The sequence below is a fragment of the Lissotriton helveticus genome, chromosome 8, assembly GCF_964261635.1.
Source record: "Lissotriton helveticus chromosome 8, aLisHel1.1, whole genome shotgun sequence".
NCBI lineage: Eukaryota > Metazoa > Chordata > Amphibia > Caudata > Salamandridae > Lissotriton > Lissotriton helveticus.
The window spans coordinates 1,277,847,184-1,277,919,272 of record NC_136069.1 but is presented as its reverse complement, the minus strand read 5'-3'; positions in this window follow the sequence as shown (position 1 = coordinate 1,277,919,272).

Genomic DNA, 72,089 nt, shown 5'->3' with positions numbered 1-72,089 from the left:
AAAAACGAATTGATTCGAATTTTCTACCTCAAGCTTGGAAGACTAGCAGTAAACCAGACGAAACTATCAACATTGCTATAGACTCAAACTCTTCAAGATGAGAGGACCTTCATGGCTAATCTGAAGTAAAGCTGTAGGCGAAGTGACCAGTTGCTCTGGTGAACTTAATAAATTAATGTAGTAAAAAGTCCCAATGATAGGGCTTGCCCGATTTAAATATGCTGGAATATAATCCAGCATCCATATATTATAAATTTGCGTCCTGCGTACATTGCTAGCCCCAATGTATGCAGCATTAAATTTATATAATTTTCCCTAATTATTGCAAGTAAGTGGAATGCCACTGTTCACCTTCCCATCATTCAGTTTTGCTTATTGTCTGTTGCTGTGGCCAGGAGAACTACTCTGGAAAACCTAACTTTTTAAAATTATTTATAACCATGTACTTAATTAGTGCTGGAGAGACACTAAGCGCCTAATTACGATGGCGGTTGTAAGGCCTCCGACCTTATGACTGACATTGTTAGTTTCAATTCCGAAGAGCTGATTATGATACAGCCGGTCGGAATGGAAACTGTCCGGTAATTTCGGTAGGCTTTCAACAGGCTCTAGAAGCCCATCTGCCAGTCGAAGACCAGCCATTAATCCAAATGGAAGCCGTTTCACCTCTCTGTATTACGATGCGCGGTTCCAGCTGGGTTTCCATTTCAGTCTTTCTGACATGGACACCCTGTCAGAATGCATGTTTTCGGGCCCGAGCGGGGCCCCCTTTCCTTTGCAGCCTCCGGTTGGGGGCCGAGGGAGCGCCTATGGAGTCCCCCTGTTTATCCCTGCAAATAATAATAATAAGGCCTTAAGTGTGGGATGGATAGAGATCGCATTACATGTTTAATTTAAAAATATTTTCCCTACTTCTTGATATACAGCTTATTAAATGGTGGCATCCAATTAGATGCAAAGAGATCACATGTTTTATCATGGAAATTGAATACAATCTATTCCAATCTAATGTCCCAATGGAAATTATTTTAAAACAGGGATTGTATGTGCAATAAAGGAATTTTGAAATATCTAAAGAATGTATTATGGGCCATATTATCAAGAACGGCGATAACATTTTCGCCGCTTTAGAGGCAGGAAACTGCAGCTAAAGCGGCGATAATGGGCTTGATAACATGCCCTTGTGAATTCCCATGATCTGGTGTGTTCTGGCCAGCTCTTCCGTTTTCTAAATCCACCCATGCATACTGTAATTTGTCAGAGAAGCATAATACGTTTGAGCTAAGAAATTGTTCTCCTGTCTCTAGGAGCTTGTCTTGTAAATCTAACAAGTGTGCTTCCCTTTAATTACATTACTGTGAAGAATTAATAGACTTGAAATTAAGCTTTGAAAGCATCATAAACATATAGAAGAGTTTCATTAAATAAGTGCAAAATTTAGTCATAAAACAGTAAAAAATTATCCTTTTTCTGAATGGGACATAGAACCTTCTATTATGTGTCCACCTTTATTAAGAAAATGTCATAAAATTATGTGAGAAGAAGAGTGAGGAGAGAGCAGAAATGTTTAATGCACCCTCGCAGTGAGCAAGTCATTAAGAAATAGTTCAGACGAGATGCAGATTTATAACATCTGAAAAAACAAGTGTGATATGTGGGCAGCACTGAAACCATCAACTCCTCAGTGTTTGCTTTCATAACTAATTCTGCATAAGGTTTATGTGAGGGTAATTCGATTGGTACTTGATGAATCTAAATTGACATCTTCTAAAAATCAATAATAGGACAGTAGCAGATTACTACATGCATATATTCACAAATAGCCAGTAGCCTTCCTGATCTTGTTGAACTCATTCAATCTTTCCTGAAAAAAACACATTGAAATAATATACCCACTCCTTGCTGAGAGGCAGGAGAATTTGTTTTGTAATTTTCATTCCCTCCTTAACAAAAAAGCACAAAGACTACAACAACAGCTATCACTGGACAAGCCTTTCACTTTTTCAAGCTAATCCACCTTATGCCATCCCATCTTTGTGTCTGCATCCGTTCGGACTCTCCCTATCTTATTGCCCCAAGTGCCTGACTGTTTCCAAAATCAGTCTAAGGGTTCACCCAAACCCACTTAAATTGGTACTTGGAAATGTACCCAGGAAGGGAAGACATGACCGCTCATTACAAAGATAAAGAAAAGTTCCTTACAAGAATAAACTGCATAAAGAATCAAGAAAAGATCCAAGAAAAATAGGCATATCTATGAAATTGACCAAGAATGCCGCAAGATCTAAATACAGCTGGCAGACGGCCATCAGATCTAAATCAGGCCCTAGGTCATGATCTGCTTAGCTGCTGAGCAGCAGTTGCACTCATGTTCGGGCTATACAAGTCTTGCTTCACCAGAAAGCTTATTTCTATTGAATCGAGGACCAGTGACCCACCCCATCATTCAATGCATGAGTTTCACTCATCCGTTGGTTTACAGCTAAACAATTCCAGAGCTGGATCCAATATAACATCAATTCTAAACCATATCCTTATACAAACCAAAGCCACACAGGAGATTCTACTGAGAACGTTTGATGGAGATTAAGAATCACGAAGTCCAGACTGTAGGTAAGAAATTGAAAGCTTTTTTGAACAGCATTAGCATACTAAGGCACAAACGTTTTTGATATGGAGAATGATAATATGCAAATTCTGATGGTGGGCTGGTTTCCTCCTCTCTCACTCACCTTTCCCATGGTCAGACTATACATCCCTTGCCGCAGTCACATCACACCTCACCTGAGAGACCTGCACTGGCTTCCCGTCAACAAAAGGATTACCTTCAAGTTCCTCACCCACGCACACAAGGCAGTCCACAACACCGGACCAGCATACCTCAACAGACGACTCACCTTCTACACCCCCTACCGCCAGCTCCACTCCGCTGACCTCGCCACCGCCCCCCGCATCCGAAGAGCGACCTCCGGTGGCAGATCGTTCTCCCACCTCGCCGCCAAGACCTGGAACACCCTCCCCATCCTCCTATGGCAGACCTAGGACCTGCTAACCTTCAGAAGACTACTCAAGACCTGGCTGTTCCAGCAGTAGCAGCATCCCCCCAGTGCCTTGAGGCCCTCACGGGTGAGTAGCGCGCTTTACAAATATTTTGATTGATTGATTGATTGTGCACTCTAGCACAAATTCTTAGTGCATCTGATAATGGGAGATGCCCATGCACATGGGTCAATTGAGACCTACACAAGGATGTTTGTTTTGGGAATTACCTATAGTATGAACATAGCCCTTCCAGTACAAAAGCTATGCTTTACATCAAGTACACTCCCTTGCACTGTGCTGCAAGGTATGTGCATTGGTGAACAGCACAGTAACAAAGGAAAACAGCACCATATGTTAGTAAATATGAGACTGTTGCGCTCACTCTCATTCACGAATGCCAGCAAAAGTATTCTGCAATGTGAAACTAAAAGAACACAGAGAGAGTGGAAAACATAAGACAGAGGACAGTAAAATCAACTTAGTGTACAGACTCATTTAATAAATCAAGCGTAAGTCTATTTCGACAGGTAAAATATTTTAATGCTAAATATTCATGTAAAATAATTTTATATATTTATTTAAAATGTAGAAGAGATTACAAAATGCTATAGCATGATGATCTACATTTTGCAGTAAATCTTTAATGTAAATATATCAAATTATAATAAAATTGTTTTTCTCAATTTTGAATAACAAAATTGCAACATTAAGTAAAGCAAATTTTACTATGCATTAGTACATTTTAAAAGTGATGTTTTGAAATATGTAAAAGTAATTACTTTATATTCGATAACATTTATTGTTACATTAATTTTGTAATGAAAAAAAGGAAATTATAAATACAATTCATCTCTACAAAACAATATTTACTAAGCTAATGTTAATTATTTGTTATTATAATGTTTAATATTAAATAGTTTTATTCAGATTCCTAACTATTTTATCTATTTAAAAATATTTAATATGAAATAACTTTATTTCCCATAGGGTTTACATTTAAGTTCCTGCTTCCACTATCTTATATGGAAGGTTTTTGCATAAGCAGTGATTGGCCTTGTGTGTGCTGGACCTGCTACATTTTTCTCAATAGTAAATTACACACGTAAATTTATCTCCACCGACTTTTTCAGAGTGTGGAGACATAAAAGTCTACACTGTTGAGTAATTTTACATTTGGATTCTGTGAATAGCCAAAAGTAGCAAAGTTACTCAAGAGTGCAAAGGTAAAGTTGCATGTATAAATTACTCACAGATGTAACATACCTGTGTGAATAGCCCCAAAAGCATACCTATGTTTCCCCAATACATCACATGAATTATCATGTGGTATTCATTGATGCAAGATGCTTGTTCCAAATGTGTTATGTATTTTTCTATTTATGAATCTGTTTCCTCATGGAATCAGCATACAAAAGCAGTGCAGTCCTTTATTTGAATTTTCGCTGAGAGACGAGCATGGGAATGAAAGATTAAACATGTGAGGCATCTTGTTCTTTGAAAAAAAGGCAGCGTTTCTCACAGACTTAGAGACCATTGCTCACTCCAAAGTCTACAGTTGACCCCAAAGTTGAATTTGTTTTCTTTCTTTCTCATCCCTCCCCACTCAGTCACCGGCCCAAAATGGCTGCATCCTTCTCTGTTATTTGTCTGTGCCTTGCACACTGGTCCATTTAAGTTTGTTTACATTAGAACACCAAATATAAAAAAAAATTTAAAAAAATGTTTATTCAAACTTAAAGCTTGTTTGATGAAACCAAATTGACTAACTTTCACTGAGCCCCTTTACTTGTTAACATAGCATGACCCAAGTTCTAAGGCTAACTTACTGTTAAACCTTTGCAGAAGGGGAAAGGGTTTGGTATAGAAAGAATTCTCAGGCGTTTTCATCATGAAAGCCTTTCTCCTCATGGTTTTGCACATACACAGCCATACTATACTATTCTTTGGTTTTACTGTATCACCGGCAAACAAAAGTTACATTGTGTTATTGGTTTCTGCATTAAAACCTTTTTTACAAAAAATATCCCATTTTTTATTTTTCTAGTCTATATACATTTCTACCTCTTTAACTTACCAATTGATGCTCAGGAATTGTATTACCAAATGTTGCTTTCAATTAAAAACTATGCAAAAATCCCAATCCTCATGCACCATTTGTTCAACTTCTTTCTGCCAACTTGTTGAATCACTTTAACCTATAACAATACTGCTCAAACCGATCGTCTTACAATTCAGTGGCTTGACTTGACTTTATATGATCTTTAAATGGAGTTCAAGAACAACCCCTTGCTTACAAACTGAGTTGTCTCCATGTTATATTCTTAAGTGGTTTCCTTTTAATTGCATGTCCTGTTTTAGTTATTGACATTCTCAACTTGATTCTTAAAATGAATTCAGTAGTTATCTTTGCTCTTTTCTTTTGTCTTTCAGATCCCGTAATAAGACTGCTCTAGGATGACCAGGTACTACAGCAGATTCTACTATGCTCTGTGGACTTCTTTCTTTGTGAATGAGTACCCCCTCTTCAGATTGCCTGGCAAAGGCACAACTAGAACTCGGAGTGGTGTTTATACCCTGTTTTCCTGTAGCATGATTTTCCAGAACTTTTGTCTGTTTCAATCAAAGGTTAAATGTCTGCAATGCCAGATTGACTTCTCTAGGCCTTACCCATATTGCCATATTTCTTTATATTTGTCTCGATAATTTAGAGCTTGAATGTGGCATGGCCCACGTGGAATCTCTTTCGTGTTAGCATTCAACCATTGCTTCCTCATTTATTGCGACCAGCTATGCGTGTGTGAATGTTTGTGACTTGAACATAATATTATGTGCACGGAGTAAATATGTTTTTAATAGGTACATTGTCTTTGGGCAGTTATGACAAAAAAAGAACTGAATTATTTAACAGCAGACATTTTTGTTGTGTCGTGGTACATTTGTATTGTACTACTTGAACAAGCTAAATTAGTAAAAATACTCTTTAAATAAAACTATAGAGGCCATATAACTTACTACAGATTCATGAAGGGATGAGTAGAAAATTAGTGTTAACAACCAAAACAGATATTTTTTTAGTATTTAGTTATGCTGGTTTGTTCTCTGAAATGGCCCAATTGCCTATCACACATTTTTTAAATGCCATATTTAGAAATAGCTTGTGTGTGCGTATGGTAGTATATCAGGATTATAGCCTGATTCACTCTACCACTTTAAAATAGCATCCATGTCACGTACAAGAAGTGCTCCCAAATTTGAGAAAATATTCACACTACACCAAAGCTGAGAAGCGTCTCTTTGAATTGAAGTTCCTACTATCGAGTCAGTGCAGAAAAATGTTGCTAAAGGTTTCTGTGGGGCTACCACCAGCCCCGAAGGGCGGCAAAATGAAGGCATTTGCCGCTGGATAGGAGTGGGTGGTAAGTGCCCAATCTGCTGTTTTATAACTGGTCAGCTCTACTTCAACATTTTGCTTTCCCGCTCTTTGGTGACAGAGCAGTACTTCCACCATCCTGTAGTCCCTCTATCTTCGAGATCGGCTTAGGAGAGGATGCCAAGGCGATACTATTGTTGGTTCTCGAACCCAGTCACTTCAAAAAAACTAAGTTCAAGGTCATCATGTCAATGTACTCAGTTTGGAGGAAGGTTAGTCGGAAATGGCTAATTCCTAATAATAATCACTACACACACCTTGCAGCAGCTAGATTGCTACCTTCCATTTTTCAAGACCAGATTACAATTAGGTGGAGGTTACATGGTATTACTGTTCTAGGGGACCTAGCTTATGAGGGGAATATGGCTTCCTTTCTATTTTTAAAAGATAAGTTTGCTTTGGACACGCATGAATTTTTTAAGTACTTACAGGTTCGAAGCTATTTAGATAAACTTTTGCATAAAATCCCCACCCTATTTGTTAAGAACACACTTATGGAATTGATCCTGAGGAAGTCACGAATTGGGTTGCTCTATCAAAATTTACTTTTGGGTCTCCCTGATGATCTATCTTCTTATAATACTAAATGGGAGAATAAGCTAGGCAAGGTTGTCGTGGACATTTCTCAGGCACTAGAATTATCCAGTACGGTGCTAATCTCTGGGAGCCTACGCTCCCAAGGTTATATGCCTTATTTGACCTTTACTATACCCCGGCTGAAATATCTAAATGGGGAGGTAGTGGGGGTTACAGCTGCCCAAGATGAGGTTTAGCAGCAGCTAACAATGTACATATGTTCTTCACTTGCCCAAAACTGAATTCATTTTTTCAAGATGTTCAATTATTTATTAACTTAAGTCTTAAAATTCCGGTTGTTCTATCCCCTGAACTAGTAATATTCGGTTGTGAGACTGATGGTTTGGTTGTTAGAACAAGTCATGTTTCTGCCCTGATATTCATTGCTGTGTCTTTAATACGGCTATGCATAACGTCAGAATGGATCAGTCCTGCTGCCCCCACTTTTGTAAACTGGAGAGCAAGGATTCTAGCTCTCCATAACTTGGAATCAGCTGTGTTCTTGAGGGGGGGTAAGAGGAGGCGGGAGAGGGGGTTGAAAATATGGGCTCCATTTACACAATGGCTGAATAGGTGAATTGTAGGAACTGGTTTTGTTATATGGTTTTTGCATTTGTTTTATTGGGGCATATGCGCACTGTCTGACCCATTTTTTTTTTCTCTTGCTCTTCTGCTTTTTTTTTCTTAATTTTTTGTAGTCTGTTTACAAAATGTGTTATTCATATTGATTGCCACGATGAAGTTGTACGGTACTGTGCTATTGGTGAGTTTCCAAGCTGAACAATACAAAAAGTTAAAAAAAAAATTAAGTTCCTACTATCGCTGGAGAGGGGTTTAGCATAATTTCTGAATAACTCAGGCCAGTTCTAAAATGGCCCTCTTGACAGAAAGTAAATGAAGTGCAGAGAAGCATGGGAGTTACTAATTTATATTGGCAATTTATACAGCATTTTTAAAATATAATCTGTCCAATTTTATAGTTGACAAAAAAGAGTGTGAAGTTTGAATGAGGGGAAGGACAGGAAGAAGCCTTTAAACTTATTAAATAAACTTTTACATCTGCTCCTTTGTTAAGACATCCCAATGATTCACTGACTCTTTAAGGTGGAAACTGGCGCATTGTCCTTTGCAATCAGGGCAGTGCTAATGTAGATCAATTAATTCTTCCCAGATTCACTGTACTCCAGAACATTGCCTAACACTGAGAAAAACAAAACTGAGAGTTTCTAGTTATCAGAGAGGCATTTTCTCATGGAAGACATCATCTGGCAGGAGCTTTGAAAAATGTAACAGTGTGGACGGATCACAACAACATACTATATTTATAGACAATGAAGTGTGCTAACTCCACACATGCCAGATATACTTTCACATAGGCAGATGAAAGCTATTTCCTCTTATTGATTTTGTTATAGCCTACTGACCTGGCAGCCAACATGGAAAAGTTTACATGCCTTCCTGACAAAGGTACTCTGAATAAGAAATGAAAGATGATGCACCATATATTTCAGCTCTTTCTGACACTCTTTTTACCACACAAGCTAAATATGTTATCATATTCTTCAGGCAATCAAAAAATCAGCATTGTATAGAACGGGAATGTAGCAAAGTGGTAATATTATGTGGTATGGCTGGGAGGCCTTACGATTTAATATTGACAGAATACCCAAAGGTGCACGGTGGATTCACACTAGTAATCTTTCTCTTAGTCCTGGTAGAGTGGCAAAGAGCAGACAGGCTTACTTATAGGAACATGTGTAAAGCAGTTTACTGTACCAACATTGACGATAAGGAATTGACATGACTCGAAAGAAATCCGCCACAAATGTATGAAAATAGAGCTTATTTTTATATACATTTAGACACAAAAACAAAATCTGTTACGTATCTCCTCTATAGATCCCTGTGTGCCCCTCACAGAGGTAATGCGGTGCTGGATGTTGAGCCCTATTTTTTTCTTCTGTGCCTCAGATGTTTTCCTAAACATGTGCATCATGATTGGAAACATACTCTTCAGTGAGTATTTCCAACCATTTCTCTGATAATTGTAATTTTATCTTCCTCCCACTAGTGGCATTTCCTCAAGATTCAGCCAAGACATGTTACTGCTTTCCAGGGGTGCATGGCTGAGATTGGTGCTTATCCCAATTGGATTGAATTGGCAATCACCTGTCTCAAAACTCTCCGGTGCTCTTATAGCCTACTTCTACTCTACTTCTTGTTTGTGACCTCATCACTCACTGCCAGGTAAAAATTCGAAATTTGTGACTCCATTCGCTATTTACTGATTCACTATTTGCAATTTATTGAATAGCGAATACGACTGGGTTCCTGTTGATCACATTCGTACCTACCAAATACTGATTCGTAAATCCTGCCTATAACTTTTTACCGGCTCATCCCCTTTTGTGCAACTAAATCTGACTTTGGACCCCGGACCTGTGTGTGCTTTCCGCTCCCCCTCCGCCGCTGCAGACCAACAGCAGCCGCCGAGTGAGAGAGAGCGAGAGGGCGCTAAACTACATCACCCAGCTGCCCTTGCACCGGGACCGGAAGGGAGTCTGACAACCAGCGCGCCAGGCGGCGCTTAAAAACAAGGCTCCACATCGGTGGAGCGAGGGACTCATCCTGCCTATAACTTTTTACCGGCTCATCCCCTTTTGTGCAACTAAATCTGACTTTGGACCCCGGACCTGTGTGTGCTTTCCGCTCCCCCTCCGCCGCTGCAGACCAACAGCAGCCGCCGAGTGAGGGAGAGCGAGAGGGCACTAAACGACATCACCCAGCTGCCCTTGCACCGGGACCAGAAGGGAGTCTGACAACCAGCGCGCCAGGCGGCGCTTAAAAACAAGGCTCCACACCCGCGTCGCGGGAGCGCCGGGCGAAGCCCGGGCAAAGGGCGGGCCCTCTACGGCCCTCCAAGGCCAGAAGAGGCTGGGCTGGGCCACCCCCCTAACCTCACTGCTATACCAAAAAAGGTACTCATATTTTCCTAAATCCATTTGATGCTCAAATTTTTCTTTACCGTTTGTGGGTGGACCTTCTCTAGTTCCACCTAAGTAAGAACAGCTAATTTTCAAGTGCTATCTACACCTTTTTGTCTTTGAGTAACATGAGGAAGACCACTAAAACTAGCAGGATGCCCACTCTAAGGTCAAACACTAAACAGAAGGTGGTTACCCCTCAACCAGTTCCCACACTTACAGCAATTGATATAATGCTGCAGCAGACCATAGGGGCAGTATTAACTGCAATAGCCAATACAGAAAGGAGGATGTCCTTACCACCAACGATACTTGTCCATGACTCACAAGATGCAGTAATCGACCCTCTGGCAGCCACTACAGATGCCACTGATGACTTAGATTTAAGTCTTGGTGTCACCTCTTCCTTTGCCGAGCTCCCGTGTGCTCAGGCACCCACTGAGTTAATATAGAAATTTCTCAGTCCAACTTAGGTATTTCACGGGATGGGGAGATGTCGAATCCAATCAATCCAGTGCCGAAAACAGCTAGTGAAGCCTGTGCATACAAGAAGAAAAAAAAGGGCCAGAATACTACGCCAAATCATAATTTAGTTGCCCCAACTCCCAATTCTACACCAGGAATACCTTGCTGGGTAGCAAATATGGTAGCTGATCTCAAGGCAGATCTCGAAGATACGATCATTGCCCACATTAAACCACTTATGTCAAAAATTGACAGATTGACGTCCCCAATAAACAACAAAGGAATGGGCCCTACTAGGCAAGCGGCAAATGATGGTATATTAATTAAAGGGGGGACAAAAGTGGGTATTGCCAATAACATACCAAATGATAAGACCACAGCAGTTAATCAATCCTCAGCCAGTAAATCTAAGGAAACAACACAAAATAACACCCTGGCTGGGAAGAAAGCCTCTGCATCCTTGAACCCTAGTGTACCTAGTACCATCTCACAAGCCCAACCGAAGCAAGGACAAGGAATTGGAAACGCTTTGCCCTCACATGATAAAATTGGACAAAATTCTAAAAAAAGTATAAGCACAGACAATGCCCAAATAAAAAACCAAGTAGAGAAGGCAAGATCGGCACACTTTAAGACAATCAATCTTCCGCCTGAGGCCCTTCCCTTTGTGGTTGTATTGACAGGTGTGCCACCCATGAAGGAGGGAGAAAAGGAAACACAAAATGAACTAAAGAATAAATGTGCACAATGGTTACAGCTAAATAGACCTCTGCCTCCCAACATATCTGGAGAAATATTAACAGTTAGACGAGGGGAATGGATAGGCAGAAGTATTAAAACAATAGCAGGGGACATTATAACCATTAATTTTAGAGATACGGCTGCAGTGGAATACATATGCAATGCACCCCCTAGTGGAACTAATACACAAATCCACCCTTTACATCTCTCATTTTTCTATCCGGCCATACCCCAAAGGCAAATGCAAAGAAACAGAATACCTATGAGCAGGACATACCAGCAAGCACCCCAGCAAAGATTCCTACAATGGCAATCCCCCTGGCAAGGCACCCTTGATTTTGATCCTTTTCTATCCCAGTACGCACACTGGAACAGGTTCTGCGCACTGGATGAGGTGGATTGACTCAATCCTGAGGAAATCAACACTCTGCCACTAGACTCTAGACTCGGTGAGGAAGGGAACATATCAATGGAAACTTTAATCTTATGCCCCCATCCTATCTCTACATTAGTGTCTAGTAATGCCCAGGTTATACCCTTAATATCGACTATGCCTCTAAGTGAAGCTCTGGGCACTCATATTAGTAATGGTCATGATCCCAAGGGCCCATTAAAGATTCTTAGCTGGAACCTAGCAGGTATCCATCGGAAATTGGGGTCACCTGTGTGGAACACTCTGGTGGAGGCGCACAAGATCTGTTTATTCCAGGAGACCTGGAGCCTAGAACCACTCCACCGTGTTGGTTATGTCACATATTTTGTGCCTGCTGAAAAACATATAAATGGGAAAGGACGCCCTTTGGGTAAGCATCTCTCTTAATTGCTGTATAAAATCTAAGCAGATTAATAGTCCAGACATTCTAGGACTCTCTCTGAAAGGTCCTCGCAGGGGGTTAACCCTTGATTTGTTCAATATATATGTTAGAGGCACCAAACATGGGTCTATGTCCCCGATTGTAACAACCCTTGAAGCTGAACTAAGAGAAAATGTTGAGGGTGCCCAAATCTTAGTTGCGGGTGACTTCAATTGCACCTATGAGCCACTCTCCTCAGATGACATTCTGGACCTGGGTGAGGATGACACCAGAAGGGGTATTCCAGCCCTAACTATTTCCCCGATCAAAAGATGGTCTCAAAGTGCGATCCAGTTAAATGCCCTGACATTGGAGTTTGGCCTTAGAGCCGCAAATGGTCGTACACCATCAGACCCCCTGGGTGCTGCCACATATATTAGAGCCAACCACACCTCGAGGATCGATTACATTTTGCTAGATTTTACGCTATGGGGCTTAATGCAGGACATGGTAGTTTTACCTACGGTAGAAAGCGACCATAACTCGCTCTCTCTATCTTTAACAACCCCCCGGCCTAATAAATCAGCCGAGAAGTCCCCTAAACATGCTCATAAAATCTCCGTTTCTACTTGTGGGAGACGCCTAAAGTGGAATAAAATCTCTGTTAATGAAGCCAAACTTAAAACAATTTATGAACTGCTTATGACCTCACAAAAGGAACTGGATACTATTAATCCAGCCTTGGCAACAGGAAGGGTGACATCTATTTTTGAGGACACACTTAGGTCTATAGGGGATATGTTCCTGGAAAAGGGGTGTGTGGGGAGGAATAGGGTATCCCGGAGCTCGAGGGGTAAGCATGACTGGTATACATCTGCATGCAGACATGCCAAATCCCTTCTGATTGAGGCTGTCAAAGGCAAATCACAACCCCAGATACAGGAAGCTAGGAAAGAGCACAAGCGAATACTGGTAAGAGCAAAAAAGGAGTGGGAAGAAGTGTTCTGGTGTACATTAAAAGAGGCAAGTGCTAAGAAAGATCCAAGGTGTTTCTGGGATACAATCAGAACCAGAAACAGACCAGATAGTGACCTCATAACATGTAACATCACTAGCCAAGTGTGGGTCAACCACTTCTCTAAACTATACACCCACCAACCCGGTCAAAACATCTTAGATACTCCTAAGGAAGATCAGGGATGGGAAGTGGCTCCAACTATGACCCAAAAGGACTGGGAGGCAGATCCAATTGACCCAGACTTCTCAATAAAAGAAGTAGAGTATGCCATTAGCACCATCATGCCCCAAAAGGCGGCTGGTCCGGATGGCATTCCTGGGGATCTATTGCGCTCAGACATCCCAACATGGGGGAAATTTATCCATTGCTTGCTTATTGCCATCTGCAGGGGGGCACCGATTCCCACATCCTGGAAAGGGGCGGAGGTCGACCCTATTTTTAAAAAAGGTGCTAGGGACGTCCCGTCTAATTATAGACCTATAAGTTTGTTGGACATAAGCCAAAAGGTAGTCGGAAAGGTACTGTTGGTTAGAATATTGGATTGGATTAATGAGAACAACATCCTCTCTGACTATCAGGCAGGATTTAGAGTAGGCACTGGCACAATTGAACAAGCCTTTAGATAATGTTAGTGTACTGGAAGGTGGTGGTCATAGGCAAAGGCAGTCTTTATCTCGCATTTATCGATTTAAAGACTGCCTTTGACCTTGTACCTAGGGAAACCCTCTGGAGAGTTCTTACTGATATGGGGATACCGCATTACATTTTATTGTTACTTGTAAGGCTCCATGACAATAGCTTTGCCCAGATAAGATGGGGCACAGGGGGAGAAAAAACCAGCAGCATCCCGGTGGAGAGAGGGGTTCGCCAGGGATGTGTTCTAGCTCCCACCCTTTCTCCTTGTATATCAACGGAGTGGTCGAGCATCTGCTGAAAGATCCTTCAGACGAACCATCCCTGGTGGGGGAGCGTATCCCCACCCTTCTCTTTGCTGACGATACGCTCCTCCTGTCCAAATCCCCAATGGGTCTCCAAAAACTTCTTAATAACTTTCAGACCTTCTGTGTAGAACGGGGCCTGGTAATCAATACCGATAAAACAAAATATCTTGTGATGAATCCCCCCAAAAAACCTGTACGCCCCCCTAAGCTGAACGGTGTACCCTTGGGGAGGGTAGACGTATTTAATTACCTAGGCTTCCGTTTGTCGCATAATATGCAGTGGGCCCCCCATTTAAATAAAATGTTTCTAGCCCATAAGAGGGTAATCGGGGCCCTTCTGAAGGAGCAACGTTCTTGTGCTATAAGACCTATAGCACCTGTCATCGACATCTATACAGCAAGGGGAGTTAGCTCTGCTCTGTATAGGGCAGAGCTATGGGGTTCATGTAATATTAATGAACTGTCAAGATCTGAGAGGAAATTCTGTAGGGCCATTATGTCACTGCCCCAAGGCGTTCCCATGACCCCACTAATGCTCGATTTAGGTTGTCGACCTATTGAAGATCTAGCAAAGTTCCGGCCTCTACTCCTATGGGCCCAGTTGTGGCGAGTTCCGGAGCTTGCCAATTATGCAAAAGGGCTCTCAGAAATCATGTCTCCACCAGGATGGCACAGAATTAAATGGTTAAGAGACATGAAATCTCTCCTGTGTAACTTGGGCTTAAGTGAAGCCTGGTCAAATAAGGCATCTCCACCGAAGGCAACACTCAAGAGCCTGTATTGGAATTGGATTCTGACCAAGCGGAGTACTATTCGTACATTGGGCAGATTGACGGAGGACTTCTTGAGATTCAAGGACTTACCAATTCGGGAACTCTATCTAGACATCATTGAGAAACCATTTGATAGGTCCCTCTACTTCAAATTTAGAACTTGAACTCTGCCTTTGCATACCTTTACATCTCGGTGGAAACCACCAGCACAGACTACAGAGTTTTGCCCCTTGTGTCCAATCAAACAGGAGTCAGTGGCACACTTTATGTTTGAGTGTCAGGAGTATGCCCGACCAAGAAGAAAATGGCTTAAGCAATTGTGCCGCTTGCTGGGGACTAGACATCATGTCGAGGCACTACGTATTTTAATGTAAAGTAAAGTCCACATTTGTATAGCGCACAATCACCCGTAAGGGTCTCTAGGCGCTGGGGGCCGTCGGGAAGATTAAGCGAGCTATTGCCCAGAGTCACATGGTGCTGGGCTAACCTGCCGCCGGAGCCGGGGATCGAACCGTGGTTCCCAGATTCCAGCGTCAGTCGCCCTGGCCGCGGCGCCACACCTCTCCCCTGACCCACGCCCACTGTATGTCTGTACCCTCTCAAAATGTTTATCATGAGCCTGGTGTATTAGAAGCAAAAGGCTTAAAGAAACTGTTTAATTCTTTTTTTTTAACCAAACCCCTATGATATGCTTCTTTTATTCGAAAATCAAGTTTCTTAAAGTTGAATGTAATTAGCTCTTTTTAATTAAATGAACTTGTGTATTTTTATTGTGAAGCTTTTATGATAATTTTTATCGAAATAAAGCCTTTTTGACTTGACTTGACTGACTTGACTTGATTCATAAATTGTGATTCAGTAAGAATCACAATTTACAAATTGGTATTCATTTTCTTCATATATCTGGTCCTAGATTACTTGAGTATCTGATATTTCAGGCTAAGCAAGGACATTGATCTTAAGCTTGTATAAACTCACCCCATGCTCCACAAGTCAGGCCATTGACAAAACTCAAACAGAAGCAGGCAACCCTTTTGTAGTTTGGCAGCACAGGAGGCAACATCGTTTAAGGCAAGATGGGAATGCCAACTGATAAAGGAACACAGTCAAGGACACAAGATCTAGAGACAGGAAACATGAAGAGGAAAGGGAAGAAAACAAGAAAGATGCCTGAACACCGAACAAACTGAGCATATCGGGAACCTTTCAACACAGGAAGTTCTTACGCACAATCTTCCACTACTCCTACTTAAGTCATCTGGGAGAGCCCATCATATCCTATTACCTGAGCAGGTGTTCTAATTGGTTGTTTGATTCAAGTCGTAAAGCCAATGCTTCCCTCCCAGCCCCACTCCAACCCAGTCTCGCTATCAAGTGTATCTTCTGTTCTGTGATGTCTTAATACGTGAGCTCTTATTAACCATTGCAATTTAAATTTTACCTTCAACTTTACTAATCATCTCTTGACATCATGGCATTAATAGCAGATAAGTAATTGGTGATATCCAGTAAAACATCTTTTTTTGCAATGGATGTATTCCTTATTTAGGATGTGTTTCTCTTACAGCCATCCTATTTTCAACCATTGCTACATGCTACTATCATAGAGGTGTAGTAGGACATACTAGGAAGGAAGGTGACTAATTAGCACCTCATTGACAAATAGAGTATTTTTGACAGAAAATATACCTGGGTTCATCTCATGAATGTCAGAGAAATTCAGTTTGAAAGAAATGACAGAGGCAACCCTTAGGTTTGCTCTAAGCCCCTGTGCATGATGGTCAACATTTACAAAGCACAATGTTGGTCTGATGTGACCTCTGGTCCAGGAATATTGGAGTACTGCAATTCTTTGCACCTACAGACCAGTGAGAATGTGTTTTTAGGAAATGTCTATCTCCTTTTCAACCATTGCTACATGCTACTATCATAGAGGTGTAGTAGGACGTACTAGGAAATAGACTACTTAGCACCTCATTTGAAAAATAGTGTATGAGCACAGTCTACACCTTCATGATATTGTACAGTTGGCAATTTCAGAGTAATTTCTCCAAGGCCTTCATTGGGATTATGTTAACATGGATAGAGTTGATGGAGCTAAGACCGTTTGGTACATAATCTATCTGATTCTGATATGATGTGGGCCTAATGGTGAATGCACTCCTCAAATCAAGATTTAAATATTAGGTGACACAGGGGTGTGTGCTGGCCCCTTTTCTTTTCTGTTTACATATCAATGATCTTGATGCATGTTTAACACTTGTGGAGGAAGTGCGCCCATGGTGGGCTCTAGAAGAATTTATGTATTGTTATATGCAGATGTTTCTGTCCCAGTCTCAAGAACTTGTGTGGGTCCACAGATAATGCTGAACAAATGTGTTTCCTTTATGAGCCATCTAGGCTTAACAACAACATCTCCAAGTCACACACCATGGTCCGTGGCCATGGCCCTAACAACTTGAAATCCCATTCTATTAATGGTAACACATTTCTTTGTGCTCTCACCTTTGTGTATTGTGGGGTTCGTTTTTACAGAAAATGTACCTGGGTTCATCTCATAAAGGTCAGGGAAATTCAATTTGAAAAAAACGACAGAGGCAACCCTTCGGTTTGCTCTAAGCCCCTGGGCGTAATGGTTAACATTAACAAAGCACAATGTTGGTCTGATGTGACCTATGGTACAGGAATATGGGGTACTGCAATTCTTTGCACCTAAAGACCAGTGAGAATGTGTTTTTAGGAGATTTCTATCGGTCCCTACCAATATACCCACCTATGCCTGCTATATGGAGCTGGACCTATCGTATTTAGAGGACTTCGTTAAGTTAGCACCAACTATGTTGTGGCACTCTATCTGTTCCACCCTATCTCGAGACCGAAGGTCCCGGCCCCCACGCACTGTAGCTCTGGATTATATCTATTGGATTAACACAACTGAATATATGTCAAACAAATTTTTCTTTGCTTTACGCGTTAAAAATGTTTTCATTTCGACACCAAAAATGCAGAATCATCTTGATCACAGAAAATGAAAACATATTATTTATACATTTCATTTCTCAAAATAAGTACATAAAGAAATTAATTTCCACAATTTCTTCTGTGTATCCTTTTTAGATGCTCAATGCATTTCGGGCCATGCTTGGCCCTTCATCAGGAGCCCGTTTTATCTAAAAAACAATGCAATATTTCCATCAGCGACCTCTCCAGATTGGCGAATTCATTACATATTTGTTAGTGGGGATAAACATGAAGTCTGTATGGTGGTGCTCATGATGCCAAAAAGGAAATGTGTATGTTGTGAGGAACTCAAAGAACCCTTTACCACACCGTAGTGCTCGAAACAAACAATAAAAAACAATAATGAAGCAACCAAATTGATGCTTACGTGGTCTTGCAATTGAATGGACCTTTTTAATCTGTGAAACAAATCGTAGCTATCAGCATTGACTATTTATGAGAACAAAGACATGGTCCCTCACCTTAATAAAACGACTCTGTCCTTACCCGTGCTAAAGACTCTGCTGCTCAACAGGTCATTATCCAAAACGCCGGTCTCTCCCAGGACTACATACGACCGAATCAAAACACCTGTGATAAGCACAAAGGTAACCGGAAATCAAACTCACGCTCTTGCTGCAATAACTACACGAATCTAACATCCCTTCACTTGCTAGCTCACCTTCTTCAAAGGACAGTGCACGAAACCGTCATTCTCCACTAGCATTATTTGATGCTCCTTCGCGTTTCAATATCGGTAACTGTTCTGCCTGGCGTCTTTTTGATATCATAGAAACAAACGTCGGACTGAATACAAACTTCGAACTAAGGATGGGCGCCATCTTGGAAAGGTGACCGATACCGAACACCTAATGCTTAAAGTATCTACTTTGCGGATGGTACGAACAACAAACCTACACTTGAAGGAAAATCGACAAACTCAGCTGTCATATAGGTCTTTATGAAACCGGGTGCTGACAAAAAAACGAAGAAACAAAAAAACACAACAAGAAAAATGGTGAATGGAAATAACAATGAAATGAAGAAAAATTAAAAAAGAATGATTTGTATGTGTAAAAAGTACTCCCCTCATAATCAATGACTGACTCATGAACATTTACAAACTAGTCACCATTATTACTTCATGATGTATGATAACTTAAGCATGGGCATATTTACAACAGTAACCACAATTGCCTAATTCCAGAAAACATGCAAAATCTATGATATATGATAACTTTAAGCATGGGCATATTAACAACAGTAACCACAATGGCCTAATTACAGAAAACATGCAAAATCTATACGTTCATTTAACCCTTTCGGGTCCTGGGTACCCAGTTTTTTTATCCAAAATATTTCTCTCTGGAGGAGGGATCGAGTCCGATCCGTGCTTTCAGAGTGAGAAACTTGTTCAAGAACTGAGAATTGTAATTGCGATATACTATGCCTTTCCTGTGTCCAGTGTAGTGCTAGACTGCTCTTTATGTTTTTGTTCCTAATCGTGCTTTTATGTTCTGAAATTCTCACTTTCAGTTTTCTTTCAGTTTTCCCTACATATAATTTTCCGCAGGGACATTTAATGTAGTATATCAGATTCATGGAGTTACAATCTGAGTTATGATATAACTTAATCTCTTTGCCCGAGGAGGGATGGTGTAAACTTCCTCCGACGATTACATTGTTACAATGTACACAATTGGTGCATTTCCTCATTCCTCTGTAAGATGTAGGTCGTGTTTGTTTGAATGAAGATTCCAAAATTTCTTTGATGTTTTTAGACCTTGTAAAGGCAAATAATGGTTTCATGCTAAACAAGCCCTGAAAGGCTGGTTCACTGTCTAAAAGAACCCAGTGGCGATTAATGATGTTTTTGATCTTCTGTGTGCTCGTGCTAAATTTGGACACAAACACGTGTCTCTCCTTCCTCTCTTTCGGTTTTTGTTTCAGTAAGTTTTTCCGATCCGTAGCCTGGATCCGTGTGTTGGCCTGTTCAATAATTTCTTGGGTATAACCTCGTTCTTGTTACTTCCTTGCCTGGATCTTCAATTGTGCTTCTAGCTGTACTCTATCTGTTCCAAACATGAAACCCTCCTGAACCAGGATATAATCACTGATTGTTTACTTAGCCAAAGTTTAATTAAAGTGTCATCCATATTGTGGGTCAACCAGTAGAAGTAATTTCTCTTCCACAGCCTTGTTCAATAATTTTGCATAGGAGTCCAACTATCAAGTGCCTCCACTTCACTGTGTGAATTGTGAAATGTCCAAACACTGTGGAGGATGTGCACTGTCATAATTTTTATTACAGGATTACAGACCACAGCTAATGTATCTATTATTTAGAGTAGCTACACAGCATTGGAACAGCACTCTACACACCCATCCTGAGACCTGCGCTCTTCTTATGCCAGCCAAGAAGATTGATGTTCTTCCACCTGGCTGCCATCTTTGTGAAGAAATTGGTTTTAGTAGCAGGAAACATATTCTCTCACTTGGTTTCTGTGATAGTGGCAATTAGCAGCTCTTGCCTCATAAAGTAGTGGGATACACCTCAGGGTGGCAGCTGTTTTTTTCCCAAAGCGGGACTGTGGGGGTAAAATTACTTTTTGAATTGATCTTAATGTGGCAGTCACAGGGACACTACCAAACCAAGATGAATGCCACATTCAGGATCAGTTTGCCAAAGTTTAGTGTTGCAGAGCCATCAGAGTCATCCATTCACAGGTCTATCAGCTCAGTTGCTCAGAAGGATATCAGTGGGCACCAAATGGCTGGCTAGAAGGCACGGTGTAATGTCACAGCCTTTAGTTTAAGAGTCTGGACTGGAGAAAGGGGGTTAAAGATAGTCGTAATATAATTTCTTCCAAGAAACTGAAAGTGTTTTATGAATCCAAGAAGCACAAAACTGTGAGAGATACACGCTTTTCGTTATTCAAATAGTAAGATACAAACAATTTAAAAGAAATGTAGTTATTAAACCTCCAAAATCTATGTTTGCGTGACTTTACCTGTCCTTGTAAATACGTCCCCTTTACATGCAACTCTTTGCGTGAAAGGGGCATTCCATGGGTGTTGCTGTGGGTGTTTCCACGCAACACAACATGAGCTAGGCACCCCCCTAAGGAAAAATAATTCAAAAGGTCAGGGAACGGGGGAAAAAAGACCAAAACTGTTTTACAAAATAAACACTCTAGATCTAAATTTCTTTAGTTATTGACTTCTCAAAGCTCTAAATTGGGGCATACAAAACATGATTTTCCACACAGACCAGATGATCCTTCTTACAATTTTTTTTCATGTATTACTTTTTTGATTTTACTTTTGTATTTAGTATTTCACATTATAAAAGGTATATAGCTTATTACTCTTGATATCACAATATTTTATCTTCATAGTTCAGGTAATGTCATACATATAACAACATCTTAGAAATCACAACTGTCTACAAACATTTAAAAAATCAACACCCCCCCACACATACTCTCACTTCTTACTACTCTTACTACTCCACAACCTTGCACACAAAACTCTCACACTCTACACCCCAGACCAACACTACATGCGCAGATGAAAAGAGTCCTGGTGAAAACATCAACCCTCGGTTGCTGTGCTGATAGCTGGGGTGTCGCACTCTTGCTGGTCAATGCAAGTTTCAATGTCATCAATTAATTTCTACACCATCTTCTTCAGGACTTGTTATTTTACAACTTAGAACGGGTGGAAGGAGGGGGGGGAAAGGTCTGTAAGCACTAAGTGCGACAATTTTCTCAGGCACACTAGGCACACTAGTCCACCATACAGGAGTCCAGTTGAACATATCCCTCTAGGGGAACTAGTTCCACAGAAAGTGATATCCTGGTTATCTTTATTGTTGATCTGCCAGTGTGATCGGGGATCTTAATAGTAGTGAACTCCTCCCAATGGATTGCAGTTCTTTTATTTTGTGATGGAATACGCTGTACGTTCTATTCCAACCGGTATCTACTCATATGTTCATTTCGGTTCTGGTATCGCGGTCCTTTTTATTCCTGACGCCACCTTGTGGTATAATCCTTGAATTTTTGTCACTGACATGCCATAGAAATTAAGTCAATGATAGTTTCTCCAATGAGTTTAATCTCCGAGGCCGTTTCTGTAGCAAGTAATTGGCAGGAGTCGGGATTCCAAGAGTCTGACTTTCTCCTTAGAGACAACATCTCGCGTCCTGTGGGATGATCTCGTGACGATACCAACTTCTGCCAGCGTCTGTTAGTCCCTGCACCGGCGCATTGGCAGCTGTTTGTGCACCAGCGCAGGGGAGAGCACAGGAAAGCACATATTATTGTAAATATGTCGCCTTCCTGTGCTTTGAAGGTGCCGCAGTGTGGCCCAGCCAAAGGGCTTGTCCCACTGTATTTTACCAAGTCAGAGGGGTTGTAATAGCAAAACCACTTTGTTTATATGTATCAAAGGTAAAAAAGGAAGGAGGGTCATCACTACAAAGATATTTTCCATTTATTACAGTGGCATATTAGAACATTCCATTACTGCTCAATAGTTTCGATTGGTGTCAGTCTACATTCTTATTTCAGTAGTAGAATTGTTATTCTTTTCACAGGCCACAGATATCAGAATGTCGTTGATCCCGTAAACAACAATTCCATCTAGGAAACACATGTATACGATTCCTTTGAATTTCCTCAGACGAACTCTGCCACGGTGTAAACATTTGGCACTATACATTAATTAGATAATGAATAAACAGTTGCTCAAATGAAGTTCCAGTGGATGTTGTTAAGAATATAATAAATGGAAGTCTGCAATCTCTGAATGAAAGCTCTTCTCTAATTTCCTTACTGCTGGTGACTTATGATGTCTTCATTCACCTGTAATAAAGAAATAACATAGCCACTCAGCTGTAATAACGTATTACTGTTGATTTCTGGCATCACAATGCCTGCTGCCAGAGCTAGAAGCTAGAGGGAGGGGCAGGTTACAGAGCATAATTAAAGCTGCACTTTCAAAACAAAAATGAAACAATGTGTTTTCTCTTCTGCTCTGTTTCTCTAAACGAACAGTGAAAAGTAAAAATAAGATATTTATGGCAATGTGTTTATTTTTCCAAGCTTTAGGTAATTATTGGAAAGCTCTATACATGTTCCTATAAATTCTGAGCTACAGCACTTTTTAAATCTGGCTTGTATTAAACCGATCTAGTATTTATTTGCAACAAATAACTAACTTCTTTAGCGTTTGTTTAATTTTGAACAAGTGGTTTTCATTTTATTCTTCAAATTTACCAATGTCCTATCTGTTTCATTTGTCAGACCACAGCATCAAGGAATTAAGTGGTTTGTAGGAAGAGTGATGATGTGATCATATATTATAACAAATAAATACCTCCTTGAAATGCATCATAAATATATTGTAAGTCATCATGTAGATCCTTGATCTTATAAAGGAACTCAGCCTTTGGTCACGGACCCACTCTGTGACTTGCAATATCCATATAATGTACAGCAGGTGGTACTTTATACCATATACTTTTCCAAAGACATCCTAACATATTACTTAACTTCACATTCTTATAGGTTTTCACTCTCTGAAAATATGCAGTTTATGAATATAATCTAAACAGGAGGGGGCCCACAGAGGATATACAAATGTCACCGAATGGTAATGTGTCAAGAGTATTTATTTAATACCAATGCCAGTCGTCATCCCTTTGCAAGACTTTTAGGCACAATTAACCAATGGGACCTTTTCCTTTGTTGCAATCTGTCATTCATTTTCAATTTTTTCTTTCTGATTTCCTCGTTATGGCTTTAGTTTCTAATGCAGTTGTGGATGCTGGTGAACAGAAATGGTGAGGCAGCAAGGGGTATGGGGGAGTAAAAAACAAAAGATCACTTACCTGCCAGCCACCACCTCACCTCCACCCTCTTTTTGTTCTGTTCCGGACTCCCAGCAGCACACAGGCTCCCAGACTCCTATACGCCAATCATGGCGCTGCTGTTATGCTGGTAGTAGTATTAGCAGCATGACAGCAGCATCGTAATTGGTCTGAGCGGGCTGGTTTGCCACTCAGACAGTGTCTGTGAGCCTGAGACTTAGCATGTCTCCACCACAGCCGGGTGGAGAACAGTCCCAGGCTCCCAGGCACTGTATGAGTTGCAAACCAGGCCGCTTAGACCTGTTTGCTGCTGGAAATCAGGAACAGACGATTATAACAAAGGAAAAAGTCACGTTAATTAATCGAGCATACAATTGTGCTATTATTCTATTTTTCCCTTTTGCACTCCTCAGAGAGAAGTGGGGCAGCACTCCTCCTCCTTAACGGAGGAGCCGTCGCTGTACTAATGCTTTAAATGTGTTATAAACCTGTCAGGAGAGTAAACTATAATCCATTGAATTGCAAATGTTTTCGTTTGCTCAAGGAAGTGACCAATGTGTTAATAAATGTATTGTTCTTGCAGGATGTTTGTTTTAATTTTTATGAAATTAAAAAGTATCCCTAAAGAGTATTTTCTCACCGGAAAGTGGTTTTCGATGTATTGGACTAATGTTTTGCCTTCTTAAGAAGATTCAAGCTTCTCTTAGTGCTGTTAAATGAGCAAGGTGTGACTAAATACAGGCATTTACTACATTAGACATCTTCTAAAGTATACAAAAAAATTAAAGCACCCTAATAGATATTGTGGCTGAGTTTGTGCTGTATCAAAAAGCTGAAATAATATATTGATCCAAAATAACACAATCTCAGACACTGCTTGTTCTTGAGCTTCACAATATCTTTGTTTTGCTCCTTCAGGCAATCAAATATTTTACTAACAATATTCTTTGCCTCTCCAAGACTGTCCGTTATTATGCCATAAAGTGGCTGCGTTGCACTAAAATGCCTTTGTAATTTTTTATCTGAACTTTTCTGCTGCCACTGCCTCTCAAAATGTTATCAATGTTCAATTTGATTTCTGATTGTCAACTATTGTTGAAGACCGGGGCACTAATGTTAGCAATCTCAGCGGTGTCAGTGACCTCAGCCTGTGACGACCCTGTGTTAGGTGTGCAGCTATGCTCGTGCTACTGCGTCCTGCCACTGCCAAGCCCACCTATTCCTTAATTTTGAGGTCTACTGTTTGAATTATGCTTTACAAGGTAGCTGGGGGACAAACTAACAGGTGGCCGATACATTCCCAGATAGGTGGTAGGGAAAGCCATTTGATGTGGCAGGTGGGCAGGTTGCACCTTTGCTGTGGCAGTGTGCTGAGTGCCAAGTGCTGCTGGACTGTTCTCTCAGATACAAACAATTTACAACTGTATTTTTTGGGTCATAGCTCATAAAACATAAACTATTGTGGGCCCACACTGTGTTGCCAAAAAAAGGAGGAGGAGGAGTGGTCAGTATTTTGTTCTCTGGAAGAAGAAATGTTTTACTGCTCTCTTCTTTTATTTGACATTTCCTGGTTGTGGGAAATGTTATGAACCTATAGCATTTTGGAGGCAAGATGGCGCCTGAGCGACAGTAGCCTGGCAGAGCTCTGCCGGTCTGGGCTAACTACTCATAACTAAACGGCTTCAAACTGCACCGGGCCACGGTAATTGTCCCAAGGGAGTCGGGACAACAGTACCTGCCGGATGATTCCTCCATACCTGCATGACTGCCATTCTGACCTCGAGGCAGTGCTGGGATTGGCGCGGCTCACAAAAGACATCATGTCCGACGTCCGAGTCGCTGACAACTGCATTCCGAGCAGAGAATCCGGCGGTTCTAGCATCCTCGCTTCACGCAGCACTGCGGCTTCTCTCTACAACGTGCTGCACTACGCTATTGGCGATCTGGAGACTCCTGACGACAGCACTGGGTATACAACGAGGAAACCACCACTTCAAGACACAACAGTTGATACTTTGTTTCCCGGTATCCAGCAACACCAAAGAGAAGCAAGTAAGGATGTCGGGCGAGGGGGGAAAATATCGAAAGCGAAAAGTATTTTTTTGTTCACATTTTTTTATTGAGCAGAGCCAAAAAGAAACAGCCATTATTTACACAGTACAAAAATGTTGCACTGTAAACAAATCACATCCTGATTCAGCACATAATAAATACATATAGCAACCAAGCAAAAGAAAAGACACCATTATCAAATTAACAATCACCAAAATAATCCTAGACCCTCGAAAATTTCTTAGTTGCCCCCATCCGCTTAGCATAAGATGCTTCAAAACATTTTGTACATTTCATTTTACTCAACCATTTCTCAAACAAAGGTATTTCCAATGATCTCCAGTTTTGTAAAATCAATGAATGGGCAACCAACCAAGCGATAGCAACAAAACGTCCTTGAGTTTCGGAGAGTATAACCTCCTTAATACCTATGCCAAACAGAGCAGCTTCTACTGAAGGTTTATAAGTTTTCATAATCGCGCCACTAAAATATGCAAATATTTTTTCCCCAAAAACTTTTAACTTAGGGCACGAAAAAAAAAATATGTCGCCATCCCCCTTCTGCTAAAGTACCACAGTGAAAGCAGCTATTTATCACCTCTGGATATATTTTATTTAGTGCTTCTGGAGTGTAATATACCATCCAGTTGGCAACAAATGCCATTCTTTTTCTTTTATAAATAGCAGCTCTCAAAGCCTTATTACCTAAAGATGAGATCTTTTGCCATTCATGATAAGAAAAAACGCATTGTGTATGAGCTTCAACTTTCTCCAACATCTTTATTACCAAGGGAGATTCATCGTGATAATTCAATAAACAGTACCAATTTCCCTCTCCAGATAATCTCGAAACATATAGTGCGGAAGCAATTTTACCAGGGGGATGTTACAAATAAAATTATACTTTTTCAAGAAATTAAAAACTTTGATGAATTCAAAATAAGAGGCTTTATTGGGACCCAAACTTCTAGCCTGAACTTCTTCCCCAGTAATCAGCCTGCCCTGAATGCCCAATTGATTCAAAACCCCTAAACCAGAATCGTTCCATTTTTTCAATTGAGTAGAATGAATATACATCCTAAATCTCAACACTCAATTAATTTTAAAGAAAAGAACCCAGAGAGATCGTTTTGCTTAAAAACCATATGCAGTCGATTTGAAAAATCGAATAATGTTCTCTCTGGGAGTTTCAAAGTCTTTAAAAAAGTAGGGAGTTGAGTTCTGACCTCTTGGATCATCTTGCTGATGAAAAAATTATCAACCTGATAAGGTTTAGACAACAAACATGCTACATAATCAAAAAGTGATGCTTTATAATATAAACGAATATTTGGCAGTGCCAACCCGCCCAACTGTGTATCTAATTGCAGAATTGGTAGCTTAACTCTAGCAGTCTTTTTATTCCACACAAATGATCTAATCATAGCATCGATCCCTTTAAAAAAACTAACGTTGACCTGAACCGGAATATTTGTGAACAAAAAAAATCAAAAGAGGTAAAATAGACATCTTAATTAATGCCACTCGTCCTATCAAAGTCAAAGGAAGATTAGACCATTTATTCAAAAAATTCTGAATCTTGATACTGAAGCCTTCCTAATTATTCTTAACCAATTCCCCATAATGACCTGTGACGTATATTCCCAAATACCTAATTGGATCGGTTTTTCTTGTTTTTTAATACTTCTGGAAGGCATGCCAGCCCTGAATTTAGCATTAAAATTTCAGTTTTGGAAGGATTCATTTTATAGCCCCCTATTTGTTCGAACTCCCTGAATTCCGCCGATGTTGACTGTAAATCTAACTTTTCTGGATCTAGATATAGAATAGCATTGTCAGCAAAAAGTTTCAGTTTTGCCATTCCTTCGATTGGGGCTCTAATGTTCCTATTGGCTCATAATCTATTAGCAAGAGGTTCAATAAAAAAAGTAAACAAAAGAGGTGATAAGGGACAGCCTTGCCTAGTCCCACGGTTTATCTTTATTAACCCTGCTTGATCCCCATTGACTATAATCTGAGCCTGTGCCCCCTGGTAAATATTTTTAATCATAGTTATTACAGATGGTGGAAAACCAAACCTAGAAAGTGCATAAAATAATGAATTCCAATTACCTAAATCAAAAGCCTTTACTGCATCTACCATCATGATACAAGCAGGAGTCTTCTTCATATTAAAAAAATCAAGAGCTTGAATCAAAAAGCGGGTATAAGTCGACATAATTCGGCCCACAATAAACACCATTTGATCACCATGAATCTCTTCCTTAGCTGCAGAAGTAAAACGCTGTGCCCAAATCTTCATGAAAATTTTATAATCGGTATTCAATAAACTGATCGGATGGTAAGAATTAAAATTATTGGAGGGTTTATCCTCTTTTTTACAAAGCTAAATACTATCGCTTTTTTAAATTCTGGAGACACCGCCCCACCCATTTTGATATAATCAAATACCTTTGCCAAAAAAGGGGTCAACTCCTTCACAAAACATTTATAGAGCACGCTCGGGAACCCATCCTCGCCACAAGCATTTGCTCCCGCCAAACATTTAATAACTGTCACTATCTCGGATTCTGTAATTTTCATCTGCAGCATCGTCACTACATTCTGCGATATTTTAGGAACTTGAAGTGAAGCAAAATACTCCTCAATCAACTTGAAATTAACTGAATGATTAGTAGTATAAATTTGATGCAGGCCGATTCTTGTAGAGCTCGAGTTGACCAGGCGAGCATCTTACCCACTATTTGACTTTCTTCATAGACCTTCTGAGAGTAAGTCTGGGAGCTATTTATTTTTTCTAAAATAAAAAACATCTCTTAAAGCTTTCCTAGCCTGTTCCAGCTGAGTCCGATTTAAAGAGCCCACCGGATTAGCAGCATGGATTAATGACTGCTGAAGTTGTGCCATTTTATCTAAACATTCCCTAGTTTTCTTAGCAGTGGTGGTAATCATCTGTCCACGGGCTGCAGCCTTAAAACCCCCCCAGACAGAAAACATATCAGCGGTCCCTTCAATAATGGAAAAGTAATCTTTTCTCCAGCATCCAAATACATCAAGCCAGACTGGATCTTGCAAAAGAAGGCGGTCCATCTGCCACTTGGAACTAAGCTTTTTAGAAAGACCCAATTCTATACATACTTGAACATAAGAGTGGTCAGAGAAAGCGTTGGCACCAATATCGCCATCTCTAAGAATCAGAGAGTATGACAACAATAGAAAATCTATACGAGATGCAGTTTGATGTTGGCGTGAAGAACAAGTATATTTACGACCAGTTTGATTTAAAAAACGCCACGCATAAACTAGCTGGAGATCATCTATCAAAGCATCAAATAGCTTCTTTGCTTTAGGTTTCAATTGTTTTTTCCCTCTATTTGAGGTATCCATTTTCAAGTCCTGAATATAATTAAAATCACCACCCAAGACAATTTGCCCTGACACCCCAATCAAAAGTTTATAAAGTGTACGTAATGCAGATTCGTCATCAGATGTTGGCCCATAATAACTAACAAAATTCAGAATCTGGCCGTTTAATGACACCTGTACCCATATCCACCTTCCCTGGGGATCTTTTTGTTCCTGAAGAAACATGATGCACGAGAAAAATATATAGCCACCCCCGCATTGCAACACCCATTGAAGCAAAAAAAAACCTTGAAAACATTCCTGGAATATAACATTTTGGGGTATTGGATTTCAAATGAGTTTCCTGTAAAAGAAGAATTTGAGGTTTGAAAGTAACTAGCCACCTAATCAATCCACCATATTTGCATCTGTTCAAAATTCAATTAACGTTGTCAGAAAGAATTTGGCAATTACTGGAGGAACTCATTCACGAAGTACAGAAAGATCAAAAAGCTCAGCGTGCTGCAATTCTATTTTAAACTAATTCCTACACCATTTAGCGCCTTCCTAATAGCACCTGCTCATTTTTCCAACTAACCCCAGCCACCCTAACCCTCCTTCAACAAAAAGCCCTCCACCCCTTGGGAAATGTGGGTATTCCCGCTGTCCACATACTCCACCCCCCAAACACATACTGGTGCCCTGAAATTGCATCACAAAGTGATCTCCCTCCCCCTAAAAAAAAGAACGAATCTTCAAAAAGTAAGACTGTACAAGTCTTAAAGTCGCCAAATCAGAAATCCAAGAGAAAAGAAGAAAGAAAAAAAAATTCTTAAGAAAGCAGAAAAAAAACAATGAAGAAAGCAACCAGTCGATTATCTTCCAGGAGAGATTGTCTTGAGCTGCTCTTGTGCTTCTTCTAGACGAGTAAATAAATGAAACTTTCCATGGACAAGAACTTTAAATTTTGATTGTTGTGCAATTGAAACTTGTGCCTCTTGAGCTTTAAACAAATATAGTGGATGCCCCCTGAAGAAGATGGACCTGAAGAAGAGGAGAGGATACTGATTCTGATAAAGAGGCTCCTGCTGTTGCATCCCCTTACCCCTCACAATAGCCTGCACAGTGCCCTGCACGAGAACATCCTTTCTCGAATTACAGTGGAAGTAATGGGGGGTGCCAACTTTTTCAACTCCTGATTCAGGCGAACATCAGAGATCTCTGGCTGAAGATTTTGATCCCTAGGAACAACTTCTATAGGTGCCACCACTCTTATCGCTTTTAAAGGGGAATCCTCAATTCCTGAACTTTACGAGCTGAAGGAGGACTCGGCATGCTGTAATTTATTACTCCCCTTGGACTGATTCAGTTTGGATTTCGCAGAGCGCGCTTTATTTTTTGCGGCAATCACGGCATCCGCTTTCGCTGCTGCAGCCGCCAACTTAAGCTGTTTCCTCATCGAGCCTCCTCCTACAACTTCTGTAGCAATAGATATTTCCGACCCAGCTAGCACGGTTGTAACGTAAGTTTCTTGGTGTTGTTTTGCCTCACTGTAAATGGGCAAAGTGGGACGGACGGGTACAGCCATCTCCACCAGGATTCTGAAAGACTGAAAGACCGAGAGGGTCTTCATGAATCATTTACTCTTTAGTAAGGTGCCCATGGTCCCTCTGAAATCATTCCTACAACCCCTCCTCATTAGGAATTATTAGTGACTATGCGAAATTGGGTTGTTGGTTGAGTGTGGAGGAGACCCTGCCCAAGCAACAGTCATAATCACCATCAGGGTGAACAAATGAAGTCATTACATTAACCTGTGCTTACCCTCTGGTAGCTTTGCCCAAAAGCAGTCAGAGGCAATGTGTGAGGCCACAACACAAGAAGAATTCCACACCAATTTAGAAACTTAGAGTAAAGGTTAATAAAGTAGTTGAGACCAGAACAGCTAAAATCTAACTGGTAGTACTGGAGATATGTCTTTTTAAAGGCTCAAGTAGAACTAGTGCTTAAAAGCACAAAGCGACAACTGTAGGTATTTGATTGCACTGGCCTTGGACAAAGTCACAAGTTCAGGTTGACTGTGATGGAGCACGGACCTGATACAGGTACCAAGCTAGGTCTGCCTAACAAAGGACCTTAAATCCTGGTTGTGGATCTTTACAAGGTCCTGCATGGAGGATGCTTTGCCTAGCAGCGGTTCTGTGGAGCTGCTGGATAGCGATGCAAGGTCCTGCATCAAGGATGGGTAGTACAGCTGTGTTTCTGAGGAGGTGCAGGGCAATGCATTGCACTGCGTTGTGTCTTCTAGGACCACAGTTGGGCTAGCAGAGCACCTTCAAGTCCACTTCCAAGGTTTCAGGTCCGGGATGATATCTGTTGGGGGGCAAAACTCTCAGTTGCAGAGTTTGAGGTGGTTGAAGCCTTTTCTGTCCATGAGGCTCTGGTTAGGAGGCCAGCCAACTAGCTCTTGGAGTCACTCTGGTGGTCTTAGGTTCAAGATGCAGGTTCAGTCCTTTTCACTCAGGAATCAGAGGAACAAAGTAGCAGTCCTTCTTGCAGCAGAGCTGCACAGTAGGCCTTCCACTGAGATGTAGATGCGTATCCAAATGTTAAGAAGAGTGGGCCTTGAGTGTCATAATTTAATTCCTGATGCCTTCTTTGAAGTAGGAGAAGTTTTTAAAGATTCCCTTTAAAGGTCTTAGAGTTTCTTGCCTCCCTGCCCTTGCACCAGCATGGCTGCAGGCACAATGGGCTAGTGTGAAGTACTTTGTGTGAAATAGGGCACAGCCTATTGACTTGTAAATGGGGATGTGCCCAGCTCCACCACCATCCTGCCAGTGATGGCCCATTGAGGGCCATTGAGGCACACCTAATCCCTCTATTGTGTGACCCAGGAACAGGCACCAAATAGTTATGGCAGGAAAATGCCAACTTTCTAAAAGTGGTATTTTTCAAGTTGTGACTTAAAATCCAACTTTACAATTAAAGAGGATTTCTGTGACACCAAACATGAATTTCCTACCTGCTCTCAATCAAACGTTAGTTACTATGAAATGAAATAAGGTTACCCAATGTTATCCTATGGGAGAGGTAAGTTCCATTGAAGTGAAAAACAAATTTGTGAATTTTTCACCACCAGGACATGAAAAACTTACAAGTACATGTACAGTGTTCTAATTGAAATGCAATCCACCCTATGGACTGTCTTGAGTCTACCTTAAGTGTGGCTTCTATGTAACAAAAGTAGAGTTTAAGGCTTGGCAAGTGGCTTTAAAGGTGCCAGCAGGCTGCAATGACAGGCCTGAGATAGGTGTTAAGGTTCTGCTTTTGTGGATGGCGCACTGCGTGATGCAGGCAAACAAGTAGCATTTAATTTACCAGCCCTGGGTATGGTACACTACTTTACTAAGGACTCATAAGTAAATTGAATATGCCAATCAGATGATATCCAATTTTACCATGCTTTAGGGAGTGAGCACTAGCACTTTAGCACTGGGTGGCAGTGGTAAAGTAGACGGAGTCCTTAGGCCAGCAAAAATGTATTCAGAAAAATAGGACGGGTACAGGCAAAATGTTTGGGAGTGACCCTGCAGAGTGAGAGAAATTCAACAGTAACTAACATGCTACCTGTGAATAGCGAGTCAATGCATATTATGACCTCATAGATCCGGACAGACCTAATTCTGCTTGCATCCACCTACCTAATTCCCAGCTAATTGTTTGGGATATATAATTCCTGGTTTCCCCTTTCACGGGTTTCTCGACTCAATACCAGCTAAGAGCTTAACCCTATAGTCCAGGAGTCAGACAATTAATGCCTATCATTCACCATGCAACCTATCCTTCATGCACTCAATTCAAAATATACAATTTTCAATCTAAAATACATTACAAAAAACTTGATTCCCTAGATCACATCGTTTCTTGTTTTATCAGGAGTCCTTAAGGGACTCTTTGCAGATATAACAATCAAAGAAAAGATTTGTGAAATTTGCTCCCAAATGCATAAAGATCTTTCAGCTGATGAGGAGTATCTAGTTGATCTGGATCTAAGAAACTGCGGAGTTCAAGGCCTTTCAAGAAGGGAGGCCTCTAAACTAAACTTTTATTCCGCTGGCAGGAAAATAATATCTGTTACGATTTTTTATACAGATAATGTGAATATCAATCTGTATAATTCTATTTTAGAAAATTTTAATGGGGCTTTGTCATCTTTGTTTTCTGAGCCCCCTTACTTCTCCGTCCTGAAACAAACAAAGACGTTGGAATAAAAAAGTATAAAAATATGTAGTGAAAAAATCCTGAAAGTTTCCCCAAGTCCAATACATCAAATAATCTGACAATTGGAGAGGTAAAACGCAATGTGAAAAAAGTAGGAATTACAAACCTAGAGGATTACCCGCAAGGGTCAGTGAAAGATCAAACCAGAGGTGCCATTCTCCACACAGCCTTTGTCCACCACAGCAGATACCACTGTAGACATATTTGATAGCTTGCTGCATGTGCAATAATTCTAGCAGGATTGCAGAGATTTATTTTCAAAATGTATGCATTGCATCTGTTAAAACGGGTTAATTTGTGCACAAGTATTTCCATGATTATAATTTCATAGTATAATTCATTTCATATGATGCGATTGTGTTTTTCATGAATTTGAGAAACCTTGACAAACAGAGCCAGTGTTCATTATGCATTTTGTACTGCCTATACCGATTCGAAGTTTCTTTATGTTTATCACTGCTTGTTCTTCTATTTAAGGGAAATTGAGCACTATATTTTGTAACTAGGCTGTAATGAAGACCCGTTTGGATTGAAACACATTGCGATTAAAAATAATTGGTCCTGACATGCTGTGGTTTATACCTGCTGACCTGCACTCTTCCCGCCAGGTGGATTTGGCTGGTACTTGTGTGAGGAACTTGCATGGAATATATATATTACCTACTGGCGGTCGCCAGTAGGTAGTTATAGTTAGGACCTAGTTTCCATAGGAAATCTGCAACATTCTATTGAGAATAACTTTGGCGCCGGTGGACGAATCTTTGCGAATTTCTCAAAGAAGATGGCTCGGTCCTCTGTGCTCCTTCTGTGAAAGTTTTGGGGGGATTTGTCAAGTGGGGGCTGAGATAAAAGGGGGGTCCCAAAACGTGTTTTTCCCATGTTATTTTCCATAGGACGTTTAGACACGGCTACAGCTCGAACGACTGAATGGATTTATAAGAAATTTGGTAAAAAGGTAGAGTCTGGCTCGCAGATCACGCTTTTGTTTAAATGGTGTAAATCCGTCCAGTAGTTGCTGAGAAAATTAAAGTTGAAATCAATTATATATCTGTAAGCGCGCACGGGTACGCTCACTAGTGCGGCTGTGCGCGAGCGAAATTCTGATTTGCTGTTTAACGTCTGTCAACATTCGATTCGGAGGAAATCAGGAAGTGTTGACCGCCATTTTGTTAGTGCAAGTGAATATTTTGTACAGAACAAAGGGTTAGAACTTGGAAAGGGGAGAAGGTAGAGATTGTCTGGCCGGGTAGGTTTTCTCAGGGGGTGCAGTAAGGACCCTGAATGCGAAAAGATTTTTTTTTTCTTGTGAAAAAAAGTTGTGGGGTGCGCGCACTCGCTCGCGCATCCCTATTCACAAGACTGTGAAAAACTATAGTGGAGAGCATGGAAAGGGAGGAGGGTGGAGACTGTTTGATTTCGTAGGTTTCCTCAGGGGTTTATTAAGGACGCTGAAAGTGTAAAAGTACCTTTTTTTTCAAAAAAGTTGCGTGGTGTGCGCACCCGGTCGCGCACGGCGAACAAAAAAATAAAGAAAGATGCACATAAATTACAAGTTTGAGTGTTTAGATGTAAGGTTGTTCTTAAAAGAGCCTTTGTGTTAATTGAGTATTTTCTGCACTTATAAGTAAGTACCGATGCAGAGTCTCATGTTACAGAGGAAGATTCTATTTCCCTCATCCGTGAAATGAACACCATCTCTCCTATAGATGCCTTGCATGTTGTAATGCAAGTTGTTGTTGTATATAGAACCCATGCTATAATCTCTGAGGAAAGCAGAAACAGATTTATTTACATGTTTCCTTGCTTTCTCAATCTGTGGACAACGTTGATTGGAACAATTCCATTTCTGTCTTTGGCATATATTTGAATACACCAAGACAGTTCGAGGAAAAAGTGACATCAATTGACGAAAGGTGTCTTTTAGAAGCATTTCCAGACCTACCCCTGTTAATGTGCCTAGATCATTCCCACCACAGTGCACAATTATAAGGTTAGGTTCAGGGAGATGCATAAAAGTTTTCACCAATGGTATCAATTGGTGACATCTCAATCCTCTTTGGCTAATCCACGTAATGTGCACATTTGGTAAGTCAAGGTTAGAAATTCCTCTGTTTGCAGCATATTTTTCACTCCAGTGAATATAGCTGTGTCCTAAAAGCCAAACCTTCATTTTCAAGGCAGATGCAGTAGTACTCCGATGGGTTCTGGAAGTGGAATGGCAGTTAGAAGGTGAAAGTGAGGATAAAAAAGTGGATGAGGTTTGGTGTTGATGAAAAACTAAAAATGATTGGTTGATTCTTATACCTCAAGATTGAAGACTACGTTGTATGTTACTGTTTTTTTAAAACGAAAACTTCTATTGGTCGTGAAAAAAATGAAATGTAAAAAAATAATGGATAGGCAGGTGTGTTTGGAGGTAAATGAGCCTTGTTGGTTTGATTTAGAACGTTGAGATATGAACTTTTAACCTGTGCCTTCAGCCAGGTGCAGAATGAGCTGTTACCATGGTAACACCCAGAGAAGGCAGAGGGTAAAGAGTGACCTTTATGTGACTTTGAAAATATTGAAAGGGATAACCAACTGAAATGTTAATTTGATTATGAAATTGTGCGGGAACAAATATGATTGGTTGAAGAGACATATATGAGTGTGTATTGACAGGAAATCTGTGCCATTAATTTTTGGTTGCAGTGATAGAAGCATTACTGAGAGTTCCGTCAAACGACTATCTGTTTTGTGAATATCATTATTCTACATCTTATAAAGCATTGGTAAAGGTGAGTCTCTAACTGTTTCTATTGTGATGTATCGTAAAATGTGGTTTGGTCACTACAATTGTTTATTTCCCTCACAGTCTCTGAGTAACCGCATTTTTGACTTTGGCACTGTTTTCTATTTCTTCAACTACTGTTCCCCTTGATTTAATCACTCTTTATATACATTATTTATTTGCAATTAATAGTTTTAAATTACGATTAATAAATTTGATTAAGCTCAGTGGAGTTCAGGCATGTTCTTATGTTATCCCCTACTGTTAGTTCTTTGAATGCAATGTCAGTCAGAGACGGAACTGCAACGAAATTTCGGGGGGGGGGGGGTGAAAAATATTTTGTTTTTGTTAAGGGGACATGAACGTTTAATCAGTAGGTAGAGTAAAGCTGGAGGGGCTCTTAGAATGGGTAAAACAAGTGCAAGGCCTAATTAACATTCAAATGGTTCTTTATAGAGATGTGAAACGTTCAGGTGCGGCTCTGTGTGTATCTGGGATGTATGTTATCTTGGGCTTCCACAGCAGACGGGAGGGGGGGAGGGGGCGGAAGTCCTGTGAAGTTAATGGGGGTTGCGCGCCGTTTTTTCACTTTCTTTCAAGTGTGAATTATAGTTTTGGAAATATTTTTGGTATACTGAATAAATGGTATATAAAATATGTTAAAATAGACAGTAATTATTTGAATGATTTGGGAGCGTTTCCATAAAATCTGTAAAGTTGGTTGAAGATTAAAAAATGGAATTAGCAGAGACACAGATAATGCAGGTAGAGAGAGAAATGGTAGATTATATGTCATATTGTCGTGAAAAAGTGCTAATGCTTAAGGTATTTATAAACTTTATGTTGGAGGATAAAATTACAGTGTGGTTTGTGGCCGAGGTCTGCACTGGTGGGGGTGGGGTGAGAAGGGGAGGGGGTCGAGCAAAATAAAATGAAAACTTGTGACCATGAGGTTGTACACAGGTTCGTGGGGTACATGCCTTCATACATTGAGGTAGCAGACCGAGTACACATAGAGCTCTCTCCCTCCTGCCGTCTGAATCCATTTTCATTTCCCTCCTGCTTTCTGTATCCGTTGCTCTGTGTTATCTTAGTGTGTGTGTGTCTGTCTGTGTCTGCGTTCAGTCTGGGCTGAGGAAGTTTGTTCTGCTGCCAGACACAGATAGTCGCATCAAAGTACTTGGTAGGTTTTCAAAATAATATTTATATAATTGAGATGCTTTTTGGAAGCGCTAGTCAGTGACTGACTACTTTCAAAATTACCGCTCGGTCGGCTCCATAGAGCAAAGGGTTTGTCGTATTTCACTTCTTAGTCCGTTTGGTTTTCCACTTTGTTCTTTGGGGCTGGCGAAGAAGTGTTTGTTATAGTGGAGATGAAAGGGTGATAAGTAGTGAAATACGACATAGCGTGTGCTCTGTAGAAGCGGGGGAGCAGTGATTATCAGTCTGAGTGAAGCGCAACAGCGGCGGTGCTTGGTAACAGTAATAAATTATTTTTTTCCCAGAGGTACGATTGTTTGCATGGTCCGTGACCCGCTAAGAAAGGGTTGACGGGCCGTCACAGGCCAGCGGGTTGCAGTATGAGTAACTCAGGTTGAGAAAAGAAAACATGAACTTAGTATAGCTGAGATTACGTTGAACACATGAATACTCTTTTAGTATACAATAATTTCAATTATGAATAAGGATTAAAAGAGGGAACGTATATATTTGAAATGTTTATTCACTAATGCAGTGCTTTGTAGCGAAATTTATTAACTAATACGAGTAAAGATATTATAAGAAACAAAGTAATCGGCATAGTTATTAGTCCATAGAACACAAATGGTAGAAGCATAGTATGATGCAAAATGAATAAGGTTTAGCAAAACATATTCTACAGCCTCCTAAGCAAAAATATTACATTATATTAAATCTAAGAAGGTGTCTTTTGATTTTAAGTTCAGTAATCATATATGAAAATGCTTGTAGTTAGACATCATCTCATTAACAATTAGTTGTGTGCATACGAAGCACTATCAAGTTTGTGTTATGGTATTGTGTAAGGAAATACAAAACGCGCCAAAAGCGAGAACTTGGCTGGAGGTGCATGTATGTTATCTGTAGGGATGTCGAAAATCAGTGTTCAAAACAACTACTGTATTGAGATATCTTTTGAAAGGTTTCAGTACTCCATGTCAGATACAGCTCGATAAGCAAGGGTAATATCAGTGTAACCACATATTTTTCTGTTATGAATCGAACATGTTTCACTAGGCAGAAAAGAAAAGCAGCATATGTGTGTGAGGCAGAAATAAGGAGCAGAAAGGGAAAATGGCGTTTAAACATATAAAAAGTCATTGTAGCTTTACACATTTATCAGGGTACATTTAACAATATTTTACCCAGCCTTGCTTCGAGAACGTTTGAAATAAGATAAGATAAGATAAGCAAGTGATTTGTTCAAATTAGAGTACAATGAAATGTTTTGAACGAAATCGAGTAGGTGAGGAAAAAAAATTAACTGCACATAAAACACGAAAATCTCACCAGTATGAAATTGTAATGTCCACTGTTAGTAAAGCTAATAGGTCTGTTTATATAAAAAACGTGAGAAAGATAGGGAGGGAAAAAAAACTTAAGACGTCAATGGCTTGCATAAGAGTCATCCAACAACTGAGTAGGCGAAGTAAGCAGCAACCGCTTCTAAAAGGAAGTCAGTGTTATCATCCGAAAACAAGTCAGCCATCCAATTGAAAAGAGAAATGAACATACATGTTCTTTAATTGCCGGAGCCTCTAGTACAATCAGAGGACAACTCAGTGACTTTTCTATGTAGCTGTGTGCCAAGAAATCTTGCGCCGATGCGAATATATTCCAATGACCCAGAACTCCATGTATCGATGCAAAGGCCATAATTCCTCCGTCGGAACAAAGCTGTTCATGATCAATTAACGGATTCATGAGATGATTGTAATTCACTTCAGGAGAAACCGAGTTGCAGAGACATAAGTCCAGGGCCCACATGAAATCACAGCTCAGGCAATGAAATACAGGCTGCACACAGGTGAATTAGGAAAATCGAAATGATAATCCATATGATGCACTCAAAGTTGCGAGTGGCAGGATGCCATAGTACTCAAGCATCCTGTGGCGAAAAAGTTCTAAGTGCTCCAGCTCGTTTGCGAAGACAGGACGGACATCCATTTTGTAAAGAAGAAAATAGGAACAGAAAAGTAGCAGCTACTGGTAGTAGATCAGCAAGTTCACAAAAATAGGTCAGAGAATATGGAGTGAAGAGTAGCAGAATGACTTTAAATAATTTGGGGAAAGAAATCACAAAACCATTGGTTAGTAGTTGCAAAAAAAAAAGGCCAGCTGTGAAGTGGAGGATGCGTTAAAGATTATGGTAGTCACCTCAGGAAATTGTAAAGGAAGGTCACTATTTAATAAGTTATGCAGTTGTCTGCGAGTGTTAGCTAAGTGAAGGAGATATGTTTGTGAACAGATGCTAGGGAAACTTGATTTTGTGACAATAAGGCTGTTGTTCATGTCTTGGGATGGAACTTTGAATTCAAGGCCGGAATTCGCGGCCAGATGGAAACATCAAGGTTCCCATGCGGGGGTGGATAAACTACATTCTTACAGAGAAGCATATGTAGAGTGACTATTACAGAGTAAGGTTTGTCGTTTAATAAGTCATAGCAATTCTCATTGCTTGAAAATAAATAATCACTGTTGAGTATTAAGGTAAAAGTAGGCTTTATAGGAGGCACTGGTGTACCTTTGAAAAAAAAACGCAACATTACAGCGGTTCGAGTTAAATAAGTCATGCAATTGGAAGTGCCTGGGTGTGAACGACTAATCCCATGTTTCAGTACGCTCATCTCTATACAAATATAATTTTTTGCCGTCTCTAAGGGATTTGTAAGTAAAAGGGAGGGACTTGGTTTCATGTTACTAAAAGGTACTGAGCCGGTGGTATGTATTTTTGTGAAAAAAATCTGTGGAATTTAAACATTGAAAAAGCGCGAAAGATAGAGTAATTAATTTGTGGATTAGGCATGTTACAGCTGCGGTTTCAAACTCAAAAAGGGTAAAGTGTCTAGGCGTTGAATGTGGAACACCGAAAAAGAATCGTGTGTGATGGAAAGGAAACGTGGTTTAAATATGAAATTTAAAGGTGCAAAGGGAGACGAGAAATTATGATAGTTTCAGGGCTTTAAGTGTGCCGGGTCTTTTCGGGTCTCATTATAGGCAGTTTCTTAAAGCTAGGCTGGGTGTGTATCGGGGTGCACTTTTGAGCTCTGGCATAGGTAGACTGTTTTTTTTGCCGGCGTATCGTGACAGCATGCTGTTGCAGTACTTCAAGAAAAAGTGGTAGAGCAAAAAAGAGAGTGCAGAACAGACACGTTCAGAAACTGCAGGTAGATTATGTGTGGTATTGATATTAATGCTTATTTAACTTGTGCAGCTATGAATGTGTGTCAAAGGCAATAGTCCACAGTTGCTGTAGGTATCATGTTATCTAGTGTACCATACCCTCATGCTTTGAGATGTAGGGCAAAATTTACAGTGTGGTTTGTGGTTCTGGTGGGTGAGAGGTCAGAGGGGAAAGGGGTGGGGCTAAAGGGAAACAAAGAGTTTTGACTATGACGTTTTACAGAATTTCCAGCAGCAGATGTCTTCATGCACTAAGTTACTGTGGAGTTAGCAAACATATATCTGTCTTCTTCTTTCCCTTTTCTCAATATCTCTATCTTTGTGCTGGTTCCTTCATATATTTCAGTGTGTCCGGCTAGTTCTCTGTATCTCTGTCTATTGTGCAGTTTTACTTTATGTTGTGTACTCTCTGAATTCTATCCTTCTTGACTCTCATGTATTTTCTCTCTATCCTGTTTTTGTTCTCCCTCACTGTTTGTTGTATTCTTTCTGTTTCTCTTGTTGTCCCTCTCTTTGTTGTCCTTTTTACTATTCTTTTTTTGCCATCTGTGCTTCTTTTACTTTGTGGCCTAATTTATGCCCTTGCTTTCCCTCTCCCTTGTGATCTCTCACTGCTTTCTATGGTCGTTTTGTATCTTTCTCTATCTCCTGCTTTCAGTCTTTCTCCTGCATTATCTCTATGGTGGTGTATCTCTTTCTCTCTCTTCTATTCAGTCTCCTTCTCTCCATCTCTCTCTCCCTTCTGCTCTTCTTGTCCATCTCTGCGTTCCTTATGCTCTCTTTCTCCCTATTGTGCTGTTTGCCTGGTGTCCTCTATTTCCATGTGCCTCCTGGCGTTTGTTTATTTTGTGCCCTGTCTGTTGTTTCTACTCTGTCACACCCTATCTATGTTCATCTTTTTGTTTTTTGTAACTTCCCTCTTTTTGTTCACTATTCTCTGCTTTCTGTTATTTTTTCTTTTTCTCTATTTGTGTTTTCAAAGCTGGTCTCTCTCTGCATGTTGGTGTCCCTGGTACTGTGTGTCTGTCTCCTGTGGTCTGTGTCCCTTCTATTCTGTGTCTCTTTCGTATTGTACATCTCTCTCCATCTCTGTCATTAGTTTTGTGCAACTAGTGATTATGAAAATGTAGGAAGGAAAACGAATCAGTATAATTACCAGAATTCAAATATAAAACTTAAAAGCAAATTATTCACTCAAAATTATGTAAAAAGAAGCTTTATTCACAATGTGATATTGATGTTCCATGCTGATATATTTTGCCAAGTAAGATTGGTAACAGATATACTAAGTAACATTGTGTAGCAGTGCATATCATAAATATTGCATGTAGTATCCAGGCAATGTGTGGGATATTACACTGTAAATGAAGTTTGATTTTTAAAAAATCTGGGTGAAAAATTTGGTTATTGGATGTGTTTAAAAAACAAATATTAAAGTTAGTTAGGCTTTAGGATATATAATGGAGAGAAAATTAGGGAATGTATCTGTTAGGCTTGTTATTTGGCAGAATGGGTGTATGTTGTGTAATAAATATGTCTGTAATATGTTAACTAAAAATCAGTTGTTTATTTTTTACTTTTAGAGTGTTTGGTGCTGAAAAGCAACAACCTGAAGTCAACCTGATAGACTTTACAACGATCAAATTCTTTTTTCCAGGTGAGTTGGTATTTTTTAAAGGCAATTTATGTTTGTGCAGATTAAAATAATAAGTATGATTTTTTAGAATATTTGCACTGCTTCTCTTTTGATGGAGGATTTTATGTTCTATTTGTACCATGTCTGTACCTGCTTGCACTACATATGTATTATGAGATAGGTTTCCACTGTCTGTTGGCACTATCTTTTTATGGGCTGGGTCCATGTGTTATTTCCTATGCAGTTCTGGTTCATCTATTCTTTGACTGCAAGAGTTTGCTCTTTACGTGGATTAATTCTTGCTAAGTTATCATTATCACTGTAACTCATGCTGTATCATTTGTGTACAGTCGTTTTTCTTGAATTATAGAGGTGTATTATGATATGGCTGTTGGCATGATGGGCATTTTTTGTGCATATCTGTGACTGTACTATCTATTTGCACCTTATTATATGCATTTGCAGAGGTCTATTATGATGTGGTTCCTCATGGTTAGCATGAAATGTTCTACATTTGATGAAATTCACATGTTGAGTATGCTGTTGAAAGCTAAAAGCAACTGTCTCTGGGAAGTAGAAATCTGTTTAGTGAATGTTTTAATTGGTATATTGTGAGTCCCCCCTTCAGTCTGCATACAGTTTGAATCGTAGTTTGTAGTGGTGAACTCAGAAAATAGATCTCTAAAAATAAATTAGAAAGTCTATCAACAGTTCTACAGTCCAAAAATCCTAAAACAAATTTCACAGTAAGATGTGTTTTTACAGCACAATTTACTTAAAAACATTGAAAGGGATAGTGTTAATGTCTAGGATCATAGTGTCAGTTTCTTTCAAAACAAGAGGAAGGTGCTATCTTAATATATGTACTTAATGTGTTAAAAAGTATGAAAATGTATGTAGTTTAAAAATTAGTAAAGGTAAATTTTGGTTATCTATTCATGAAAAAGATATAATTTAGTCTTTAAATTTTTTTAAAAGGACACAGAAGACAGAAAAGGAATACTAACATGGAAAATGATTCCGAAAACATAAATTTACATTTTGAAATTGCAAATGAATTTATAGACGAATTACTAGATGGAGTATTTGAGGAGGAAAAAGGACACAGAAAATGTGGACTTTATGGACCGCACTTTTGACAGTGCCTATTTAGAAATGGTGGAAGGTGAAGAAGAGAATTTGGAAGAAGAAAATTACAATAATGAAGATGTTCCTGATGATATTATGCTACAAGTGATTTTACAATATGAATTATTAAATGAATAAAATTATTTATATTAAAAAAAAAATCTTGAAGGCACTTTTCTTGTGCTATTGGTCATTGATCTGCTTTATGAGAATGAGAATAAACGTTTTCATGAACTGTATAAGAGATTACATTTAAAAAAATTAAAAGCAGGAGGAACACCTACAGTGCTTGAAAATTAGTATAGTGTTCATATGCCTGAAAAATTAGAATCATAAAATATGTCTTTATGGTGACACAGCTATGGACTGTTATACATTTAGAACCAATATTCACTACAGGATGTCCTACTCTGTTCAGAGACTGTTTCTTTGTCTTTAATCTAGTTATAAAATAAAGCAGTGGTTATAATTTGTATGTTATATGGTAGTAGAGGTCTATAATATTTTTTAACTTTTTTCCAAACAGATTGTTATTTTTAACACAAACATCAATCAGTATGCCGACCAGAAATGAAAAAAGAAAGCTGTATAAACGGACATACCATTTGAAGAGGAGAGAAGGACAAGAATTACATAATCAACAAAGGACGGAGAAAAACAAGAGTGCTCCTGGTAAGAGCAGCAAGGATTTTATAAAAAAGTTGTGTCAAAGGAAAAGTACATTGGATAATGTTCAAAAGGAAAAGCAGTTGTCAGTATCTACAAGGAGAAATGTAAGAAAAAAGAAAAATGTGTCTGAAATCAGCGGTGAGGAAAATATGTACAGTAAAAGACGTACTAATCAGTTTGCGGAAATCAGGAAGCGTATGTTTCATAAGAGAGTAGTTTCGAATTTATTAAAAAAGGAAAAAGTTTCTAAAAGGAAATCTGCTTTTTCTAAGAAAAAATATATAGAGGATGTTGTTGAACACGCGTTTGAGACAATTTTTTTAAAATTTATTTTAGTACTTAATAGAATAAATACACCAAATAAGGCAATCAGAGTTTTAAAAGCTGAGAGTAAATGGAAGAGACACATAAATAGAACTAATTTTTGTAAAGTCTTTTCTGGAAAATGGATGCATACTTCAAATTCGGAGCCATTTTGTAATGAAGAGAGTTACTTTCAAAGTAACGATTTGTTGCATGCAGTTGACACCAGTGGTCGAGCGTATGAGGTGAAGGATGGCTGCCCTATTGAGAAAGAGAAAATTGAGGTTAGATATCCAGAAGGGGCAATAGGTGGAGAAGTTTTAGAGGGACGTGTTCATGCTCCTGTTTATAGTTGGAATTGTAGCAGTATTTGCAGTGCACGACAGGATTCAATTGATTTCTTTCGCAATTTCTTACGTAAGTACACTAAGGAAAGTCTAAAAAAAAAATTGTAATGTTGCAAGAATTAGATCGTTGCAGAGTGAGAGAAAAAACAGGTTTGCAAGGCCATTCTCTGGCTTGTCTTTCTAAAAAAATGTGCCAGAGTGTTTTTCATCACTTCAGGATGTTAGCAGTGCATCATACCAAAATGAGAAAATTAGTGAGAAAGTTGTATTATGCAAAAAGTCCAGCACTTAAACTTAAACAGTTAAATAGTGCTCTTTTGCATGGATGTGCATTAGATGTGAAGAACATTTGTGCAGAAATTGAGGTAAGTTATTTTGCTCGAGAAGAAGACAATGCAGAAACTGATATAGTTATAGAAGGAAATGTGTTAGAAAATGTTGGAGATTTTAATACTGAAGATTTTGAACAGGAAATTACAAAGTTTAAGGTCATTGCAGGGGAAAAATCAAATTTTACTTGTGTGTGTTGTCGACGCATTCATTACAAAAGTCAAACTAGGTTAGTTGATTTATATTTAAAAAGTGAAGATGAAGATAATACTCAGTGGAGAGAGTTTGCGACTTATTTGTTGGTAGAAAACAATTTTGATTTGGGTTTTGAGCAACGTATTTGTAAATATTGTTATAATAAATTAAATGAAAATAGAATGCCTGCTAGAGCTGTATATAATAATCTTGAGTTGATAAATATTCCATCGGAACTGAAGGATTTAAATACTTATGAGACTATTTTGATTCAATGTGTACATCCTTTTCAGGCTATTGTTCGTATGGAGCCTAAGACTGGGAAATTAAATCCTTCAGATTTACAAAGAGGATTAAAGGGTAGAGTTGTATATTTGCCACTTGATTTAAAAAAAAATATGGAGACAATTGGTATTGAAAATGTAGAAGAGGAACCTCTAGGTATTCTAGTTAATGGTGTACCTACAAAGAGTAAGAAAATCTGGCAAGATTTAGTGGATGTTAGGAAAGTCAAAAAGGCAACGTTGTATTTAGTCAAAAATAATAAATACTATAAAAATGTGTACGTAGAAGAAGAGGATGTAAGTGAAGAAGAGGATAATGATTTGTCTATTGGACAAATTGAAAAAGTCAACTTGTCCAGAAGGGAAGAAATTTATGAACATTACAGTGTTCATTCACTGCATTCGAAAGATGCAGTGGGGAATGCTATTGAGTTATTTCAGATGAAAAAAGCAGAAGGAAGTCCTATTAGTGTATGGGAAGAAAGTTTGGAAGGTCGTTGTTTCCCGCAGTTATTCCCAACAGGTGAAGGTGCACGATATGATGATCGACCTATGCATATTCCTGCATCTGAGTACCGGACAACAAGATTTTATGCAGAAGATCCGAGATTTCGTCAATGCATTCCATATTTGTTTCATCTTCTGTTTGAGAGTGACTTATCTGCTCTTTCTTATGCAGTAAACCATATCTTAAAAAGTGGAGTGCATCTGCAAAATGTTTCAGCAAAGGAATTTATGGATAAAGTGCAACAGAAAGACAGTGTTTTGGATTCTCACCTAATTAATTTAATGGCATGTCAGCGTGGTACTAATGAGTATTGGTACCGTCGTCATGGAGATTTAAAATGCATACTAAGAAACTTAGGAGCACCTACATGGTTTTTAACTCTAAGTTGTGCAGAGTATGCTTGGGAAGATTTACTGAATTTCTTCGAGAGGCGAATGCAAATATTCAAAATATAAACTACAAGACAACTGGAGAATTGTGTTCGTGGATCCAGTTAATGTTTGCAGATATTTTAATCATAGATTTGAAGCTATGATGTCTTTTATTACAAACAAGAAAAATCCACCGCTTGGTGAAGTTCTGGATTTTTTCTGGAGAAAAGAGTATCAAGCAAGAGGTGCTCCTCATATTCATATGCCATTATGGATCAAGGATGCTCCCAAATTTGGAACAGACTCGGATGACACTGTACTGTCTTTTATTGAACAATATGCCACTTGTGACATACCTAACAGTACAACTGATAAGGACTTAAGAGGACAAGTGTTACGCTTTCAAAGACATCGTTGTGGAAAATATTGTCTGCGAAAATTCAAATCAAAGGATAGATTCTATACTAAATGTCGTTTTGGATTTGCACGACCGGTGCTTTCAAAAGGAAGAGTCAACAATTTGATGTCATCTTTGCGACATAATATCACAAGAAGATCACCCAAAAATACCTACAATTTAAGAAGAGGTGAAGAGTCCAAATATATAAATGACTACAACCCAGTCATTTTGTCCATGTGGAATGCTAACATGGATATACAATATGTTGCGGACAACTCTATTGTTGTGGCTCGATATGTAACGTCTTACATCACGAAATCTGAAAAGACGGAACTGAAGGAGATGTGGGAAGATATTTCTCATGAAAAGAGCCTAAGCAATAAATTGTATACATACAGTTTGAAGATGTTATCTCATCGAGAAGTTGGAGCATATGAATGTTGTGATCGATTATCATCAGCAAGTCTTTATGCGAAATCTAGATGTGTCCTGTGGGTGAGTTTAGGTCTTGCAGGAACACGAAACCGTGTTTTGAAAACTGTGAAAGAAATTGAATATTTAGCACATAAAGAAACAAACAGTACAGACATTCTGAAAACAAATATGTTGGATACATACTATCCAAATAGAAGTACTCTGCTTGAAAACATTTGTCTGTATGAAGTACTTGAAAATACATTTTTAAAAGGAATATAAGAGAGAATATTGAAAAAGGTGTATACGCTGTAATTGGGCAGGAAGGATGTCTGGTCAAACAAAGAAAAGGACACTTGATTAATCACCGAAAACTGAGTTGCGAAAGTCCTGACAAAAGAGAATTTTACTATTTAGCTCTTTTGCAACTTTTTAAACCATGGCGTACAGAAGAGGAACTACTTGGCGACTTTAATAGTTATGAAGATTCATTTAACGCATCTAAAAGTAGTATAGAATGTCCTGTTTTTAGTAATTTTCTCAAAATGTTGAACGACGAAATAGAGCAAGAAGGAACAATTGCAGCAGAGATTGCTAGAGAAAGTTCTCAAGACACTCAAAGTTCTGCATCGTTGAGTCAGGATCCACTGGGACAACCAATTATCCGAAATGAAGCAGCCACTGCCCTGGATGAGGTGGAAAGAGCAATGCAGCAAGCTCAAGAGGATATAATAAACTTAGAAGAATTGGAGAAGGAACTTAATCTTGAGCAAAGACAGATATATGATGAAGTGACAGAGCACATTGAGCATGGTTTTCATCATGAGAAAAAAGAATGCTCATGTATGTCATTTCAACCTATTCGACTATATGTAAGTGGAGAAGCTGGAACTGGTAAAAGTTTTCTAATTAAAGGATTTACTACATATCTACAGCAAAGAACTGAGTCACCACTGTCTTGTGTGGTTACTGCTCCAACTGGATTGGCAGCATATAATATTAAAGGTATTACCTTACATCGTTTACTGATGATGCCAGTTGAACATGAAAATAAATTACAATATCACAAGCTATCTGGAGACGCTTGTTAAGAAGTATCTAGAGTCCTTAAAGAAATGAAACTTCTCATTATTGATGAGGTAAGCATGGTGTCCAATTTAATGCTTGCTTTTGTGCATTTAAGAATGCAACAGATACTTAAAACAGACCATGATGTGTTATTTGGAGACAAACATGTCATAGTTTTTGGAGATCCACTGCAACTAACTCCTGTGAAAGGAGAACCTGTATTTCAAACTGTTACACATGAAGACACCAGAAAGTGCCTGGGCAGTATTGGAAATGTTAATATCTGGTCACATTTCAAATATACTGAACTGATTCAAAATATGCGACAGGCAAAGGATACTAAATATGGAAATATTCTTCAAGATATAAGGATTGGAACATTAACTGAAGATGCGAAAGAAACTCTACGAACACGATTACTTTCTAAGTTGTTTCCCAATGAAGAAAATGTACCTGAGAAAATATATAGTAAAGAGGTAGAAGAGAAGTCAGTCATATGCTTGATGCCAACTTTAAAAGAATGCTCTGTTTTCAATGAAAAAATCTTGAAGTTGGAAAATCAAGAAATTAAGAAACTGGAAGCTAAAGATAAAATAGAGCATGAAGGAAGTACTATTGTTTTGTCTGAAAAATTGAAGTTAAAATTGGAACCTCTTCAGAAATCTATATCTAAAACTGCTGGCTTAGAAAAGAATCTGTATGTATGTTTAAATTGCCGGATTATTTTACGGAGAAATTTACATGTAGAAAGAGGTTTGGTGAATGGAGCAATGGGTAATATTGTTGGTTTTGTAAATTACCCAAAAAGAGATGAGATTGAATTTTTAAGAATAAAATTTGATGAAATTGAGGAAGTTCAACAATTCAGTCGCTGTTCAACACGTTTTTTGCTTGTGAAAGACTTATATGTCCGTCGGAAGCAATTTCCAATTTGTTTGGCATATGCAGTGACTATTCACAAATCTCAAGGTTTAAGTGTAGATTGTGCTTTGGTAAATATTGGAAGCACTGTATTCAAAGAGGGTATGGCATATGTTGCTTTATCTCGAGTTAGAACTTTATCTGGACTTTATCTAATTGATTTTGATGAGACAAAGATTAGTGCAGATTTAAAATGTGTGAAGGAGTATAATAGGTTGAGAAGAGAATATGCTGCAAGTTTACCTCAATTTCCTTTAAATAAAAAAAGTATGGTTGGTCAGAAAAGGAGAAATGAGGAAAAATGTAGTGAAGTAGTAGAGAAACGAAGAAAAAAAGATGAGGCTGTCATTGGTAGCAGTAAGAAAAAGGTTAGTATTCAAGAGATTGTTGGATTTAAATTTGAAAACAGGTCTGGTGTCAACTGCTATGCAAATGTAGTGGTTAATGTTGTTTTTTTTCTAAAAAATTTACAGCAACAGATTGTACAAAATCAGGAGCAAACATTTTGTTGTTCCTTAAATTCTGTCTTTGAAAAATGTAGCAGTGGTAATAGTGAAGTAGCAAGTGTTTCAGAAGTAAGAAATGTTTTAGACATATGTGCAGGACTAAATCAATTTTCTCAGAATATTCAGCAAGATTGTCAGGAATTTATTATGTATATGCTTACAGTTTTGGAAGAAGAAGGTGTAGATATTGATAGTCTTTTTGGCCTTTCTTATAAATGGCAACATAATTGCGATAATTGTTCATTTTCAAGTAGTACTGAGATACACAGAGAAAGATTTATATATTTAACATTACCAGATTGTAAAACAGTGTCCTTTAATAAACTAGTTAAAGATGCGTATCAGAACATGGTCTGCTCTCAATGTAACTCAGAAATGTTATCAACATTATTTATCCACAGATATGGACAGTATGTAATGTTAATGCTTCAACGATGCAGAGCTGATGGAAGTAAATTGTCAACTTTAATTAAAAATTTTGTGGCTGGTCAAATATCTATTTGTAGAAGAACATTTGTAACTGTAGCAATTATTTTTCATGAAGGGCCATGAATATCATCAGGACATTACATAGCTTATTTGAAATCTCCAACAGGTTGGACGCTCTGCAATGATAGTCAATTGAGTTTTAAGAAACGTTTGCCTTTTGACTTAACAAATTCTTATCTGATATTTTTGCAACCTAAATTTCAGTAAAATTACATGGTGTAGTAAGATTAATACTGTAAAAATATGAAACTGTGTTGTTTAGAAATATGATGTGATTGAGGGTGTTCAGATCTATAAATGAAACTTTTATGTGGCATAGTGATAGTATCAGGTAAGGTTTACTTAATGTTTAATGGTACAGAACACGTTGGAATTAACTCATTCTATTTGGCCACGCGGAAAAGAATGAGATATCAAAATGTGGACTTGAGATAAATGTTTTCAGAACATACTTGCTCGGAAGTTTGTTGAGAGGTACTCAAAAAATAACGAATTAACTCATACTATTTGGCCACGCGGAAAGAAATGAGATATCAAAATGTGGACTTGAGATAAATGTTTTTAGAACATAGTTGCACGGATATTTGTTGAGAGGTATTTAAAAATAAGTGGTATAGTTTAATTAGTTTGTAACTGTGGAGTATGTGGTGTGCTTACTCAAGAAATTGCGAATTAGAGAAAAACATTTAAGACATGTTTTTTCAGCTATATATATTATGTATAGAGATCTTGTACGGGTTTTTTAAACACAATCATTTTGATTGTGGGTTTTTTCCCCGCTGTTACATGATGATTACTATTGAAATCACTGTTTATAGTGAAAATCAATTTATCTGAGGACAGCAAAAATAAACCATTTAATATGTTGTCTAAGTTATTTTGTTACATTGGATTTAGAAATATGTATTATAACAGATTTCTTTATTGTCTTCCACAGATATTACATTTATAAGGTAAGTACAACTAATCATATCTGAGAGTTTCGTGTACCTCTCTCTTATCCTTATTTCTTTCATCCTCTTCCTTTGTTAGTGGTGTTTAGACATGGTTATTCCCTTTAACTCATGCACATTTTGCATTTTTAAATTTTCTATCCTGTTTCTCTTACATCTTTTCTGTTAGTATTCTATTCAGTCTATCTAACTCTTCAGTTTGTTACTTACGTTGTTTTATACTGAGTCACCTTTATTGACCCTGTATCACCTTTGTTTCCTGAATCTTAATTTCTTTGTCTTACTGTACCTTACAATTTGTTCGCTTACTCTGCTTTCATTAATTATGCTCAATTTCGAAACTTAAATCTATAGTTTAGTTCTCTCACCCTACTTCATTTCTCTTTATCTCTCTCTCTTACACTCCTTGTCTGTTTCTATTCCATTCATCTTCTGTTACTGATCCTTTTTCACTCTGTTTCTCTTAGTGTTGTTCCTTTATTTTATCTATCTCTTTAAGACATTTCGGTACTCTTAGTGTGTTTATTTTACAGACTGTTTGTTTCGTGTATTATCACTGATCATACTCTCATTTTGTCTCTCACTTTACTTTCCTTTAGACAGTCATTCTTTGAGTGCTATTATTTCTTTCAATTAATTCTTTTATTTATTGATTTATATACTACATATTCTGTCTCGGTCTCTTTCTGTCCCTCAGTCTTCTTTTCTTTCACTTTCTGTTTCAATCACTTCTACTTTGTTTTGTTTTATGAAATGACACTATAACCTTATTTTTACTTTTCTTCCACAGATACCATGTTTTTTAAAGATTTTAAGTTTTTCTTTATTACTATTTCTTAGGTAAGTATAAAAAATAAAAATACTTTTTCATCACTGTGTCATTTCTTTGAGTATCCTGGTCATACCAGTGTCGTGTTTTATGTGAGCACTTCCACGGAGGATTGGCTGCACGGTCACAAGGAGCCTCTTAAAAATTTATTTAAGAAATCAGCATCATTTCAGTGAGTCAGTTCACTAATGCGGATGTGTCAAAACATTGCAGGTAAATGATGTGTGTTAAAGAACTTTGGGGCATATTATCAAGGGGGTTTTACTCTGCTGTTTTGGCTTTAAAAGCCAAGAAAGCGGAGATAAAATTATCTCTCTAGTACGTAGCTGATGCTAACACCAGTTAGCGACATCTAATAACAGATAATGACCATCTTGTGACCCGCTTTGTTTGTCTGTGAAATGTATCATTATTGACATGCAAAGTTAGCATTGCAAGATGTTAGTGACTGGAAACAGTTCCTAACATTGCTATCTCCTTTTACCCACTTTTGAACATATTTGTGCTACGGTCGAAAATGTCCAAAACCTAATAGCTGCCCCTGAGCAGTTCTTAGCTATGTCATGTAATGGTAGGTAGATAACATGACTAAGACCAATAGCTCGGTAATGCATGAATATTGCTGACTTCACAATAATATTTATGTATTTGGACCGATTTTTATCACTTAGGACAGTGGTTCGCAAACTTTGTTGACCTGTGGTTTCCTTGACCTACTCAGCAGTTTACAGTGGCTCCCCACCATTTTTTTTAACAGTGTGTAAGTGGTATGTACGTCCTGTTATCTTCATTAAAGTAATTGGGACACATTCTTTCACTCATCCAATCATCCGTTTACTGATCCAGCCATCCGCTCTTTTATCCATCCACCCTTTTACTTCACTGATGTATCCATGCTTTTGTCCATCTACCCCCTTTCACTTACTAATTAATCTTTATAATCACCCTTTCAGTTATCCATTCCTTTACCATTCACTTATCAATTTATCCATCCACGCATTCACTTGCCCATCATCTACCCTTTCATTTATTCATCTATCTATCCTTTCACACATCCATCCACTAAATCACTGATCCATCAGGTGCTCTTTTACTCATACATCCATCCTTTAACATATCTATCCATCCTTCTAGCCATTTAGGCACCCTTCCAGCCATACATCCATCTATTTATCTTTTTTCTCATCTATACTTCCACTCATTCATTTATTCATCCATCTTTTCTTTGATTATCTAACTATTCTCTTTTCATTCATCCATTCATCCTTTCAGTAATCGATCCAGTCATTTAGACATTTCAAACTTATTTACTCACCCAGCTTTGTACTTTATGACCTGAGTCTTTGTCTGCAGAGTTGTGGGGAGAAGAGGCCTGTGAAGAACAAACTATAGCAAGGAGTGGGGTGCGGTGGGGGAGAGTTCACAATGCCTCCGTACATAGGCAGACTGAAAACGTAGAAGTTATCAGTCACACATGATGTACAGTAACAGGATGTGATGTTACTGTAAAATGGTGTTGTTTCCAGGGCTTTAAGCAGTGTTAATAAAAATGGAGGGGTCTCTTGAAAGGGGGTGTTGGATGTAATTCCGTGGGCAGTTGAAAACACCTAAGCTACAAATATGCGTTTAGCATAGTGTTGTGGTCGACTGGTGTTATGTTGTATCTGTCATTGCATGCAAATATATAAAACAGCAAGTATGTTTACACCAACAACAAGCAAGGACTATTGGCTTTGTCAATGGTTGCTAGTTCCTTTAAGTACAAAAGCAGTAACCATGGCATTGTTGAATATAATATTGAAAATACTTCTGTTCAAAAATGATGAGAGAATGAAAGAAAGTTAATCTGTTTTTTTTAAACTTATTTCATAGCTTTCTTTAAAGGAAGTGTTTTCTAACATTCCAGCGTGGGCGTTTAACTTTTTTTAATCTAACAGAATCCCTTCTGTACGTTAAGGCAGGAGGAGCGCTATGTGCTTGAACAACCTTGACTGCCATATTCTCATTCAATAAGTGGCAATGACGTCCATAGAGAATTTCAATGGGCGGGAGGGGCTGCTTCTGTGCTCCTGGAGGAGTGCGAGGCCGATCCAGCAGCGGGGGTGAGGCCTCTCGCAGGGGAGCAGCACTGCTCCCTGTGATGGCTACAATTATAGATAACAGGGTAGGGACGTCCGTGGAATTTACGGACGGTTGGTTAGCCTAGTATGCGCCGCGCCCTTGGCACCTCATTGCGGCGTACTGGGGAGCTGCGGTGCACAGTTTGTGAATCACAGGCTTAGGAAATAAACCTTGATAATAGCAAGACTCCTAAGTGAAAAAAAATGCCGCAGCTCGACGAAAAGATTTATCGCATCTAAACCAACATAGTGATAATTATCGCTAGTTGTTTAGAGTAACCAGATCTTTAAAGCCAAAAACCGGGACATTTCAGAAAAATAGAAGAAGGACTACGATTTTACTTCAAGCAATGAGAGTGCTCGTTAGCAGAGAATTACAGAAGAGGCAGTAAGAACATAAATAAAATGCAATTTTTAAACCGTGTACCTTGCCTGTCAATTACATTGCATTGTAGAAACAACAGGTAACTTTAACTGCTTTGTAAAACATAAAATAGATTTCTCCCCGTTTTCAGTCGACCCTCTCTAAAAACGGGGACATGAGCAATATTTATTGAAATTTGCTGGGATAGCTGGTTAAAAACGGGGACCGTCCTGGCAAAACGGGGACGCCTGGTGAACCTATAGTTGTTGTTAATATGCCCCGAACATCGTACATTTGACTTTTGCCGGCTATCGCCAGAATTTTCCGCAGTGTTACTGCGTTATTATCAATTCGAATACATATGTGATAGTAAATCCTGTAACAGCCGGCGGCAGTTAACATTACCGCGTGAAAACAAGCGTTGTTTTCACGCACTAATGTGTGCCTTGTAATTAGGGGAGGGGGTTGATTTCGTTTTATTTTCCACACACCCATGTTAACGCTGCCAAATGCTTGATCAAAGCAGTCCGTGGCAGTCGTACGATAAACAAGTTTCTTCCAACTGTTTTTCTCGTAGCGGCTGTGTTCGTGATAGTCTTTTCCTCTCCTACCACATTTTGCTTGTGGTTTGACGTACGCCTAGTATGCATGTCATTAACTTTCTGTGTGGCAGACATGGAAAGTACTCTTACGGCAGGCGCTGAGCAATATTTACAAGGATACGCAAAACATTATCGCCGCTCTTAACGGCAGGAAACTGCCGATATAGGGGGGAAAACAGCCATCATAATATGCTCTATGAATTGCAATCGAACGTAATGATAGATATAAAGACATCTAACATACGTTTCGATTGGAATTTATAGAACATATTATGAAGGCGATTATCGTCGCTTTATTAGCAGTGTCCTGCCGATGAAAGCGACGATAACGTATCACGTCTTCTTCATAATATGCCCCAAGTATCGCCGCTTTTTTGAAAAATGTTGCTGAAAAAGCGGCGAAACTTCAGTTTATGAATAGAGCTATTTTTGGTACAATGAGTTAGTTCTGAAAAGAACTTTTTTTTTTGGTTTTGTAGTTTTTTTATTTTCTTTATTTTTGAGAAGTTTTATATTGTTTTTGATTGTTTAAACTGGAGCCGAATTTTAGAACTGTAAAACTGTGAAACAGGAACAAAAGAAAATGTGAAAAAATGATCTTCTGTTGTAGCATTGATGTTCATTAATTCTTTTTTCTATAAGAGTGAGGCTCTGCTCTCCGTAGACAATCATTCCTGAACACTTGTTGCATTTCATATGCACTGACGACAAATATGGTCTCAAGTCCAACTGTGCAGTAGATGGAGATGCAGGTCGTCTTCTAGATGAAGTACTGGCCACAGCTGATGGTAGTTGTGTTGCCAGAGCTCTTGTAGATGCCTGTGCATATTGCACAGGATGAACTTGCCTCACATGCCTCTTCATCGTATGTATCGAAAACAAATACTTTTTTGATGGATTTCCTCTTGAAAGCACTGCATCACAAATTGTGCAAGTAACTTTCGGGGCATTTACTTTCTTTTGACCCTGAGGATAAGTAAAAAATTGCCAGATGAAAGATTCATTCCTTTTTATTAAAGGTACTCGATAATTTTCCTCAGATTCCGGAAATGAATTGCGTGCGGCAGCCATTTCACCAAACTGTTCGGAAAGATGTGAAAGGTTCTTCTCCCTTGAGAGGAAAAAAGATAGTGAGGGAAGTGGGTGGTTTGTGGAAAATTTCAGAATAGAAACTACTATGAACCAATAGGAAGTGTTCTTTTCAAGTCACATGATTTAACATGCGCGCATTAGGACGTATACGCGATGACACCATCCGGTCACGTACGTCATTTGGAAGTATCGGTTTAATCTAATGAAGTTTCAAAACGTCAAAAGGAGGAAAGGTAGATAATCCCTGATGTTGTACACCTTCATATTGGGCTCCAAGAAGAATACTGATAAACTATAAAACCTTTTATAATCTTTAAAAATACCGGGGTGCGCGCACCCGGTCGCGCACGGAAGTATAAAAAGACGTTCTCCGACATTTAGTGACAAGTTTGAAAACGTTAAAAAGAAGGCAAGGTAAAGACTTCGTAAACCTCTAGAGATTTACAAGGAGTCCCTAAACAATTCTGCCAGTCAAGAAAACTTTTTTATCAGATAAAAACATTTGTCGAAATTCAATGATGAAAGTATAGGTTACAGTCAAGATATAGTTAACAATTAGCATTTAAAAAACCTTTGAAATTCACTGAAAAAACCATAGGTTTTAAACACGTTATAGTTAGGAAGTAGCATTTAAAAAACCTATGAAATTCACTGAAAAAACCATAGGTTTTACACACGTTATAGTTAGGAAATAGCATTAACAAAACCTATGAAATTCACTGAAAAAAACATAGGTTTTACACACGTTATAGTTAGGAAATAACATTAACAAAACCTATGAAATTCACTGTAAAAACCATAGTTTTCGCACTAGTTATAGTTACCTGGACGTTTTACTCGCATAAAACCATTGAAATTCCCACGTTATAGTTAGTTGGACTCACTATAACTTGCGCGTGCAATGCACTGCTGATGACGTCACATATTACATCACTCATGACATGGTCAGTGACATCACTCATGACATCACTGATGACACCATCCTTGTGACAGAGTGACAGACCTCCTTTCACTGTAATGTAACCTTTGAAACACATATTCAAAAATAGAAACTAAAATTTTCAAAAAAATAGAGATACCCATAGCAGTTACAACAACCAATTCAGTAATTCCACCATCTATATACACATCCACTCATTCACCAACAGTTGTATATACTCACTCATACATATACTCACTCGTCATATGTAGTGATACACCTATACATCCTGTTACACACCAACAGTCATCCAAAAGTTACTCACACACATACTCACACATGCAAATAAACTATTGAACATCCATTTATTTGCATATACAGCTATACACACACTATCATTTTACTTCTAAGGAAATTTACACATATTTATTCTCTTAAACAATCACTTATAGAAACACATACTTATTTAAACAGGAACTCTTACAATCTCTTACTCTCACATATACTCACTTATATACATCAATATTCACACATACTAGATTAAAACATATGTAGTTACTGATAAAGACACTAGTGAGACAGTCATTTACTCACTAACATACACATATACACACTCATCCACCCATACAGTCCTGCACATATGCTGTATTCAAAACACATACAAACAGAGAGTCAGTCATTCATGCATCTATGTGCTAAGTAACACCCCCACCAAACCATACAGACACTCATACTGATACTAAGAAAAACATCTAATAACCCAAATACATACACATGTAGCTACTCACCAACCCATGCAGTCACTTATACACAAAGTGAAACACTAATACATATTTTTAAATATTTAAACATTACTCACTAATATATGTATTCACTAAGATACACTTAATAAGCCAGTTAACCAATCAAATTTATTTTTAAAAATCCATGTAAACACTTATTTAAACATGTATTCTTCCATCAACTTTCACATATACATATATAACATATATTTATTTTTCAGAAAGACACACATTCACTGGATGGTGTCATCAGTGATGTCATGAGTGATGTCACTGACCATGTCATGAGTGATGTAATATGTGTCATCATCAGCAGTGCATTGCACGCGCAAGTTATAGTGAGTCCAACTAACTATAACGTGGGAATTTCAATGGTTTTATGCGAGTAAAACGTCGAGGTAACTATAACTAGTGCGAAAACTATGTTTTTTTTCAGTGAATTTCATAGGTTTTGTTAATGCTATTTCCTAAATATAACGTGTGTAAAACCTATGGTTTTTTCAGTGAATATATATATATATATATGTATATTTATATATCTACACATATACAAACAAAAAGCAAAACAAATAAACTACACTTTTTTAATATTTCCAATTTAATTATACAGTAAAAGTTCAACAATATATAAAAATGTATTTTACTGAAAATATCTTGATCGATATATAAAAAATGTAAAATTAAATACATAAACACAATAATATATATTTAAACAATATTAATAAAAGTATGAAACTCTACAACTGATAAATATACTATTCTCAAGCAACGGACTCAGGAGGGGTAAAAGTTACTATTCCCACTCCAGTTGGTGCAACAGTAGGGAAAGCGTTGGACTCAGGAAGGGTAAAAGTTACTATTCCCACTCCAATCAGTGCAGCAATAGGGAAAGTATTGGACTCAGGAGAGATAACATTTACTATTCCCACTCCAGTCAGTGCAACAGTAGGGAAAGCGTTGGACTGAGGAGCAATACATTTACTATTCCTATTCCAGTCAGTGCAACAGTAGAGAGAGACTAGTTCACTTCAAACAAATAACATATTTTAACAACTCTATTAAATAATAACAAATATACATATTTAAATTTTAAAATAATGTCTACATTTTAATAAAAAATAAATACATTACAATATTATAATTGGTAACAATCCTTATCAATTAAAACAAATAATATAAATGTCATTAAAATATCCCACTATATTCTCAGAATTATAACAGGCAACAATTAAAATCATGACACAAATATCATATTACATAATAAAGGACACAGGGGCCTATTACGATGTCGATCGGACCGTAACCGACAGCCTGTCAATTGCGGTCTGACCGACATCTTGCGATGCAGTACGACCGCCGCGTTATGATGAGGCGGTCAGAGGCTGGGAGCAAATGGACCAACTGCTGCCTTTCCGACAAGCAACAGTCATAAAGTAATCCCCTACAATAGGGCGGTGATTGTGATTATGATGTTCCTTTCAGGCAGCCTTTCAATAGCGGTCAGCCGCCATTGAAAGGCTGTCAGAAATGGACTTGGGGGCCCCTATCAGGGCCTCGTCCCTCCACAGCCTTTACAACAAGGCCTTATAGGCACCTGTTGTACTCCCCAAACATACATACCCAGCGTGCCAGGCACTACATGATGAATGGCACACAGTGCATGGATGTTTGTAAACATCCGATTATTTAATGCAGGTTGTACAGCTGCTCTTTTCCGGCTGCTGCACAAGCAACAATGGAGAAAAGGATGTTTACAACCGCTTATTGGGCAGTCACATTCAAATTCGTCGGATGGAATGGCTGACTACTCGTTGGTTTCCTTCCCCACACGATCGGCATCGTAATTCTGGCCTTCAGTTTTAATAAATGGAGACATATTTTTAAATGTATTATTACTTAAATAACTTTGCACCTTATACCTCAACAAACTAAACAACCCACACCTAAAATATAACTTGAAAAACATGATTATTTCACAATTTACTTGATGAGCAATTTAAAAGTGAATCACAAATTAATAAATAATTACCAAGACATTATTTCTTAATTGACTTCCCACCATGTACCCGTAAACCCAATAACCCACACCAAAAATATATCTTAACATTTATAATAATTGCACAATTTACATTTATTTATTTTATTTATTTATTTATGCGTTTATATATACCGCGGACTTTACCCGAAGGCGTAAGAGCACTTCACAAAAGGAACAGAAAATGACAAATGAACAAATTACAAAAGCACACAATAAGTTACATGAGGTAAAAGTGACAATTGTGAGCAAACAAAATGCATGAGGATGCAAACAGTGCAATACAGGAGGAGAGAGTGACAAGTGTGCAGGTTACAAGAGAAAACAGAGTACATTTGGAGGTAATATACTGCAATATATGCTAGACACAGAGGCACAAGAACAAACGTTACGTAGGCAATGGTAGCATTTGTGCAAGTATCAAAAGCAAACAAAATGTGAGAGGTAGCAAACAGTGTGTTACAAGAGAAATGTGGCGTGTGCATGTTACAAAAGAGAACCAAACACAGATACAAGGATAATACTGCAATAAATGGCATACACTCCAACCACACGAACGCACTAAGAAGGCACTTCCATAGTCATGGAGAATAGAGTTTTCAGTGATGGGAGGTCTTCCTTCAGATAATAGAGAGGGCGTGAATTACTTTAGGAGGTGTCTTTGGAGGAGGAGTACTTTGAGGTCCGTTTTGAAGACCTGGGAGGAGGTGGAGGTCCGGAGCTGAGGCGGAAGTGAGTTCCATATTCTCACCGCGTTGCCTGAAAAGGATTGGGCCATCGATCTTTCCTTCTTGAAAGTGGGAGGTTCAAGCAGTAGATTTTCCGCATTACGTGAAGGTCTAGAGCCTCCAGAGAGTTTCAGCTTGTTCGCCAGGTAGGGAGGGGAGGAGGAGTGCAAGGCTTTGTGGGTGTTACAGGCAGTCTTGTAGATAGCTCTAGCCTCGATGGGAAGCCAGCGGAGGGTGGATAACATCGGTGTGATGTGGTCGCTTCTTTTGGCCCCATAAATGAAATGAGCTGCTGAATGGAGAACACATCTAAGGGGGGACAAGTGGGATTTGGGGAGGCCAGTAAGAAGAGAATTGCAGTAGTCCAGTCTGGAGAGGACCAGCGATTGCACCAGGGTTTTAAGGTCCTGCTCCGGGAAAAAGCAACAAATTCCCCAACGAAGGCGCAATTGGTATCGAGCAGACTTTGCAATGGAATTGATGTGGGAGATTAGATTGAGTTTTTTGTCGAGTATGACACCAAGGGATTTTGCGCTGTCGACAATGATGGGTTTATTGTTAAGTAAATTCATCTAATCCATCCATGATTGAACCGGGGGAGGAGAGAGTGAGGAGGAGAGGAGGAGGTATTCAGTTTTGGAGGGATTCAGAATCAGTTGATGAGTTGACATCCAGTTTTCAATTTGAGAGTGGAGCTTAGGATGGAGAGATCATGAGTGGAGGCGACCTTGAGGTAGATTTGAGTGTCATCTGCATAGAGATGATAGTGGATCCCGGATTTACTTATGAGATTTCCCAGTGGTTCTAAATAGAGATTGAACAAAGTGGGTGCAAGTATAGAGCCTTGAGGAACACCTTGACCTACCGCCACAGGAGATGAAAGACTGTTCTCTATTTTGATCATTGGGATCTATCTGAGAGGAAGGAGGCAAACCATTTAAGCACAGTGCCCTCCAAGCCCATTCTCTGTTGAAGAGTGTTGAGGAGGGTGTTGTGATTGACAGTGTCAAAGGCTGAAGAAAGGTCAAGGAGAATTAGAAGACAGGAACCCCCCGAATCGAGTATCCTCAGCGCGTCATCAACCACTTGCAGTAGGGCTGTTTCAGTGCTGCAGTTTTGGATGAAGCCGGACTGACAATTGTCAAGAAAATCATTGTCCTTGATATGACGAGAGAGTTGTTTCGCTACACATCTTTCTGTGATTTTCGCAAGAAAGGGTAGATTAGTAATGGGGCGGAAGTTGTTGAGGTCGTTCGCATCAGCATTGGGTTTTTTAAGCAGAGGGGTGACCTGCCCAGTTTTGAAGGGAACAGGAAGGGAGCCTTGACAAAGGGAGAGGTTGACCAGAGTGTCCAATAGGAAAGGGAATGGGTGTAGAAGACAATGGCAATGGCACTGGGGATGGGGTCTAGAGAATGGTTGGAGGGCTTTGTTTAGCGGATGCGCTTGAGGAGGTCATCTTCAGAGATGGGGTCAAAGTTCTGCCAAATGGCTGAGGATTTGCGCTCCTCTGGAGGATTAGGATGAGCGACCTGATCCACAAGTGATTTCACTTTTTCATCGAAGAATATAGCGAAATCCACTGCTTGCTTTGTAGAATCCTCCAACTTGGAGGTTGGGGGGAGCAGTTAGGAATCTTTATGAGATTGAATAGTTTTTTGGGTCTATTTTTGGCAGAGTCAAGAAGGGTTTTGAAGTGCGATGCTTTCCCAAGGAAGATGTGCTTGTGGTACTTGGATCTTGCTGAGCGAAGCGTGGCCAAATTATCTGTGGAGGGTACTTGACTCCATTGTTTCTCCAGGAGTCTTAGCTGCTTCGTTTCTTCATGGAGGGATTTGTTGAACCAAGGAGCTGAGGGAGTGGGCCTTATCTTTTTGCTTTTGAGTGGAGCGACGTTATTGATTTCGGCTGCAAGGACTGTGAGGTATTCGGAGGTGAGTTCGTCAACATCTAGGTTCGGGTCTAGCCTTGGAAGTGATAACAAAGGGTTATAGAGTGTGATAGGTGAAGGGAGAATGGGATGAGGAGGTGGTCGGACCAGTCTACATGAATGGGGGTAGTGATAGAGAGCATGCCTGCTTTAGAAATCATTAATCATAAATTAAGCAATAAATAAGAAATAACTAATAAAGATTGAATTATAATTAATTCCCTGCCAACAAACCCAATGACCCCCAGCTGAGATGTAATTTGAAAATTATCTTAATTGTGTAATTTACATAAATTATTATCAGTTAAATAATTAATTTTGAATAAAATCAATTATTAATTAATAATATTTAATTACCTTTCCACCCTTACCCCTAAAAAACCTACAACCCGCCTTTAATATATGAATTAAAAAATACATAACTAACATGATGTGCATCATTTCAATTAAATAAAGAATATAAATTTAACAATAATTATTGATTAATTATAATTATTTTACTTCCCAGCATGCCCCCCTTCAAACCCCACAACCCACTATGACAATATAAATTACTATTAACAAATAAATTAAATTTAAAAACAACTAATAATTTACAAACTATATTTGAAAACAATAATTAATATGAACATTTATATTTTTTACAAATATTTAGTAAAAGATATCAACATCATAGATATTTTTGCCATCGATATTGCCTACCTTAGAAAATCGATATTATTGTCAAAGATATTCCTGCATCACAATATTTGTGTATCGCAACATTAGAAATTCAATATTTCTGTGCCTCGATATCTTTAACTAAATATTTAGTCCAAAAACCTCACAAACTCTACAAAAGAAAGATTAATTTGTGCTTGAAAAGGTCAATGTTTTATCTACAAGAAACTTGGGCTTGCAATTCTTCTGTGCTTGAATTGATATTATATCAACTCTGGTCTGCTATACAACGCATTTGAGGCTACGCTAGTTAAGGGCTTGTAATCCTTCTCTCTGTCAATATGCACTGGTAGTATAAAGCCTTTCCCCTCACTTCTGCTAAGATTTCAGGGATCATTCTCCTCCTGCAATATTTGGGCTCTGACCCGGCATTTTTGGTGGTAATATATAATGTTTATATCTTCCCACGCTAAAGGTTAAATAAAAAAGTGGTACTTATTATTGACTCTAGCAAAGTGGACTATTATTTGCACAAAGGTGGGTCTTTCACATGAAATAAATTGGCCACCTTCTTTCTACTGGGCATGAAGTACTCCATCGTAGCAGTTGACTAAGGGCCAACTCACAGGAGTGCTGTAGGCTAGTATACCAGTTGACAAGCTTGCAATAAATAACACCCAATAAATCATTGTCCAGTCAGTGCTTCTTCTTACACAATTAAAGTGTACTTTACTGCTTGGAAACTACTCTAGCTACACATTAATTTACAAATATACATATGATGACAGATGGAAATACAGTGGTGATACCCTCGTAGCACTCACACTCCTAACGAGCCCTGAACCCTATAATCACAATACCCCCAACAACAGCTAGACACAATATAATGTAGTTATCAAATGGCAGGAATACTAGAGTGGTCAGAATGCCACCACAGTAGTAAAAGCGCGATTATATCAGTACACACACACACACACACACACCCAAGCACACATATTGACAGTTATCTACTATTGCTGAAACTTTCAAAAATATTCTTGAGTGGGCATCCCAGAGATAACGTGTCAATGGAGCATGCATCTGCCAATGACCCAGGTTCTCAAGAAGCCTTTAACTGAATTTTGCTTTCTGCTATTCTGCTGGTAGGCAATTAATTATGAAAGGTGGGAGTCAAATATCAACATGCCCAAAATCCACAAGTAATGATGATAACCTCCCTTACGCTAACAATAAGTCAGTGGTTGCACCTGCAGTCTTGCTTTCCAGGGTTGGCATTAAAATCGCTTAGGTTAGCAGCTCTCTAGATCTGTGATTGATGACTACAGTACGTTGAATATGGTTTAGCTTTCATTGAAAATACATTGACTACTATAGTCCCTATTACAATGCGGTCGGAAATGGCACCGACCTCTGGTCAGGACCTTTCTGACTGCATCGTAATATGCTAGTCAGATTCCTTTCTGACCGCCTCATTACGATGGAGTCAGTCGGAAAGGAAACTGAACGGTTATTCTGACTGGCTTCCAATGGGCCGGAGAGCCCATCCGCCAGTCAGAATGCAGCCAGTAATCCCAAGGGTGACTTTTTCCGCCTGTGGGATTGATGTCAATTTCGGCAGCCTGTCCTTGCCGACTTTTCTGACGCATAAAGGCTGTCAGAGCTCGAATTTGGGGGCCCCAGCAGGGTCCCCTTGGGTGCACACCCTCCGGTTGGTGGCTGAGGGAGCACCTATAGTGCCCCCTGTTGATCTCTGCACCCCGTGGCAGGCACCTTGAGGTGCCTGCCAAGGGGTGCAGGGATCAACAGCACCTCCTATTTTACAATGGTAGCAGAGCATGCATTCCGGCGAGAATACAGGCTCCTATTGTAAAGTCTAGGGATGCGACCAAACAGTGTTTGGTCACATCCTAATTAGTTGGGCGGGAATGCCAACCAGGTGTCGGTCGGTCCCTTGAGTGAGACGATGTCGGTCACTTTAGAGACATGCAAAAAGTGTCATAGGTAATGTTATGAAACCAAGCATAGCTATTATGGCTGAATGGAAAATTAGTCCTGCATGTATAGAACAGATCAGTCAACCCTAAACAGATTTTACCATGTGAGGGAGTTAGCCATAGAAGCAGCAGATTCTGGGGAAAGGACAGGTCTTTGCGGCCATAGAGGACATTGAATGGGTGGTACCAAGGAGAAAGGCTGGGATTTGTATCCATCACTGGCTCAGCAGCTACTCCCATGCTCTTCACAAACTTTGCCACTCAGGACATGAGGAGCTTCTAAAACTCAAAATGGAACTTAACTCTATAGCCCTCCACACGCGAGGTGGGAACCCACTCTTTGCAGGGGTTTTCAACTTAACTTATGTTCATTGTGTGAAATCAGCTTTTCACCAGGTGGCTGTGAAAAAAGTACTGATATTGTACGGCGCCCGCTGGCAATGTAAGATGGAAGAATTGATCATTTACAGAAAAAAATAGCAATAGTATGAACCCCATGGATTATAGCATGGGAATGAACAACATAACATGAACTGTTAACCAACTGCTGAACTGGGCTATAATTACATATGAAGGAGCAGTATTGGTGGAGTCGCCAGAATGCGAGCGAAGTACTTCTTGAAAGCTCGTTATACAAAATGAAAAAGAGTCGTATCTTCACTATCAAACAGGAAATACTGAAAATATAATGTGAAGTGTTTTAAAGTAGGAACACTTTATTTTTCTGACCCATTAATATCACTGACTTACATGGCAACCATTTGTCCACAAATACAGTACAGCTATCATCAAAGTGGATGGACGTGCAATAAATGGCCAGCGTTTCAGCCATGTAAAGGCGTGGCTCTTTTTCGGACAAAAAAATCTTAATTTATTTTCCGACTCAACAGTACAATGCGGAGGCATTATTTGAGAAATACAAACTGAAAGGCAGATGCAAAGCAAAAAAAGCTGCAGCACGTAAAAAAAGAGATAAACGGCCATAGTGCAATATATGTAGAGGGATATAAAAAAGAAAAACTACATTTCTAAAATCCTTTCTAAAAATGAGATTGCCTATACACTTAACAATCCAACTCGGAAATCTAAAATTAGCTTTCTAGAAGAACCTAATTATGAACACCAACCTAATGTTTTAACAATCTGCAAAACAATCCACAAATAAAGAGTGAAGTTAAATATGCAATCCTTCACGAACTTTTGCAAGTGGTTTCTATTTTATGCATCTTCTAAAGGCATTTCGATTATGTGCATGAATTCGAAATGTCAGACAATTAGGTGCTTGGATGTTCATCAAAGAAAATAATTCAACACCTTAAGTGTTAGCGTCTCTCTTTTAAAAGTGCATTAGTACTGTAATTTATGACTGGTTAATGGTTATACAGCCAGTTTAGCTCTTTCGCTTAAATACAATTATATTCTCTTTGATATGTAATGATTGCATTTACACGCCCTTGACCATAAGTCTTTAGAGATCTTGTTTTATTAACCTGTATCCTAATGGAATACCGAGATCTCACGTTTCTCAGATCCATGCTTGAGTAACTAAGTAGGTCTACGTTTTTGCTTTGCATTTTTAACTTTATGGTAACGATTAGCCCATTATAAAATCAGGACTGCAAGCCTAACAATCCAAAGCAAAACCGGGACTGGATGAGTGTAAGATATTGGGTTACAGGTTGAAGGAGTGAAACCTTTCCCAAGCTGCAACCCCAATCCTTCTCTGGTGGTCACAAGCAAATCCTAAATTAACCTATTTTCAACCCCCTTAGCTTGGCACAGAGCAATCAGGCTTAACTCAGAGGCAATGCGTAAAGTATTTGTGCGACACTTCAAACAGTGTCACAGTGAAAAGACACCATTGAAGGAGCCCACAACAGAATTAGAAAAATAGAACAATTTGTAACAAATAAAACAAGACCAAAATGACAAATATCCAACCGGGAGAATCGGAGTAATGAGTTTTAAAATATTTTAGTGAAAACAGCTCCAAAAAGCACAAAGCTCAATTAGGGACATCGGGTCACGCTGGAACGTGTCAAAGTCACACTTTCAAGCCAACTGTGATAGAGCACAGGTTGGCTGCAGTCACCAGGTTAGGCCCGCTGAAGTGTACTTTCTCAAATTCGTGCCACGAGTCCTGCTCGCATTGGAGAGGGTTATGAGGAACAGAGAGAGCATAGCGGGAGGCTGTCAGCGTAGTGCAAAGAGCCAGAAGCCGTCGCAGGTGGTCGTTGATTGAGCTTCACATAGTCAGCCCCCTGCACACAGTCGATGCTGTATATGAGGGGTGCCCTGGGAGCTTTGCATTGAAAAAAGGACTTGGTGCAAATGGGCCAGTTCGCTGTCACAAATAGCCCAACATTTCGAATTAATCTCCTGTGAGCCACTGTATGGGTTTGGGACCTGAGGGGCACCTCTTGGGGGTCAGTAACTCCCTGCAGCTGGGTACAGGGAATAGTGCAGGATGTTGGAGAGCATTTTAGGTCCCCTGGGCTCAGCTCAGGAGGTCAGCAGACTAGCCCTTGCAGTTACTCTGGTGTCCTGAGTTCAAGGGTGAAGTTGCAAGTGTTGAGAAGCTTCTAGAGGTTTTCCTTTGAAGGGCATTCTGCCTCCAATGTCCTGGCTCCAGGCTAACTGCAGGGGGTATTCCGCCTTTTGTGTGGTGGCAGGACACAGCCAATTCAAGTTTAAGTGGGGCTGTGCCCAGCTTCTCCCTACCATTGATGGCACATCCTGGCACACCGATGTTCATGATTGTGTGTGGTTGTTTTGGAGGAATACACAAAGCTCAATTGTCAGCTACACCCAGTCATGTGACCCAGGTACAGGATACAGGCATTACAGGGCTAAAGGAGAAAAATGGTAACTTTCTAAAAGTGGCATTTTAAAAATTGTAATTTTAAATCCAGATCCAAACATGAGCTTGGTACATTCTCTCATTTGGAAATTACAGCTTATTAGATGTAATAAGGTAGCTCCAATGTTATCCTATGGGAGAGATAGGCCTGGCTTGCAGTAGTGAACATAAATGTAAGAGTTTTTCGCTACCAGGACATGTAAAATTTAAAACTACATGTCCTACTTTTGTAATATTATGCATCCTACCCTCTGGACTGTCCAGGCCATAATTGTAGAACCGGCTTTCAGAGACCCTCCTCACTAGGAGAGTCAAAGCCAGTGGTGCAGGGGACACCTTAGAATCTACGGGTTTTTCTTGCATAAATCATACATTACCAAAGAGAACAGGACGACCAGCCGTGGAAGGAAGTAATTTATTAGCTCGAGCTAAGGACTGGGTCCCAGAATGGTACAAAGACAATTCTACGGAGACTGTTGCTTTACTCCACAGCATTACACATATTTATAGCGCTAGCCCTGCCCATTTACACAACACAAGTTTCGTTGTTTAGTTAAGTTCCTCATTTGACAAGTTCTTCGTCAGTCTCGTGTGGTGCAATCGGGGCCGGGGGACATCTGTCTCTGATTGCACAATGTCCGCAGCCTCGTGCTCCCTTGCCCAACTGGCATGGTCATGGGGCATAGCCTCGTGCTTCCTTTGTCAGTTGGTGTAGTCATAGTGCACCGCCTCGTGCTTCCCCTATCAGTTGTTGTGGTCACGGGGCAGTTGGTCGTGACAGGCCGGGTTACCAACAATGGACAGGAAGCGTCCGAGTCTCTGGCACAGCTGGGGGGATGAGGCACACAGGCAGTTTCTCAGAATCGGCCCGACCACAAGGAGCAGGGAGGGTTGGGTAAGTCTTAACAGGGACATGGAAGGCAATTCTTCACCAGGTTGCCGAGAGCATGGCAACACAGAATGGAGTTGTGTGGGTCGTTTTAAAATGCAGTTCAACAGTTTCCTCCTTTTGCCATGCAGAGGCAACAATCAATCGTCGTCTAGGTCAATGTCCATCATTTCCTGGACCTCTCTCTCGATCATCATCATGGCATTGTGATGGCTTAGTTTAATTTGCTTGGATGTCAGAGAAGTTGCACAGAGCCCACAGAGCGCGGGCATGCATTGCACACAGAGGCAGCAAGAGAACAATGCGGCTGCAATGATGGCAACGAAGATCATTATCTTCCATCCCCACTGGGATACCATGCTCCAAAACCAGCCAGTTAGGGACCATGAACCCTCGTCCTGATTGATGTCAGAAGCTATTTTATACAGTCTCTGTATTGCTTGATAGACTGTTGGTGCATTATCTGGGATGTAGATGCAACAACTTGTCCTGATCAATGTACAGACCCCCCACGGTCTGCCAGTACGATGTCGAGCACCATTCTGTTCTGCAAGGTCATGAGGAGGTCTGCTTGAAGTTCTGCCGTGATGTTACTGAGGGCACCGGCAGTTGCATTTATGGTGGCCTCTACCACCCTTGTGAGGTGTCGCAGATTGCGACTGTTGACCATAGGGCCCCAAAAGGGGAGGAACCCTTTAGCAAAGTCCCCAAACTCTTGGCCAGCTGTGTCATTAACTTCAATCACACCTCTCTTCTGGATGTGGTGTTTTGCATCAGCTGTGTAGGTGGGAGGGAGTAACCATGCAATGTAACAGGTGCCGGCCCAGGACTTGGGCAGCCAGGTGTAGGCCTTGTTTCCACACGCAAAGTACGTGTTCAGCGAGGACACCAGAGCTGGGGGAGTCGAACCATTGAGCTGGAGTTTGTAGGCGCAGTCACTTCGCCCAACCCACACTGTTCCATTGCCTTTTATACAGTACTTTCCGGGATGTAGGTAGACAGGGAGATCTCTGAGAGGGGGCAGTCTTTTCTTTCCCCTACCATTGTAGATGTTTGATGGATAAATGGACCCATGATTGTTCTCATACTCATTTTTCTCTGCTGAGTCTTTATCCATGCCGGGCCATTCCGCAGTCATGATGTGGTGGAATGCTTGTCTGCTACTGATCTTCCCCAGGGATCGTGTGAATGTGTCACCTGAATAGATTTACGTTGACTAACGTCTCTCCCACACCGAGGATCGGGCGTTCGATTGACCATTACTTATTAATAGGATTACACACTGTCTATCCATTTTATCTCACTGTGGGTCCTAATGGCACTCTTGTAGGGTGATTATATAGTAATCACACAACTTATGGATTGTTAACTATACAATTTCGAATTATTTCCTCTTATCCTCATGTACAATACATTTCATTTACAGAACCCAGTCCCTGATGAAGGCTTTCCTATAGCCGAAATGCATTGGATTATATTCTGGGCTTAAAAATGGACTGTTGCTCTTGATGAACTCTGCTATTAGCCATGAATAGAGGTTGATACCTAATGGATTGATAAAATAAAGGTATCTGGATACAAGATGAAAATATAGTTTTGTTTTGAAAATTTACAACCCAGTTAAGGGATTACGCTGTGACTAGGGGACGTCACCCAATTTAGGGGCACGCAATTGGTTCATATTATTCAGCACTCACAACGGAGAGTGCACCTTAGAGCACGCAACAATTGATTATACTTTATGAACACTGAGTGCAAGTGTGATAAAGAAAGTTTCTACATACAATTCCGCAATCCCACACTTGGCACCAACCTGAAAAATGCAATATGAGGACATCTCAACCATCACAGATCAAAGAGCAGATACTTTAGCTTTTTCAGCAGATGAAGCAACTCGGATTTACGCTCTGATACATGAGGATACAACGGAAACTAGCACACACAGAAATAAAGAACAGAACATACAGCAATTAATTTATCTCTCAAAAAGGGAGATCAATCAGGGACTACACGCGAATACGCTTGTCAAATATCACAGGGCCCTACGGATACCAAGGGGCCTAAGAATTGCTCTGAACCCATCTTTATGTAAGAACTCTCTAAAATTCAAAGAAAGGTGGTTCACTATCCTGAACAAATGTTCTTTAGATCTCATTCTTCTCATAATTGAGGAATTGTCAAGTATACTGGAGGAGCTCCATAAAGAAATTGAAACAGTGACCACTGAGTTGACCAAAAGCACACCGCCTGAGGATTGGGCGAAAATACTGGATGATATAAATACACAACTCACAAAATATACACAGGAAATTAATGATAGGAAGATCAGAAAACTACGTTGGGATACTATGGACTATAAACTTGGGGAGGTATACACCTGGGCAGAGGTGTATGCCCGCCGTAGACAACACAAACCCTACACACAAGTACAGATACCACCTCAACGGATAGTGATCAGTCAACCAGACCAAGGAGGACTGAGAGAGTAAGTCAAAAACAATCTATGTCCACTGAACAACAACCTGAATCTTCGAGACATCGTCGAAATGGGGAACAACAACAGAAAGATGGGGTGCCTTTTTTAGAGGTTGGCCATTCAGAAAAGGAAGACCCAGGAGGAGTAAAAGAAAAGGAAAAGGAAACACAGAATACTCGAAGTGTGGCAGCAGAAAACAAGAAGGACAAAACCAAGAAGATCTTGTATTAAAAAATTTGGTGATAAACATTTCGGATATAAATTTGGATAAAGTGACAATGGACACTTTGCAGAAGGGGATGACATTCGTTCCAACTACGGAAACCGATAAACTAGAAATGGAAGTTAGATTTTACAAATTAATGAGGAAATTGGGCCTACGACATTTCTTTGATAACATCGTATCTGACAAAGGAGAGACCAAAGTCGAGCAACTGTTAGGTTTATCACCTCCAAGCACTTACATCGCGCCGATATGTCACAAAGCTTTGGATAATTTTCGAAATTTGGTTAGGATGGAGATATCTAAATTAAACTTTGATAAGAAATCAAGACAACCCAATCTCACACGGAAAAAAGTGGCTGCTCTTCGGAAAATTGCTCTAAATTCAGAAATAATATGTCAGAAAGCGGACAAAGGAGGTGCAATCGTAATTATGAATACCTCACATTGTGAACATGAAGTAGAGCTTCACCTAGCAAATTATACTGTTTACCTCCCTTTGGATACCAACCCCACTGAACAATTTTCGAAATATCTTGAAAAAATAATCAACAA